This window comes from Nuphar pumila, chromosome 2, assembly GCF_984573655.1.
Source record: "Nuphar pumila chromosome 2, dmNupPumi1.hap1.1, whole genome shotgun sequence".
Classification (NCBI taxonomy): Eukaryota; Viridiplantae; Streptophyta; class Magnoliopsida; order Nymphaeales; family Nymphaeaceae; genus Nuphar; species Nuphar pumila.
This window is the reverse complement of record NC_143250.1, coordinates 11,404,587-11,471,607: the sequence shown is the minus strand read 5'-3', so window position 1 is coordinate 11,471,607 and position 67,021 is coordinate 11,404,587. Positions and strand designations below refer to the sequence as shown.

The 67,021-nt window shown below is 36.8% G+C and overlaps 2 protein-coding genes across 3 annotated transcripts; one reads left to right on the top strand and one right to left on the bottom strand.

Moving 5' to 3' along the window:
- Positions 1–12,463: 12,463 nt before the first annotated feature.
- LOC149844758 (myb family transcription factor IPN2-like) lies at positions 12,464–14,443 on the bottom strand. 2 transcript variants are annotated; one of them, XM_089997330.1, is made up of 7 exons: positions 14,183–14,443; positions 13,982–14,058; positions 13,770–13,836; positions 13,617–13,677; positions 13,415–13,484; positions 13,019–13,319; positions 12,464–12,921 (listed from the first exon to the last, which is right to left on the bottom strand). In XM_089997330.1, the coding sequence occupies exons 1-7, from the start codon at positions 14,346–14,348 to the stop codon at positions 12,653–12,655; spliced, it is 1,011 nt and encodes a 336-aa protein (XP_089853456.1). In that variant the 5' UTR covers positions 14,349–14,443; the 3' UTR covers positions 12,464–12,652. The 2 variants fall into 2 exon arrangements, with proteins under 2 accessions (XP_089853456.1, XP_089853455.1); XM_089997329.1 differs by having other exon boundaries at positions 12,464–12,924; positions 14,183–14,442.
- A 15,029-nt stretch (positions 14,444–29,472) lies between these two features.
- LOC149844757 (RCC1 domain-containing protein RUG3, mitochondrial-like) lies at positions 29,473–55,415 on the top strand. Its single transcript, XM_089997328.1, has 6 exons — positions 29,473–30,002; positions 31,345–31,484; positions 35,446–35,637; positions 36,448–36,576; positions 40,328–40,483; positions 54,536–55,415. The coding sequence occupies exons 1-6, from the start codon at positions 29,473–29,475 to the stop codon at positions 54,718–54,720; spliced, it is 1,332 nt and encodes a 443-aa protein (XP_089853454.1). The 3' UTR covers positions 54,721–55,415.
- Positions 55,416–67,021: the final 11,606 nt, after the last annotated feature.

Genomic DNA, 67,021 nt, shown 5'->3' with positions numbered 1-67,021 from the left:
TCTGCCTGGACCTCCATGTTGACGAACTGCTTCTCGAACTGGTCCATAGTCTCTGACATCTTCTAGAGATTGCCCGTCGCAAGGGAGGACTCGAGCGCCTTGACGATCTACCCCATCGACTTGTTGATGGTCATCATCTTTGCCTGTGAGTCGAGGCAGGCGACGACGACATCGAGGCGAGGCAGGAAAGCTTCAGCTTTCGATGAAGGAAAGTTGGGGTTTCAGGAAGAGGAGAGAGGAATTCTAGGGTTTTGCCTCCGTAAAGAATTTGTCCTTCACGAATCGTTCGATAGAAAAAGGCACAGGTTTCTTCACAAAGAGAGAGAGGGAGAATTTTGTGCCCTAGTTGGCGCTAATTAGCGACGAAAAAATTCCATCGCTCATCCGCTGTGAAGTTGCGACGGCGTTTGAGATGGAATGTTTTCGTCGCTAATTAGCGGCAAAAATTTGTGATAAAATTTATCCGTCGCTAATTGTGCAACTAATTCTAATTTTAGGGACGACTAGTTTTCTCTAGCTAATCCATCACAAATTTGCGACAGAATATTTCTGTCATAAATTTCTGTCGCTAATTAACGCTTTTCTTGTAGTGCATGTCCTCTTTGAACTTTTTATTTTCTTCTATATCTCACTTCAGTTGTTGTTTGAGTCTCCACTGGTTCATCCTTTGTTCTTCTCTCTCGTTCCAGTTGTTGTTTCAGTCATTCGAGCTTCGACTGCGTCGCCTCCAACTGAGAAGATAACTCTGTAACTTGGGTTTTGCCTTTGGATGGAATGACAAATGCACACATCCCTCTCACATGTCCAGACCACTCTCCAAGTACCTTCGCAAAGACTTCCCATTGCAATATCGATGTGCCTCCTTGTGAAGAACATGTTTCATTATCTTCAATCTTCACATATAGCAGTTTGTTCTGCACATTGATGATATATAATTGGTTATCAATAACTAATGATAATGTATAAAGTAAAATGAATGAATATGACACAACAAAAGTGTGAGTTACTTACGTAGTTCTCTTATGCTTCGTTGCACATGAATGTCTTACGATATGAATGGGCGTGCGTTTCTAAGTAGAACTCACTCGCTATCGGTTCTTTTCCTTCTATTTCAAGAACCTGCAAATAACAAATTTTGAATCTATTACATCAAACATATTTAACACTATACTACTATATGAAAAAATAAACTTAGAGAATAAGAAACTTACCTTCGTATGAAACTTCTGGAGGTACAAAAATGATCCAGTGAAATGTTGGATTGTCTATAGAGCTTTGTTCGTCAAATTTTTCTTGGTTGTCTCCTATTAACTAAATAAAGATAAATTAGTAGACAAAAATTTTAAAATTTGAACATTTATTTACTTGTAAATATATATCTAATATTTATTGTTCAATAGCTTTCGATGAAAAAATTGCAAAGATCTTTTTGTGCTTCATAGTTGATTTTCTCGAGAGTAATGCATGTAGGACGTTTATCTTACCCTTTTGTATGATACCTGAAGTTACTTATCCACGACAGCACGATGATCAACTATATTTTAATCTAAAATAAACTTTGCCTGCACCAAATTATCAAAAAATAGTTGGTAACACTTTTTTTATGAATAAATTTGTTTATTAAAATATAATTAAAATATACATATATAAAAATTATCTTACATAGCAACGTCTTCTCATCCTTTGTTACCATTATCAATAACTGGTGAATGAGTCTAGCATTTTAGGTGTTGAAAATGCTCAGTTTACATGGTAGTGACTATATATATATATATATTCATTTGAATGATGGAAGCATCATATTTGAACTCGCCCGCATTTTTCTAGCTGTCAGGTTCAACCTGGATCCTTCTACTCTTACAAAACCTATATATGTATCTCAAATTTCCAGCCATAGATCCCTGCTCTAAACGTATGAAGGCAAGGCATTGGGGGTATACATATATTTGAAAGGCCCCAAGTGATAATATTTGGACCACATTGAAGTTGGTGGCTTAGATGAATGTGTGGAAATACAATAAAAGATAAGATTCGAAACGAGGAGATGCGTAAGAAGGTAGGCGTTGCATCCATTGAAAATAAGATGAGAGAGAATCATTTACGGTGGTTTGGACATATTCGGCGAAGGCCTAATGATGCTCCAGTTAGAAGGATGGAGAAATGAAAAAATATATTAGTTAAAAGAGGTTGGGGTAGGCTTAAGAAGACTTAGATGGAGAGGATACAAAGGATATGAATGCTTTGAACCTCACCGAGGACATGGCATTGGATAGAAATGATTGGAGGAGAAGGATTCATGTGGAAGACCCAGAATAATTTTCTTTTTTGGTTCATATCGCCGACCCCAATTGTTTTGGGATGAAGTTGTAGTTGTAGTTGTAGTTGTAGTTGTAGTTGTTGTTGTTGTTGTTATTGAAGTAGGTGAATTATTGACTAAAAATTGACAGCCTACGCTACAGGCTCTCTTTTCTCAACAGCCTCAAGGGGTAGCCACAATTTACTTCTAGTGCATAAACCAAGCCAAGTTCTTGCCTAGAATCACCAACGTGTCTATAATTAATGTCTTGATCTGATTTAAGGGCCCACCAACTGAAAGAATAAATCAACCTAGTAATACTCCCTTCCAAGTATTCTTGATTTAGCATTCTTATGAGACGCAGTCAACTTTCTTGGCACATTCGCAATTTTTTAGAAGAAAGAGAGTATGATATAAGCTCAAACTGCTTAATGACCAATTGACCATGAAAAAACATGCCACAGTTCAGAGTTGTTTTCGCTGCTTTCTTGAAAATCAAGAATGAATATGAAGGTCCAGACAAAGAGAAAATGACAAATTTTCTTTTTCTCTTTAGAGGCAATTGGTATATACCTTTTGTTAGAAATTTGTCATCTTGATTGTGAAATATGATGCATTATGAAAAAAGGAAACCATTCTACAGATCAAGTTCTTCCATCTTCGAACACAAATTCTTTTTCACTTTAGAGGCAATTGGTATACCTTTTATTAGAAATTTGCCATGCTTGATTGTGAAATATAAATGCATTATGAAAAAGGAAACCCTTCTAGAGATCAAGTCCTTGAAGATTTTCATCTTCAGGTCAATCTTTCCTTTTTCTTTTTCTAATCTCCCTTAGACCAAAGCCCTTCCCTCTGCCTTTTCCCACCTCTTTGCTTCATGAATACCATCATTGTGCACAGTTTGATATTACACAAACCTCTTCATGCAAATAAAGCAGATGTATGAAAGCATTTTTTATTCAGCGACGCTGCATCACACGCTGCATGATGCAGCGCCGCTGCTGCCACTGACAGCCACCCATCTCAACATTTCTGGAGATGGAGAAAAAGCCCATCACTAGAAATACCAAGATGGGTGGCTGTATGGACGATGCATGATGCACAGTCACTGCATATTATGTGAACACAAAAGGAAAGGTGGCCGCATCACCAATAATTCGAGGTATACTACGTAGGAAAAATAACAATACATTATACTTTTTAAATAAAGCGCATTCCTACGTGGTATACCTCGAAGTATCGGTGATGTGGCCACTTTTCCTTTTGTGTTCACATAATATGCAGTGACGGTACATCATGCATCGCCCATACAGCCACCCATCTTGGCATTTCTAGAGATGGGCGTTTTCTCCATCTCGAGAAATGTTGAGATGGGTGGCTGTCAGTGGCAGCAGCGTGTGATGCAGCGTCGCTGCATAAAAATGCTTTCATACATCTGCTTTATTCGCATGAAGAGGGTTGTGTAATATCAAATTGTGCACAATGATGGTATTCATGAAGCAAAGAGGTGGGAAGAGGCAGAGGGAAGGGCTTTGGTCTAAGGGAGATTAGAAAAAGAAAAAGTAAAGATTGACCTGAAGATGAAAATCTTCAAGGACTTTATCTCTAAAAGGGTTTCCTTTTTCATAATGCATTATATTTCACAATCAAGCATGGAAAATTTCTAACAAAAGGTATACCAATTGCCTCTAAAGTGAAAAAGAATTTGTGTTTGAAGATGGAAGAACTTGATCTGTAGAATGGTTTCCTTTTTCATAATGCATCATATTTCACAATCAAGATGGCAAATTTCTTTCAAAAGGTATATACCAATTGCCTCTAAAGCGAAAAAGAAATTTTGTCATTTTCTCTTTGGCAGGACCATATTCATTCTTGATTTTCAAGAAAGCAGCGAAAACAACTCTGAACTGTGGCATGTTTTTTCATGGTCAATTGGTCATTAAGCAGTTTGAGCTTACATCACACTCTCTTTCTTCTACTAAATTGTGAATGTGCCAGAAAGTTGACTGCATCTCATAAGAATGCTAAATCAAGAATACTTGGAAGGGAGTATTACTAGCTTGAATTATTCTTTCAGTTGGTGGACCCTTAAATCACATCAAGACATTAATTATAGCCACATATGGTGATTCTAGGCAAGAACTTGGCTTGGTTTATGCACTAGAAGTAAATTGTGGCTACCCCTTGAGGCTGTTGAGAAAAGAGAGCCTGTAGCGTAGGCTGTCAATTTTTAGTCAATAAATTACCTACTTCAATGTGGTCCAAATATTATCCTACAAACTTGTTGATGAAGGACTTGGGGCCAATGGGTTGCCTTCATATTGTAAGAGCAGGGATCCATGGCTGGAAATATTTGACACATATATAGGTTTTTTAAGAGCAGGAGGAAGGATCCAGGTTCAATCTGACAGCTAGAAGAACGCGGTGAGTTCAAATATGATGCTTCCATTATTCAAATGAATATATATATAGTCACTAGAATATGAGCACTACCGTGTAAACTGAGCATTTTCAACACCTTTTTTGCAAATCCAACTATGTAGATGTGTTTGGCATGGTGAATTTGCTAGGAATCAACTGTTGGATCATGAATTTTCGATAAAAAGAGATAACTTTTTGTTACTTGAATATTTATGAAGATTATGAGCTGTTTATTTTGAAGCCTTAAAAAATCTTGTTTATGCATCATAATCAGATGATCCAAGAGTTGGACATTAAAAAACCAAGTATGTAAATCAGATTTGTGTGGTTAGATTTAAGAGAAAAGAACAAAAAAATCATAAAAATTGCAGTTCAAATGGTAGTTCTCATATTTTCAGTTCTCATATTCTAGTGATCCTTTATTATATATATATATATATATATATGTGTGTGTGTGTGTGTGTGTGTGTGTGTGTGTGTGTGTGTGTGTGTGTGTGTGTGTGTGTGTGTGTTGCCAAGACACAGCATCCTTTGGGCATGGTTACATTGTGTGTCTTCGGATTCAAGGAATTCAGTGGAGCTCAAATCCGGTTCTGTTTAACTTCTTTGTATCTCCAAAATGACTAAATGTATTTAGCTAAATTTGGATTCCAATTTGATAGAATTCCATGAACCCAAAGACAACTGGAAAGACATGAACTTATCATCATCATTGTCGTCAGCAAGCAATGTGTACCAACAAACAGGGTATCTATTTACAACTCAGTTCTACTCATCCCCTATGTCATCCTCACCGTTATACCCCATCTGAAATCTCATCGATGCAAGTTGCTTTTATCAAATCTGACCTATAGATGGATTGGACGTAGTCAATTTGATTGGAATCAACCCTTGAATTGTGTTTTTTAATAAAAAAAATTATAATTTTTAAAATCAGTAAATTTTGGCATGTTTATAGCGGTTGATTTTTTAATTACAGAAAATCCCAAACACAGGTTAGATTTTGGTGATTCAGATGCTGATATTCACTAAAAAGACCATGTAGATCACATCTATGAGATTAGATTTGATCAAAACAACATGTATCAATAATGAAATCCCAAGATGGGATATGAAGATAGGAATGACATAGGGGATGAGTGAAACTGAATTGATCTATTTATCTCTTCTCAAAAAAAGAACTGATCTATTTATCCTTTGGCATGAGCTATGTCAGATATTGGCTATTTGGCATTAAATTGTAAGCCCGTTATTCAGTAAGCTTTACACGTACGCTACTGCATCTATTGCTGCTATTGCATCTTACCTGGATCAGAAATCCTACATCCGGTTAGTCAAGACATGATCACAGAGATTAAATTGGAATATATATGAGAATTGGCCAAACTTGTAGTGAGCTATTCCTAGTCCCATAGTCTCTCTCTCTCTCTCTCTCTCTCTCTCTCTCTCTCTCTCTCTCTCTCTCTCTTCTCTCTCTCTCTCTCTCCAATGTCATCATGTTCGGCTTAAAGAAATGTTGCCTGAACCTCGTGAGTTATCTAGCTCACCAAGATCAAATACACTAACATGGTAAGGACCAAGTCCAAGGTCAAGTTTTATATAAACTACCTTGGAGGCATTCATCTTCAAGCATGGATTGTTGGCATCAAGGTGTATTGTGTGATCCAAGGCACCCTGCCTGCATCCAAACTAGGTCAAGTCTAGGATCTTATCCTATCCTCTGACATATGATGTCAAAGGATCGATCTACATTGGGTAGCTAGGATTAGTCTACATCCAGATGAGAATGTAGACTGATCTTAGCTAGCTGTTGGTTGGATGGTTAAGATTGAGTGCAGGATGGATCCTATCATATGTCAGATGATGGGATATGTTCTCAACATATACAAGGCTTGGATGGGCTCCACCCTTTCTTTTTCTAATATCGTGTTTGGATGGACACTGACAGCTGAGAACAGCCGTTTTTTCACACGCTCATAGACATCAGTCAATGGTGTCCAAGGCGCAGGGACATACCTAATCTGATCCTCTGTCTCACACATCTATTGAACTCTATGATTAATAGAGCTGGTAAACGAGCCGAACAAACCGAATACAGATAGTTCAGGCGCAGCTTGTTTAGCAGTAGACCTAGCTTGGACTCGGGCCTCGGTCTAAGTGAGCCGAGCCAAAGCCATATAGACTAACCACTTGTCCAAAAGCACTTTTTAACAAACATCCATTATTCATACTCGGCTCGTTTATACGAGCCTAGACCAGTCGAACTGAGATGAACACCCATTATTCATACTCGGCTGGTTTACAAACATCCATTATTCATACTCGGCTTGTTTATACAAGCCTAGACCAGTCGAACTGAGACGAACACCCATTATTCATACTCGGCTGGTTTACATTATAGTTCATAGTTCTTCTTGTTGAGCTCATTTGACAAACATGAACGATCCCAAGGCTAGCCGTCATTTCCTAGCCCTATCTATGAACCTGTCAATTAGAGGTGGGCAGGCACAACCTAGATTTCTTTTTAATGAAAAATGACGATACTGTCTTTATAAAATGGTGCATTTTTTAAAATGCCTCATAATTTGTCGAAATCCTTTTTATGTCCAAAATTCTGATTCTTGAAATTTTTAAAAAAAATTTACCCTTTGCGAACCTCTTGACGAATATGGTTAAAATCACCAAGGAGATTTACAATATATTTGTGCGGACCTCCCAATGTTCACACAAATATGTTGCAAACCTCTTGACATTCACATGAATATGTTGCGAACCTCCGAATATAATTAAAATCGATGAGGAGATTAACAATATATTTGTGTGAACGTCATAAGATTTGTAATATATTTGTGTGAACATCAGAAGATCCTCACAAATATGTTGCAAATATCTTCAATTTTAATCATATTCAGAGGTTCACAACATATTCGTGTGAATGTTAGGAGGTTAGCGCGCGCGCACACACACACACACACACACACACACACATATATATATATAAAAGAATGGTAATATGTTCCGCCCATCCCTGCCCGACACCATACAATATACTTTTTTTTCAAAAATCCAACCATATGGATGTATTCTCCGTGCTTGTTTTCATAGGAATCAACTCTTGGATCATGCATTTTGGATGGAAAAATGGTTTTTGGAACATCAAAAGTCTTAAAAAATTGTAGATCATTAATTCTGGAACCTTATAAAAATCTATTCATGCATCGGAATCAAATGATCCAACACCCAATTCCTATGAAAACAAGCATGTAGAACACATCTGTAAGGTTAGAATTTCGAAAACACATAAATTTAAAAAAAAAACATCTGGTACAGGTCGGGCATGGATGGGGTTGAGTATCTTCCTATTTTCATTATATATATATATATATATATATATATATATATATATATATATATATATGTGTGTGTGTGTGTGTGTGTGTGTGTATGCGCGCGCATGCAGGAATGAGGCACCTCTGAAGAGGTTTGAAGGGTAAAAATGTTCTAAAAAAATTGGGAATCAGAATTTTGGATATGAAGAGGATTTCGGCAAATTGTGAGACATCTATGAAAATGCACCATTTTACAAGGATAGAACAGTTATTTTCTACTTTTTTTTTAAATTAGGCCAGCAAAAACTCCCAGCCCGAAGATGACTTGGCCCATTTAGGAGTCAGGATTTGACCCCGGTCTTAAGGACACCCATGACCTTGCCCATTGGCTCATTCAAGTGTTCAACAAATGGGTCATGCAAACCAAACTATAGGTTAATATTCTTTGATAAAGTGAAAGTAAAACCAGGTGGTTTGCTTTAGACCACCTTTTCTCCAACATGTGCTACTTAGGATGGATTGTTCGAGTGGAAGGGTAGTGAAACCCTTCAAACTGAAACGGTATGAAAAAAAAAGAAAAAAATAACCATTACTGCCAATTATTATTTAAAAAAGACCAGTTGATTTATGCTCGATAGATTATTAATGGACCAAGTTTCAACCAGGATACCAGACTCGAATCTGAGTCCATTAAGCGGGTTTGATAGCAAACCCATTAATAATTCGATCAGGGTTTGGAATTAAGTTTTGCATTCAAGCCCAAATTCAAAACCAACTAAAAACCCGTTTCTATTAAGTGTAAATACCAGGTTTTAAGTTAATCTGATCCAGGTTTGGTTTTATTTTTTCCATCTGAATCTGACTCCAAACCCATTAGGGGAAACCCAATTAAGTCGGACTTGGTAATGCCTAGGTCCGACCTGAATCCGAACCTACCCGGATCTAATGATAGTTTAGTCAAAGGCTTATATGTTATTTAGCACATGAACCTTTAACTTCTCTCTCTCTCTCATGTAATACAATCGACGGATTGGTAATACACATGACCTGATCTACTCTCTATAGTGACAAAAGTTAAAAACGGCAAAATCTTGGGAGTAAAAAACTCGGGAGATTTTGAAATTTTTCATAAATGTTGCATTTTTTTTGGCAAAATCTTGGCAATAAAATATAAATTAAAAATAAAAAAATAATAATTTTTATAAGAAAATATAAATAAAACACATTTAAAAATGAAAATCGCTCGATAAATATCTGCTAAAACCGTAAATATCGCAATATTTGTCACGGTTTGAAAATCTCGCAACTTTTTAAACTTTCAGGCAATTTCTCGCGATATTATCGCGAGATTTTTATAAATCCCACGATATTTGTTACAGAGTTGATCTCTCAAGCAATTGTAGGGGCGCATAGTTTCATGTGCATTGCCCCACAACGGCAGATCAGGTGCAATCACATTGCGCTGCATTTGACAGCCTCCATCTGCTGTTGAGCCCCGCAACTGACAGACTATCAGCCAAAGATGGAGGGCGACCATGTTCAGCGGCACACTCAAAGTGTTGCAATATATGTGCACAATGTGCTTGTGTGTATGCTAAGACCCCGAAACAGTCACTCCACTCTTAAAACCGTCTTGTGGTCCACCCATCTGGTGAACAAAATGTGGGTCCGTCCCAAAATCTGAACAGTCAGTCAGATATGGGCTTATCCTAGAAAGCTGTATGATCACCATGCTGTCCCAAAACCAGGTGATCTCTCTCCTCTCTGCAAAACACCAGGCTGAGGTTGGTGGGGCAGATCACTGCTGCCAATGAAGCTTCCCCTCGAGTTTTTCGATGCATAAATCCCACCTGCATCTTTACCTTTTTTTTTTTTAATTACTCTCTATGTCTATATATATGAGTGACCTACACAACTTTTAGGTGGTGCACTGCCATGGAGCTACTGCTACTGCTACTACTAATATTGCTTTTATGAAGAACATGATTGTGGAAGAGTGTCACACACGCACATACAACTTCTTTTTGTCTAATCTCATAAAATGCAGAAAAGAGATTAACCGTTCAAAGACGAAGAAGCTTCCTCGATCACGGTAAGTGTGGGGGTGTGCGCGGTGCTTTTGCTTTTCCTTCTTTTTCTTTCTTTACCCGATACCACCACCACCACCATCTCTCAATCCTTTGTTGGGAGCTTTCTTGGCAACCGGCCACCCACGTTTAGGCCTACCAATAAAGCTATCAACCTTGCATATCATTCCCAAGATCACAAGGAACAAAAAAGTGAAAAGAAAACCCTTTCGTGCACACGCGCACACACATACACAAGGGCTCAGCTGATGGGGCGACTTATGGAGGTGACAAAGTTGACAAGATGTCACAAGTTCGAAACCCATGGCTGGCGTTCTTTGCCACAAAATGGAAACTGGGTGTACTTAGGGGTGGCAATCGTGTCGGGTTGGCGGGTCGACCCGACGGGTTGGCGGGTCAGCATACCTCAACCCGAACCCGACCCGTTTATTAAACGGGTCGGTTGTGGCAAACACGAACCCGGCCCGTTTAATAAGCGGGTAACCCGACACGACCCGCCAACCCATTTAATAAATGGGTTGGGTCGGGTAAACGGGTTCTCAGGTTCGCGGGTCAGGTTGGCGGGTCGGGTTGACGGGTTGGCGGGTCGGTTGACAGGTTGACGGGTCGGGTTGGTGGGTTGGCAGACGGGTTGGCGGGTTGGCATACCCCCAACCCGAACCCGACCCGTTTAATAAACGGGTTAGGCGGGTCGACACGTTTATTAAACGGGTTGGCTTAAGCCCAACCCGAACCCGCCTAAGAGGCGGGTTGGCGGGTCGTGTCAGGTTTTGCCACCCCTAGGTGTACTTCCCCGTGGGTAAGGGGGACCTCATAGATTTTACCGGCTGGAGGCCAGCCAATGAGAAGTAAGTGATGGCGGTTTTTCCATTGAACTATATCCAAAGAAAATACGCACACATACATATAGGTCATGGCAACTTGACCGTTCACTCTAGATGAAAAACATGGGTGCAAGGCAATATCGACTCAATCTAACTTCATGGCTGCACTTGGCATGGTCTGTTTGCTAAGGAATGCACTTGTGTATTGTATCTTTTATGTGAAAAATGACTTTCGAGCTGGAAAATTTATAAATATTTTGGGCTATTGATTTTTTAGTTTGTCAAAAAATCGTAACTGTATGATTAAAAACCTTTTCCTACTGAACAAACATGCAAAATCACATGTGCAAGGTTTCATCTGTCAAAAAACCGAAGGGATTGTAAAAAAAATAGCATTTTCGATTCATTATAACGTAATGGAACCTGACCTAATGACCTTATAGAGAGAGAGAGTAGGCACGTTTTCAAATACGTTTTTTATCTTTTTCATGAGAGAGAAACGACGTAAAAACACATGTTGGTTCTTTTACTCGCGTGTACACACACTCTAGGTGAAAATTTCCGCGGGGTTAAGCTTGGCTATCCAAAGTAAAGAGGGACCATCTCTCTCTCTCTCTCTCTCTCTCTCTCTCTCTCTCTCTCTCTCTCTCTCTCTCGTGTAAATTCAGATGTTTTCTTCTCTCATCAGATGAATTAACGTTACCCATCGTGTATTTTTTTGACAGACAAAGCTGGGATTAGGCAGACCCCTACCAGTTATACAACCATATACCATTGGGATTCGAACTTACAACGTCCCAACACAAGGTGACGTGCACTAACTGCGGCTGCCAAACAAGCGGAGTCCCCGTTGGTAACGTTACCCATCGTGTATCATGCACTTAATTCCTATCTAAATAAATATGATTTGTTTTCCTTGAAAAAAAAAAGTAAATTCAGATGTTTTCAGAAACTCAAGACCGAAATTCCTATAATATACTAGTTTGCTTAAGCAGATGGAGACTTGGGATGAAGAATATGGACGGTGTAACGAGAATGAAAATGAAAAAAGATGAGATACTGTTTGTCGGCTGAGAAAAAAAAAGGAAGAATTCCTCTGCAATTTACCAAAAACCTTTTTGGGTTCATGATATCGGTTGTCTTAATAGCCGTGATGATCTGCACCCTTTTTTCTCTTTTTGAGTGGAAGGATTCAGACACAGCCTTGATTAAATTGAGCCATGGAGCCAAACAGGAACCTGTCAGCAGTTAGTTTGATCATTACTCACTCATCTAAATGGAGAGAATCACACTCCATTTACCTGATAAAACGATTTTTTCATGATGTTCCCCTCGTGTTCGGCCTACAGTGAACCCCTCAAATCAAAATCTGCTTCGGGTTCAAACCCGATTCCAACAAGCACAATTTTGCAATGAAATATCTCACTTGTTTCACAAGTCGAGACACAAACCCATACTACAAATTCATAACATTTTGCTATTGTTAGTATTGAATAATTCACATACCAATGATCAAAGTTGGATTGGAGATCTAGAATTTGATATTACATTCAAGTTCACAAGAAATAAGCATTTCGGTTTCATTGTCACTTAGCTTCCTACACCATGCAGTCATTTAGTTGCCACATTGCTAAGCCAAGTAGGAAACAAGGATACGGAAAGAGATAAGCAAAAGATGAGGATATTACGCTTCTAACCATATGATAAGTTCCTTGCTGCAGGAGGTAAAGGAGCAGCTCCTCCTCCCTTGAGCATCATTGGTAGAATTCTATCGGCAGGAAGTGGTACCCTCTGCGGCGACAGGCGTTCGAATTTCTTTTCACCACCGATTCCTTCAGCTAGTGGGATCATCTTGGTTTCATACACATCTGCAATTGATCCCATTTCATTGCTGTGATCAGCTGGTTCAGCTTGTAGGCTTCCATCTTCCTCTTGAGATTGAGTCGGTGTCAAGCATGAGGCTGCTGTGCTCAAAATCTTGCAGTCTAAATTCATCTGCCCATACTAATGGATCCTTGATATTACCAAAAGTACAAGAGCTAGCAATTCTTTTCTTACCTATACAAACATTGTCATTGGTTGTAAAGAATCCATCCAGTGACCTATCAATCTGATGTTGCTGCATGTCATCTCCACAGATAAATTGGAGGTCTTGTAGGGAAGGCAAATTCATGTGAGAGTTTAACTCTTTCATTATGCCCATATCTATCATGCCTTGATTACCAACAACACCATTTGCAGTGCCCTTCAAGCTCCCACATGCCATAGGGTCACCTGCCAATGTCTGGCATGCCTTTTCAAGTATGGTTTGCATGTACTTCCCTTGGGCTTCTATTCTCAATTGGAGATGCCTTTGCACCTGCACACCATAACCATATGATCAAAATCATCACTTTTTTCTACTCTAGAACTAATTCTAAAATCAGAGAAGAATCAAGTGATCATTTGCAGTACCTCTATCTGCTCATGAAGTCTCCTTTGTACCTCCATTTGCATTCTAAGAGCTTCTGTCATGTTTCCACTCCTAATAAAGTGTTTCCAGCATAAACAAACAAATTAAAATCATAATTGCTATTTGTAAAACGATAACCAAACTTGAAAGTTGGTCCCTTTTCTCTTTCTATCATGAAAATAAACACATCACGAAAATTCTTACTCATTAACATTCCGACCAATCATTCCTGATGAACCTGCGTTTCTTTGGAGCTCTAAAGCTGCTGCTGTCATGAAACACCTTTCCTTCTATTAATGGAACATAATCACGCAAACGGAAAAGAAGAGAGAGAGAGAGAGAGCTGCTTTTACGCACCTCTCTCGCTGTCCTTAGCCGAGTGATCATTGAATTCCTTGTGGGGTTGCTTTCCAAGCCTGAATTTCTAGATGGCACACATACCCATAAATCAAAGGACAGCAAATAAGGATGAAGAAAAGCAAAACCATGATGAGAAAATCAAGAAAATAAGGTAGGAAGTGATCTAATAGTTCTTCCTTTTTTTTTTTTTCCTTTCTTTCAAAACATACCTGCAGATGGCTCTTGAGATGGTAAAGAGTGAGACCCTTGACACCCATCACCCTCATGATCGTCTTTGGAGTTGCCTCTGCACAAAACAAACCAATACTAAACACGCCATATTGCACCAAACACTAAACTCAAATCAAGCAGAAAAGAAGACAAGATATAAAATAGAGCTAAGAAATTGTTGAACAAGAAGAAGAGAGTACTGTCAGGGCCTCCCAACTGAGTCACTGCATCAACAAAGCGGTCATGCAATTCCACAGTCCACCTCAGTCTGGGCTTTGGATCAGTTGTCAGGACCAGCCCAGAATCTCCTTGAACACACATCTGCCTGTCTTGGGAAGAAATGCTTGGCTTCTTTGGATGGAACATTCTCACACCTGCACTAGAGAGAGAGAAAGAGAGATTCAAGCTCCTCCAAAAGCAGAGAATATGGTAGCTATTCTTGAGGTGAAGAAGAAACGAATATGGTAGCTATTCTTGAAGAGAGAAGATGTATATATTGCTTCTTTTTTTATGAGTTTGGACTCTTGGTTGAGTTCAATAAGTGTGTACGGTAAGGGTGTGGACTCAAGTGAGTTATCTATCAAATCTAGGGCTGACGATAGGAGTTTCAAAGATTGAGAAGGTTGGCTTTGGAAGGATTGGGTGGTCATGGTCGACTATGGAAAAAGCAGCCGACCCCCCCAACATGTAACAAACAGACCGCATAAAATATTGAACATGCCAACCAAAGAAGCCCATCTTGGAAGAAACTAGAAGGGGAGCTAAAATATTGGATATTTCAGCTTTGCCACTGTTGGAGAAGAAACATGCTATGGTGCACAATCTTATCCATGATACCTTTTGAAATTTAAAAAATTTTATTATGACCATAAAAAAAAGAAAAAATTACTGCTGGAAATGGAGAATCAATACTTTGGTTGATTGTTTGTATTATAGGAATAAAGCATCTTTGTCTGGGAGATAAACTACATGTATTTATAGGCCATGTTCTAGATTAAAATTGAAGTGTAATTATGACAAACGGGGCTCCGCTTGTCTGGTAGTAGCAGCTAGTGCACGTCACCTTGTGTTGGGACGTTGCAGGTTCAAAACCCAATGGTATAGTTGTATGACTGGTAGGGGTCTGCCTAATCCCAGCTTGCCTCTAAAAAAAAATGAAGTGTAGTCTTGACAGATGAGTAATTTTAGCCAACGTTACAAATTTCATTATTGAGAAATCTCGCCATATTTGAAATTTTGATTTTTCTTGAGAAAATATTGGTATATAAAAATTATAAATGATACATAAGAATGTGGAGGAAAATGCAGATAGTGCAAAAGTACCATAAAGCTATTTCTATTGTGTCATGATTGTAATATAAATATGATATTTTCAGAGTAAGTGATATTTTTCTTATAATATTTTTAAAGTGTCACATTTTCGGTATTCTGTTGGTTTTTTGAAAATATCATGATAAATTTGTGATATCTTCAAATTACCGGTGATATTTGTGACAGCTTTTATCTCAATTAATCTCAGCATCTTAAAAATTTTTGGAGTCATTTCGTCACTCTCTCTAAGGAAAAATAATAAGTTAATAATTAATTAGTATGTGCAATTAATTACTCATTTAAATCTTAAAATTTCCTAAATCACATATGCCTTGCATTTAATCCCAAAGCTAACACACAAGCGCTCCACACACTTGGCTAGGCACATCAGCTTAAGGCATTCAAGTTGAAGGATGCGAAGAGCTCGATTGCTAGGGTGTGCATCCCTTGCCGCAAGGCCGAAGCCAACAAAAAGCTATCTCTAGTGGGCACAGGGGGAGTACTGATCAAGGTTGCCAGACTAGGAAGCAGAAGCGGGAAACGATACGAGAAGCGGAAGTGAGAAGCGATGCATTTTAAAATATATAGGAAGCAGGAAGCGAGGAATAAAAAAAAAGAAATATAAGAAATGAATGAGAATCAAAATAAAACACATAAAAAATAAAATAAAAGTGACTAATATTAAATTTCATGATTTTTTAGTGTAAGAATTAAATTTTTAACAAAATCTAAAAATGATAACTACCAATTTAGTGAAAGCACATGGAAGTGAGTGAGAAGAGTTAGAGAAAACACATAAAAAACATGAAAAGTTGAGTAAGAGAACATATAATAAGAAGAAATGAAGCGTGTGGAAAGCATAGGAGAAGCGGGGAATCGAGGTTCTCATCAAGTTTCGAAAGCGAAGAGTATTGCGCTTCCGAAGCGAGCTTCCCACTTGTCTAAGAAGCTTCTGGTAACTCTGGTACTGATAGAGTTTTACACTACAGGCATTGAAACAAGGCCATGGTTAACGTGACACCTCTCGGCCCGTAAGGGGGCGTTTGATTGCACAAACAGTCTGCTGGTTGCTGCTGTCCATACTCCACACGCCTCACTCAAATGTCAGACACGCGGAACTCCTGGAACATGGCATCCTTCATGTCCAATGGGACACCTTTTTGGTGTCCTGTGGTGTTTCACACCTCGCCCTAGAGCAGTGTTGATCACAACACTTGGGACAAAAAAAAAGAAATAAAACACCTGAAACAAAAACTCAACTTATCCAGGACACCTTTGTGCCAGACCAGGCGTGTCCAAACAGGATTGTTCTATACAGTCTTGTCCAAGCAATCAAATGCCCCCTCTAATGAAACGTCCTAACCAAGATGGTGGCTTCTCCTTCTTGTCAAGAAAACAAAACCCCAAGGTTGTGCTGTCCGTGTGCTTTAAGACACGAGAGCCTTTATACGCTTATATGCCTTTTCCATCAAAAAGGTTGCCAAGGATGATTATGACAATGATTATGATGTGTTTAGGCATTGTTTTGTGTTTTATGCCTTCTAGAAATTGTTTGTAGCACAATACTTTGGCTTTTATGGAACTGCAAAGGTCATCAATACGGGGAAGCATATGATGCGCTTGAGTATATCATCCTTATGGTACAATACACTCTATATATAGTGTTATCCAATGCCTCCAAGTCCTGATTTATCAAGGAAAAAAAAGAGTGCTTGAAAGTATGTGCCAATGCAAATTGTGACAAAAGAGGATAGTAGTCAAAAGCCAATTTTGCCTGTAAGACTGTGACCATAGTGAAATCTATGTTTTCTAAAACATAGTTGAAAAGGGTAACATTTTGGTAAAAGGTGAAAACCCAATGGTACGCTTGCATAACTGGTGGGGGTCTGCCTAACCTCAGCTTTCCTATCCAAAAATAAATAAATAAATGTCATTAGAAACAGCACCCGGCACGAAGACCTGGTCGCGCTGGCTCAGCCTGCCATACAAAGGCGTAGCTAGGGGGGGGATAGCCCAGTCCTGCCTCCCGAAACAGTTAAAAAAAAAAAATTTAAAAGCCCAGTCCTAGCCCAGCCCTGATTCCATATGAAATAGATTTTTATCCATTTTTGTAGCCCAGCCCAGTCCTAGCCTAGCCCTGACTGCAGCAAATAGTTTGATTCGTCCATATGAAATAGATTTTTATTAATAATTATAGCCATTTTTTATTTTATCTCAAAAAAAAAATTTGGGGGGCGCTGCCTAACCTCAGCTTTCCTATCCAAAAATAAATAAATAAATGTCATTAGAAACAGCACCCGGCACGAAGACCTGGTCGCGCTGGCTCAGCCTGCCATACAAAGGCGTAGCTAGGGGGGGGATAGCCCAGTCCTGCCTCCCGAAACAGTTAAAAAAAAAAAATTTAAAAGCCCAGTCCTAGCCCAGCCCTGATTCCATATGAAATAGATTTTTATCCATTTTTGTAGCCCAGCCCAGTCCTAGCCTAGCCCTGACTGCAGCAAATAGTTTGATTCGTCCATATGAAATAGATTTTTATTAATAATTATAGCCATTTTTTATTTTATCTCAAAAAAAAAATTTGGGGGGCGCTGCCCCCGAGCCCCCCCCCCCCCCCCCCCCTCACATGAATCCTAGCTACGCCACTGCTGCCATACCTATGGCGACAGCAGCGTAAAACTCCGAGGCTATCATTTTCAATATAATTTCTAATTTGTATTTCTTCTATAAATAGCTATCTACTGAGAAAATTGAAACTTTTGATAATATCCCGAGAAATTTCCTTTTCTTCAAAAACAAAATACCGAGAATTTTATAGCCAGTAAATTGCCATTTAAAACTTAGCAACTCTACTAGTTTGGTGCCTTGTTGTGACCTGATACTGCTAGAATGTTGGCAACATATCAAAGAGAATGGCATAGCCACTCATTAGGTCAAACCGATCAGGTTTAGTTGGGCCTCCCATCGGAATCCGTGTACCCATTCAGATTATATTTAGAGATTCTGATAGGATCGGGGACAATGTTTTAGGCCAGATCTGAGTTTGGGTTCGTATTTGATCTGATCCGTTTGCCCATTTTGCATGTAGAAACCTTGATTTCAGTCTTCTTTTACTCGATCCAGTGTTGTCATATACATTTCAGATCCAGTGTTTTCATATACTTGGACCTGGCTCAGATTTGAATCTACCATACCAAATAAATACAAATCCAGATTTGGTCAGTCTGGATCTGATCCATATCCAACCCAGTTCCAGTCCTGCTATACTCATTGGCTGAACCAAAATAAACGAGGCATCTAATTTATATGCGCTTGTCAAATCACTAGCATACCAAAATAGAGATAGAAAGAGGCAAAAAAGTTGAGTTAAAAGAGCCCACCAATAGCCATAAGCTTCCTAGCTTGTCCATGGCATGTACACAAAGTTATATTGGAATGACTCCCTTGGACTGTCACAACATCTCCACCATCCATCCTATCATCCAACCGTGGAAATGGAGGGGCTAGTCATGGTGGGGTCCCACTCAACAATCACATGGTTAAGGTGGGATCCATGAGGTAGAACCTGAGTCCACTCTACCCCAATCCTACACTTGAACAAAAAAGTATGCATTCTGGTTGAACCAATCTGCTGAAGGAATTGATGCTTTCTTCTTTCCTAGTCTCATGAAAGATTCCCCCTTGTTGGCCACCTTAAAATTTAACCTCTCATATTGCTACTACTGGCAATTTCACCATTTATCCAACTAATCAAAGTCTTATGACTCTTCTTATTATACGAACAAACCCATATATATTATTTTATGCATGCAGATTCCTCATCAAAATCTTCATGTTACTTTTTCCACCAATTTATTAACATTTTCACAAAGTTGGCTTCAGCTATTCAGCTTTCTACCTCATCATCATCTTTTGAATCACAATTTCATGTATAGTCAACATTTGTTTCCATTAGTGATAGTGGTCGTGATAAACAAGTTAGCTTGAAATCCAAGCATCTGCTTCTCTAGCAGAAGATTCTTTAACCAAATTATCTCTCTCATCAAGTTACTTTAAGTGAGACCTACCACGTTCGGATGTTGAACAGTACTCTTTGTTAAATTTTAACAAATTAACATAATTTTTTTATCATTAAACTTATTTGGACTAGAATATCCATTGGAAATTGACTAGATCAACCAGTCTAGGTCTTAGTTATCCCCATTCTACATTGTAATTAATGAATGCAGGTGCTAATCAACCAGTCTAGGTCGGCCGTTTGTTTATCAACAAATCTATGTTAGCAAGATGGCCTCAAGTCAGATTTTGACTCTTACACTAATGTGTTCAATCTAAGCACAGTTTCTTCTTTTGTTTTGTTTTTTTCTTATTTTTTTATCGATTTAGTGTTTTGTTGGCAGTAGCAAAACAATGGTTGTTCACTAAAAAACCAACTTTTTTTTTTCATTTTCTTTGTTAGGCCACACCCTCCTTGAGCTTAGGTTCCGACCCCAAATCCTTGGGTGGAAGAACCCTGGAGTGCAATGAGGTCATGGAAATTGCTTCCAATTTTTAAAAATGTTGGGATGGAAAACCCCATAAATGAATGTTATATGATTTCAAATGAATATCGTGAATCTTGTCTCATTTTTTATTGGGTAACATGTAAGTATGCTTAACGTTGTACCCCAAAATCACTGACCACACATATTGGTTGTAAAACCCTTGAGGTCCCCCTACCCTCCGGGAGGGTTTGGAACCTGTGATGTCTCATCAACTTGTTGACATTCACAAGTCACCCCTACCAGATGAGCGGAGCGCCAAAAATGTTGTTGGTCTGAACTATGAAGGTTAATTGTTTCTTCTTTACCATTTATGTCTTGTTATTAGTCTCTGTTACCTTCACCAATTTATTTAGCCCAATTAGGAAACTTTGGTTTTTTTCTCAGTCTTTCTCATTTTCTTCCCAATTTTCTTTGTTATTTTGAAGTATTTTTTTAGAAATATCGAATAGGGATCACTTGCTAATTCATTTGAATTAGGGGTGTCAATGGGTCGGGTTTGGTTCGGATCCAGGTGGAACCAGACTTGGACCAGATTTTCGGGTATGATATAGGGTTCAGATGTAAAAGAAACCATACCCAGACCCAATAAGAACTACATGAACCAGGACCATACCCGGTAAAATAATATCTTTTATCATTTTTACATTGAAAATTTGTGGGTCTTAATCAGAACTCGGGTCGGGCCTGTGTCTGGTATAAAATTTCACAAACTATACTTAGCTAGGACCATGTATTAATCGGACCTTTGGGTCTGGACCCGGGTCTTAATCAGGTCTTCTTATTTGTCACCATACCCGGACATATAGGGTTTGGTCTGGGTCGGGTCCGGGTGAACCCAACCCGCTGACACCTCTAATTTGAATGGTACAAGGAAACCGATTCCCAAGTATGTGACCAATCCGTCTGATTTTGTTTTATTTTACATGGGTGCCATGAACATTTCTCACATGTTGATTTATATATCTCAAGTATTTACAAGTTGCTTCATTTTGTCATTTAATTTGTCTGGTAGTCTCTAACCCACTTATTAAGGCAACTTAAAATAATAATAAAATGTTTTTTTCTATTTGTAGACATTTTTATGGCTAAACTACGATCTTTGAAGAAAACCTTGCAAAGGAAAAAAGAATCAAAACGGAATATGTTTAGCAACACAACTAAGCACTCAAAATTAGTCCAAACGGCCTAGATAAAATGAACCCTCTAGAGCAATGTTGTCAGTATCGGTATTGGCCCTGTATTGTTTGGCCAATGATTCAGGTGAATCCGGGACCGGATACCGATACTCAAGTGAATCGTTCTGAATCAACCAAAAAATAACTAAAAAATATTTACGTGTCAATCAGAACGTGACACATGTTAAAGCCATTAAAATAATTTTAAGTATTTTTTATATTTATTAAAAAATAGGCCATTCAGGGCTGAAACGTATCGATTTTCTGCTGGTACGAATAGATATCAGCCGATACGCACCAATACTGACAACATTGCTCAATAGGAAATATACAATGGTTAAAGTCGCATCAGAAACTAAACTAAAGATTGGGAAATGAAGGGTTGGAAAGTTGAAGCATCAATTTTCCTTAAGCAACAGCCAACTTTATTCTGATGCTCTAGATCATGGCATTCCTCCTGGTTTTAAGTAGTGGTTTCTTCACCAATCTCTTTGCCCGTTATTATTCAAATATATTAGACCTAGTCCCAGCTAATAGCTTTTGCAAGGGAATATTAACACTTGGATTTCTACTTCTCATCGTATCTTTGAGCGTTGGAATGGATCATGGACTTTATGCCATAAGACCAAGAGAGGGCTGATATTGCAAACACGCTAAAAGTAGGGGTGGCAAAATCTGACACGACCCGCCAACCCGCTTCTTAGCCGGGCTCGGGTTTGGCTTAAACGGGTTTGTGTTGTAAACGGGTCGACCCGCCTAACCCGTTTATTAAACGGGTCGAGTTCGTGTTACGGGTATGCCAACCCGCCAACCCAGCTGGCCCGTTTAATAAACGGGTTAGGTGGGCGGGTCAACACGTTTGCCTGATCCTGACCCGCCAACCCGTTTACCCGACCCCGACCCACCCACCAACCCGTTTACCCGAACCCGACCCGCCAACTCGCCCGCTAACCCACCAACCCATTTACCCGACCCGTTTATTAAACAGGTTAACCGTATCATGTCGAGTTACCCGTTTAATAAATGGGTCGGGTTCGTGTTTGCCACAGCTGACCCGTTTAATAAATGGGTCGGGTTCGTGTTTGACACAGCCGACCCGTTTAATAAACGGGTCGGGTTCGTGTTGAGGTATGCTGACCCGCCAACCTATCTACACGACCCGCCAACCCACCCGATTGCCACCCCTAGCTAAAAGCAACCCCAAGTTGGAAAAGTATGTTGGACCATTACACTTTTAGTTATTTGTAAAAAGATATGGACATGCTCATGTGGGTCTCTCTCTCTCTCTCTCTCTCTCTCTCTCTTATACCCGATAGTCAAGATTTTCGCTCTACAAAAAACTCAAGACAAATTTTTTATTGAAATTTCCGTTTAGAGACCTATATACAGCTTGAAATTCCAAAAAGAGACCCATGTTTTCCTCACTCAAACTGTCAAATATACACACCTGAAGTTAATTTCATGGTTAAAATCCATATAAAATATAATTTTTAACCTTTGGTTTGAAAATGTGTGTTGCCTACTTTATTATGCAGTAGAGGCAGTGTAGTAATTTTACTGTCCTAACTCACGGTTAATCTAAGTTACTACAACCGAGGTCACTACTTGAGAAGTTCAGTAAAAAAGTTACGTCGTGATATGTTTTTGTGTTATTCTAAAAAACTTGGGACTCCTTTTGGAATATCAAACAAGATCTAAATAAAAGTTTCCCCTTTTTAAAATCATATTGACAGTTCTCTTAGTCCATAGAAAAAAAAAAGTCGATGTTGAAGTGAAGACAAGGATAGTCATGAGATATGTAGGGGAATGCCCTCTCCTTGGATGTTTTAGATTTTGAATGTTCCAATAAGTTCAATAAAAATCTAAGGCTTTCATATTATATATAGATGAAGGCTCTTTGAAAAGAGTTTAAGGGTTTTCAGTTCAGTCTCATCATCATTCAGAAAAGTATGACACCTTCTCCTGTGGATGTGAGCCCACATCATGAGGGCTCAAACATGGTGGATTCTATTTTCTATTTCATTTTTATAGTCTGGTGGATTCTATCTGAACTTAGTACAATCGTAGAATGTAGCAAGTTCCACGAATCACCTTAGATCTCACGTCATCTAGATGGTTTTTCTACTATAATTAGAAAACGTGGTAGTCATGTTATCAGAGTATCTACCATAGCATAAATCCTATTCTTTGTCATCTAAAGCTAAAGTGACTCAAAGCTGGGGTTAGGCAGACCCCTATCAGTTATACAACCATACCATTTGGGGTTCGAACTTGCAACGTCCCAACACAAGGTGACATGCAGTGGTGCACTAACTGCTCCTGCAAGACAAGCGGCGGCTCCCCCGTTGGTGAAAGTAACTGAAGCAGTGGCGGAGCCACATTGAGGTACCCACCCTGACCCAAAAATCCCATCAAAGAGGTGGGGTTCAGGTTGGGGTGGATAGTGCCCTCCTTGACCCAATGAAAGTTGGATGGCATGGTAGTGCCCACCTTGATTTTTTAGGTGCACCCCCTCCCCACTCACCCCAACTCTCTCTCTCTCTCTCTCTCTCTCTCTCTCTCTCTCTCTCTCTCTCTCTCTCTCTCTCTCTCTCTCTCTCCATGCAGTGGCTGCAGCCCGTCTGCTGTTCGGCGGCACCAGGCCTCCGTCGGTCTCTTTGGTGGTGCACACGTGGCGCCCCTTGAGTCTCTCAAAACCTAAAAATCTTCCAAATAAAAGAGTTTTGTGCCCACACTAGTTTAGATTACTGGCTCCACCATAGGACTGAAGAACCTTAGAAAGGAATGTAAAAATAGGATTCATAAAGCTGAGGTACATCTTGTTTAAGGCATTTAATCCTCATACTCACTTGTCTAGAATAAACAAGTTTACTTTGGGCACTTTTGGAAGCAAGAAAAACTTTCATAGGAAAAGAAAAACATTTATGAGAAGTTTTGATATGATAATTTTTTTAAAATGAAAAAATTTCACTTGTTTGAGTAGCACGAGGAAAATAAAATGAAAAATCTTAAAAAATGAGAGATCGGAGGAGGGGGTAGTGGTGAAGCTTCTTCGATGCAGTTTTCAAAGAGGTGGGGGATGGTGGTGGTGGTGGTGAGATGGATGGTAGTGGTGGAAAATCATCCGAAGGTAGTGGTGGAGCTTCTCCAACGCCATTTTTCGGGATGTGGATGATGAATGGTGGTGATTGATGGTTGGGAAGGTGGGTAATGCTGGTTGTGAGATGTGAAATGGGTGGTGGGGAGTGGATCTCACCATTTTTTTCTTGGTAAGAAACATTCCTTCACCTCTCCTTATGGAAGAATGTTTCCTATAAAAAGTATACTTTTTACAAAAACTCTCATAGAAAGAAATTTTTTCTCGTTTAGAAGGGTCGAAAAAAACGTATGGATATATTAGTGTTATGTATGCTTGTGTCACGTAAATAGATAAAACTAAGAAAGAGAAATAGGGATACTAATACCGTGTATGTTTGGATATTGACATGCAAAACATGAATGACAAAAGAAAACACTTCACATTCTTTTGAAAGAGATTCTTTTAGCTATTGGATGGCATGGATGTAACGACCCCAACTCATACCCATGAAAAAGTGGTAAAAAAAAATTTTAAACAAGTGCGAAAACATTCTCAATAACTCGAAGCCTTTACAATTAAACACAACCACCACCACAAGGGATCTTATATTTATCTTTTTAACCATACTAAACCCAAATTTTATTTATTAAAATACAGAGTCTGAGACAAACAAATAAAATATAAATAAAGCAAAAAGAAGAGTCATGTTATCTGAAGGTATCTGCCAAACAATCATGTGGTTTCTTCGTAGCTCCTCACAAAAGCAAATCGCTTCACTAGGCCTCTAAGGCTGCGAAAAATACAAAAGTAGGGGTTTCATAATCTAAAGAATTTTGTGTACGAATCCTTCTAATGAAACGAATAAAAAAAATATAAATAAGATTCATGCAATATTTTAGAGAAATGCAATTATAACAAATTCATAACTCAATTAACTATTTATGCAATAAGGAATAATTGCAAAGCAAGAGAGAACAATTACTGTCAATAGGGACCACAACTTAAGCATTAAAGATATTTTACATGCATTAGAAAACAAATATCATACATTCACCAATATATCAAAAATTAAATAAATAAGTAAATATGCATGATCTAATATATAGCAGAAATATGCATGATTTAAGTACAATACATGAATAAATTATTATTTTTTATTAAAATTTTCTTTTCATATGCATGCCCTTATTAAATGCACATAATTTAAGTTCTTCTTTTTAATTACCGTTGCCCGCGAATACTCCAAATGGATAAAATTCATGAGGTCAAGTTAGGTTCTTAGGGTAGCTTGACACACAATTTGTATTTTATTACTGGGTTTCAAACTTAACCCTCGCTCAAAACAACCTTCACAACATTAGACATTCAAATCTAATGTTGGGGACACTAAGGACATCCAAATTCACAAGTGTCACTTTCTTGGTATACCAAAACAACAGTTGTATCTACACACCACCCTAGGCAAAGTGGCGGATACTCCCTAAAACTGTGGTTAGAAGAAGAACCTCAATATCGGGTTCAGGGGCAACAACAACACACACAGAGTTTTAGTATCCTCACGGTTCTCCAAAACCACAATATCCAAAATTCTCATATTATAGAAGAGACATCAAGGAAACGTAGATTACAATGTTCTTTAATTTCTTTTATCTTATTATTAATTTATTTCTTTTAATTTGCAATTCAACATGCAGAATTAATAATATAAGCTCACAAATCAACATATACGAAGCTCTTCACGGGACTACAGCCCGTGGCAACATAAAATAGTGCAATAAGAACAATAATATCACCTTTGATTTTTGCAATGCATAACAACATCTTAATCAAAGAGCAATACATGCTCAAGGCTTGTACAACCGACGATGATCCATTTTGATCATCAATGCATTCTTATGCAAAAATCATGAATCACTTGTCATTATGTATTCATTCCGCATGCCTTTCCATACACAATCACATATATGTCAATTTAGAGATGTGCATGAAACAATAATATTCATATTCATGTGCATGAGTTCACACATTCATGTTCAATGCATGCTTTCATTTAATTTACATATTCATATCAAATGTATGCTTTCATTCATGAATCATGTTAATCCAACATGTGAACACTCATGCAATTATGTACATGCAAATGAAAATCAACTATGCATTAATATTATGAACATGCATACCATAACAAGTCTATTTTCATGAGCAAGAATCTGAAAATATTCATGCCAAATTACATATACTTTTTTTTTCAGGTTCACATAGGCATATTACATGAGCACAAGCAAGAGATTTGCATATATCCATCCGAATCTCACCAATGCATAGCCGACCATACAAAACACATAGAAAGTCTAAAAAATTTTCTAGACAAAGCAGAGTATGCATAAAATCCTTTCCTTTAAAAATTTTCTTTTATTTTTAAAACAAATCTTTTTTTTATAAATACCTGCCCAACTGAGCCCACTCTGTTGGGCCCCTGCAGCTCGGCAGGCCTGTCAACCGTGGCAAACACTGCAAAGTGTCTTTGTTTACCTATTGAAATAGTTTCATAGCACCAAGTGATTATATCCATTGGAAAAAAGGGTAATGGATATCACAATTATAAATATTGGATGTGTATTGGGTAAAATTGTGAACTTGAATAATGTTGATGTGTGTATTGATGCCATGCATAAGTTGTGGTGTGATCTTGAGATCATTGCTAAGCAAGTATATCTTTACATGTTTTCAATGGCAAACATAGTGGATATCCCCAATAAGATTCCCAACAGGGACCCTATCATTTAGGATTAACTATATTCGTCCAACTATCACATCCTACCCAAATTCTTGTTTGCATTTATTGATAATAAAATTGAAAACCATATACTACCTGTTCATAAACAAAGAGTCTAAACCCCATAATTCTTTATCAGTGAGACTATTTCTATATTTTGTTTAACGGTCAATGTAAGAAGGTGATTATTGATTACACCAACTACCTGCTAGTTTATTATAGAATTTCCAAGAATCATGGATAAGACTGCAAGAAAATGAAACATTATCTTTGATAAATGGATGATGCTATGCACAGTAGGTACAACATCTACTTCAAATGCATCATTTTTTTTGGAACTAGCCAATAGTCCAATCGACAATCGGTCGACTGGGACCCCAAAAAAATTCTGTTAATTTTTTTTTTTGAAAAAAGACAACAAAATATGTATATATAATTTTTTTAAAGGACACACCTGCCCAGCCAATCGGCTGGGCCTGGTAAAGTCTGTCAGCACTTGGCAAGTGCTGTCAGAACCGCAAAGACTGGGTATTGCCAAGCCGAGCCCAACTCGGATGGGCTGCCAATCGGTCCAGCACAGGCGCGCACACACACACACACACACACACACACACACACACACACACACACACACACACACACACACACACATATATATATATATATATATCATCTATCAAACATGTATGCATATGCACGTTTCCATTCAGTTTAGCATGCAAGCACTGGTTCATAATCTCAATATGCATATTCAAAATTCATTGGGCATGCATATGCAAATTAAAAATTTAGGTACTCACATGTATGTACCTACAGACTCAACAGTACATGCATTACCAGTTCCTCCCTCAAGAAACATACATATGTCAATATTTTTTTCTTTGAAATCAAGATTTCTTATGGATCTAAAAGATTAAACTGAACATGAAATCTTAACACGCGATTTCTACACGATTTCTGTTTTAATAGACTTGCACATAAATTATTTTCAAACACTAACACCCTAAATCAGTTGCTCATCCAATACACACACACACACACACACACACACACACATATATATATATATACGTATCTTTAAAATAAATTTCGAAAAAAAGAAAAATACATAAATCTTAGCCATGGATCTTAGAGTAAATATTTAAGTTTACCCTTTCTCATGGATTTCTATTAAAACATCGTATGAAAATTGAATCCATGCTCTTTTTCTTATTCAGAACAAAAGAGAAACTCGTACCTTGACCGTAAATAAAAAAAGAAACAAGAACGCAATGATGAGAATGATAGATGATCGAAGAAGGAGCCTCATTCTTCTTCCTCTTCGTCTCTTTTCTCTCATTTTCTTTCTTCTTTTTTCTTTCTCTTTCTTATTTTTTTCTTTTTTTTTTCTATTTATAGAGCTCTAGATGGGTTGGAGAAGAGAGTGCAGCCCCAGCTGGAACTCTCCTCTCTTAGAGTTCCAAAAATTTTGAAACTCTATAAGTTGACTTTTTCAAAGTTTTATTTCATTTGAAACTCCATGTTTCTTAAACTTTCTTAGATGCTTATAGGTATGTTTAAGGGATCTACTAAGAGTCCTAAACACTCTAAAAATAAAAAAATTATGCATCAAAAGGATTTTGATGTTGAGAGTTAGACTGTTTGGACCCTATGCAAGGGATTATATTGTTTTTTATTTCTACCAACTACAGGATGCTCATTGAATCATACAAAACTAATCTTAGCTTACACGAATCCATATCCACTCAAGTATGGCTGCAAACGGTTCAGTTTCATGTCGGATATGACAATTACCAGATCCGACTAAACGGGCGTTGCCTAAATGGATTCAAATTTGGATTCAGACTCAGATGATAAAAAGCTAATCCCAAGTTGAATTTTGTTGACAAGTTTTAAATAAATTTTGTAGTTTCCATACTAAGTTTTAGGAAAATAAGACAACCTGACCCAAGATCCAAACAGGTTGGCTCCACCGGAACCAAACTTGAGTGCCAACCCAGCAAGCCCAAACACACATGGGTCAGGCATGGGCTCAAGTTTATAAAACCAAATAATAACCCGTCTAGGACGGTGCCTTTTGGTTCATGTCATTGCTGGGTTAACCCGAACCGAACATGAACCAAGACGAGACCGGATCCAAACACTTTGCAACCACCAATTGTCTAAGGCGTCTTTGGATTCGTAGAGTTGGGTGGAATTCAAATCCAATTTTGTCAAAATTCTCTTATCCGCTGTTTGTGATGAAAAAATCAGTGTTATCAAAATCAAATTGAAATCGGCCTTTTTTCTATTCAACGCCGGGCCCGATTCAGCTATATCGGGCTTGATTCAGCCTGTTTATATATGTAATTATTTTTCTTTTTGATTTTTATTATTAAAAAAATCATTTGTTTAAATAAACCGATTCGTTCGAACCGGACTGATTCAAGTTTTTTTTTTTGGAAAATTAATTCCATTCAGAAACCAATTCTCACAACATTGGAAAAAAAATTCTGATGGAAATGGATTCCGAACCCAACTAATCCTACGGTTTCTACCAACCCAAACATACCCTTAAAAAGAAAACATCAAAGGGGGCCCTTTTGATTCTGAAGGGGTTGGCGGGATGATGGGCAGAGGGAAGCACCTGATCAGCGGCCTGAGAGCCTCCCTCTCGCCGCTGGTGCAGTCCTATTCCGCCCTCCCGGCGCCACGCATCTCCTTCAGAAGCGACGGAAACAACGATGATGGCGGCGGATGCTCGGTGGTGGTGGAGCTCCTCTCTTGGGGGAGAGGAAGCTCCGGCCAACTGGGCGGTGGCGTGGAGGAGACCAGGTTCTATCCGACCACCGTCGCATCCTTCCGTCTCCCTCCCGATTTCTGCCTCTCTCCCGTTCCCGGCCGTCTTCCTGCGGCGGCGCCGTCGTCGTCTCCGCCGTCCGTCGAAGTGGGTACCTCGTGTGGGTTGTTCCACTCCGCCCTTCTGATCAACGGTAAGATTTGGTTCTGGGGAAAGGGTGATGGTGGTAGGCTCGGTCTCGGCAATGAAGATTCTGCATTTACCCCTGTTCTCAATCCGAAATTGGAATCGGTTCGGAGCATTGCTCTCGGCGGGCTTCATTCTTGCGCTCTCACTTCCGATGGGGATGTCTTCACATGGTTAGTTATTTTCGTGCTTTTGATGTTTCATTGAGAAAATTCAGCTTCCGTTTCTTTGAAATCTCACTAAAATGCAATTAAATTTGTTGGGTATCTCTGCAATTAATTGATCGAGTCTTATCTTCTGATGACATTAAGGTAAGGTAGTTGGAGATCCCGACAATCATTCGTAAATTCGCATTCTTAGTTATATGAATGAGATGTTGAGGCGGTTGATTGTAACTGATAAAGGGTATTAATTTTAAATGCATAAATTGTTGTTTCACTCAAATGTTCTTTCAGTGGCAGTTTTTGTTTAGCAATGCTGATAAAAGAGAGAAACGATTTTGTCAGCTAAATAAGGTTATGGGAGACAAGAGAGTTAAATCTGTAAACAAGTTACTAAGAAAATGGAAGGGAGTTGTTATCAAGATTTCTTCAAGTCATCTGAACATGCATCAAGTCTTTATGATTAACTAAGAACTGGTGTCATTTGAAAATAGTACCTTATTTCTCCAATAAGTACCAGAAGAAGGCCTTACCCCCTTGGAGCAAGTCAATATCTGTCACAATCTATCAGTAGATCTGAGTTGCATTGTCATCCTATTCATATGAATATGCGCTCATCCCTTGTGTGAATTTCACAACCATGATATCCTGCTGCCATTTCTATGCATAGTTCTGGTTGCTATGTCCTGCAGTATCCAGAAATTGCTTATGCTTGAGAACTCATTTTATAGGAAGACTATTGTTTGAAATTCTAATGAATTACTCTACAAGTGTTTCCACTATTAACCTTTGTAATCCACTCACAACCATATTGGCCTTGATCTTGATGTATATAAGCCACCTTCTTTTGGAACATATACCATACAACAACTTTGAACATCTTTGGGATCGAGTTCTAATTCAATTCCTAAAGAAAACATAACAAATCTTACCAAGAAGCTACATAGCCTGGGGCATTCTTCAAAGCCATACCATATCCAGCACCTTTTCACCTCTTGTCATGACCAACATCTGCTCCGTTGATCTTCAAAACTGTTGCAAAGTCTATTTCACTGTCTCACCAGTGGCTGACATGAATTTCTAAGGAGCTTCTAGGACCTTCTTGAGAGAATGATAATCTAGTCGTTGTGGTATACCATGAATGGAGGTCATGTTCATAACAATGGTACTGATCTCGCAACCCGCATGAAGTAATCAAGAGAACCTCATTGATATGTTTAAATATTTCATTTTTAACAGATTCATAACTCTTTTAAACTATCCATAGTTAGACTTTTGTTATGAAGCTTCCATTTCGAATTTTGTCATTCCATCTAATATACAAGAGTGAGCACCACCTGTTTCAAGAATGCAGGGGTTATGGTGGATTTGGGGCACTTGGGCACTCTGTCTATCATAGAGAACTGCTTCCTAGGCTGCTGCAATATGATTGGGGTGGAAGGATCAGTCATCTTGCAACTAGTGGAACTCATACTGCAGCTGTTTCCGAGTCTGGTACTACTTTTGATCAATTGACAACCTATTAGAGAATTGCCTTGTGGCTGCAGAGTACTTTATATTGTCTGAAAGTTTTCAGCAAGTGCCAGTTTTGTGTTGAAAGATATCTCGTGCACTTTCAAACAGTCTGCTCTTTTATGGATATATTTTGTAAGCATGATGCTACTAGTGTTGCTATAGATAAATGTCTCCTTAGCTGGTAGTGTACATTTTTATGAAGAAAACTTTACTGGTTAAATCAAGGAGGGATTCTACAGAGCTTCTGAAATGAATATGATTGCACTCTTGCATAAGTTCCTTTATATTTAAACATCTGTGCTTTTCTTGTTTATTTTGTGTTCTCAGTTACATAATTGTGAGGTTATATTGACAATGGTGTCAGATTGAGTAAAAGCAACTTGCAGCTATGATTTCTCAATTAGATTGTACCTCAGTCGTTTGTAGCAAATGTTAAAATATATTGGTATGTATATATATGTATACTTATATACATACATATATTTGCCAATATATGTATATATAGTATATATATTTAACTGTTTTCTATTGTATATGTTTTTCCTTTGTATGAGCATTTTAGTCTTTTTACATGTATGTAATAAGTACTACCCATTAGGGGCAGACTTATCTTTTTGTTCTTTATTTTATTTTTTGTATTGAACAAGGGCAATATGGGCTCTATCTATATAGTCATTGGGACCTCCCCGACGGCTATATTTATAGCCATTGGGAGCATCCCAACAGCTATATGGAACCCCATATTGCCTATATAAAGGGGTTGGAACCCCTTCTTGTTTGAATGCTTGTTCTCAAGCATTCGTTATTAATAAAAATCCATATTTTTGCATAATCACCCGTCAGGGAAGCTGATTGGGAAAGGCCATAGGAGGAGAGATCTCTACTACATGGATTTCCTTCATGTTCTCAAAGAAGCTTTTGTAATTTTGTTAAGGAAAAATATATTAATCTATGGCATAAAAGATTAGGCCATCCAAAGATATCTAAATTATCTTTTTTTTCATTTTTGAAAAACTTGTCTTGAAAAAGAATTCATATGTAATTGTATTCTTGGAAAAATGAAATTTATTCCATTTGGCCCTAAAACTTTTGTCTCTCAAAAACCCTTTGAACTTGTGCATTCAGATTTATGTGGACCGGATCCAGTCATATCGAAAGGACTTTCTTACTACGATGATTACACGGGATATACTTGGATTTATTTCCTTAGTAAAAAATATGAAGTTTTTTCATGTTTTAAATAATTTCACAAACTTGTGCAAAATCAATTTCAAACCAATATTTTTACTTTTCGATCTGACTCAAAGGGAATATTTATCAAATGACTTCAAAAATTATTTTAAAGAAAATGGTATTTCACATAAAAGATTTTGTCTAAATACTCCTCAATAAAATGGTTTGGTCGAAGGAAAACATTGTCATATCATTGAAACAACACAAATCTTATTTCTAACAATTTTGCGGGTATGAATGAAGATTTTCATAGTTTTTTTTGCAAATCTAACCCAGCAGATGCATTTGGCGTGGTCCATTTGCTAGAAATCAATTGTTGGATCATCGTAATCGGATCAAGAAATGTGATTTTTTATGTTTGAATATTTATGAAAATTCTAAGTCATCAATTTTCAACCCTTAAAAGATCCTTCTTATACATCGTAATTGGATGATCCAAGAGTCTGTTTCTATAAAACCAAGCTTCTAGATCACATCCGTATGATGAAATTTTCGAAAAAAAGTAAAAAACGTATGAAAAACTTGGTTTAGACATATTTGGTTGGTAACCCTATGTATGTATACTTATATACATACGTATATTTGCCTATATATATGAGTGTATATATGTATATATTAGTATATATATTTAATCGTTTTCTATTGTAATAGGATTTTCCCTTGTAGTGGCATTTTAGTCTTTTTACATGTATGTAATAAGTACTGCCCATTAGGGGCAGACTTGTCTTTTTGTTCTTTATTTTATTTTTGTTCTTTTTTGTATTGAACAAGGGCAATATGGGTTGAAATCCCTTGTTTGAATGCTTGTTCTTAAGCATTTGTTATTAATAAAAGTCCATATTTTTTATACTCTTGTGATTGCCCTTAGTGGCTATTGTATGCACTTTGTGTGCTTTTGTATTTACCATTGATTGGCTTTTTGTATTGTCCATTTGTGGACAAGTTGTATTCTTTGTTTCTTGTTCTTGTAAGCCCTTAGGGGCTTTATTATTGTTTATGCTCATTTCATTACATTAAATACACACACATACCAATGGGGGCTCAGCTTGTCTGGTAGGAGCAGCTAGTGCACGGCACCTTGTGTTGGGGTGTTGCAGGTTCAAAACCCAATGGTATAGTTGTATAATTGGTAGGGGTCTGCCTAACCCCAGCTTGCCTTTCAAAAAAAAAAAAATACAGACACATGTGCTTGTCTATAATTATATACATTCAGAATTCTTAATGCAATAAAACATGAATATCATCTGAAGTACAAACACTTGGACAAAAATTCTAAATCATTATGATTAAAAACATCAAATAACAAAACTAAGTTGAGAATTTTTGCATAATGTAAATGGTGACAAATTTTAAAATAAAAAGAACACAAGTGAATAACAAATAACACTGAAGATCATAAAAGTATATGGATAAAGTTAGACGCAGTGTTGCTTATGTCTTATTCTTGTTTGACTGTGTCCATGAAGTGTCATGGTGTGTCCAATTATCTTATCATGTCAACACAGGATACACATGCTAAGTGAAGTGTCCATGTGACATAGTTTCTAGAAGAGGCTATGCACAATCTTTAGTAGTAACAGGTTCTCAAATGTTGAAAATTGACCAGGGAGAATGATGAGTAAGTTTATGGGGAAAGATCCATGGACAGATCATGCTTCTGAAAGAATGAAATGTTCATCAAACAAGCATTCAAATTTGGTGCAGTACAAAATTAACTTAGTTGATCCAAAAAAGCTGTTACCATGTAAAATTTTATAACTCCTTCAAATGAAGCTGAATATTCTCATTAGCAGGGAAAAACATCTTGTATAATAACCCTTTGACAGCATGCATGCATACATGCACATCTGCTCGCATGCATGTCTACGTGTGTGAGATAAATAGGAGACAAAATGTGCCCTCAACTTGTATGCTTATGATACAAGAGGCATGACTTCTATAAGAGTACGATAAATATTTTTGTTATCATAGTGCATTAGTATCTCTAGGTAAATTTCTTTTGTAAATATCGTAACTATTCTTAAACCAATTTAATTCCTCATGTGAACTATAAAATTCCCCAAAGTTTCCATGTGATAGGGCTGCACAATGAGCCGAGCTAACTCGGGCTCGGCTTGTTTAAGCCTGGCTCGGACTTGTCCGAGAAATTAAACAAGCCGAGCTTGAATAAAAGCTTAGGCTCGTTAAAAATAAATGAGCCAAGCTTGATCAAACACTAAAACTCGATTAAGCTCGGCTAATGCTGTTATGTAATGATTAGGATTAGAATATGTAGAATTTTTGTTGCCAAAGTGCCACAAAAGGTACTTTCAGCCAGGTGGGTAGTTCATTTGACGTTCTTGTGTGAGGCGCGGGGATTGAATCCCATTGTCTACACACTCTCTTCAACGATTTTTTTTAAAGAAAACAACTCGAGCCGAGCCGAGTTTGTAACTTTGTAGACAAGTGTTTAAGCTTGGCTCGAGTTCATGTCGAGATTGAACATGGGGTTTTTTGAATGAGATGAGCTTTTTTAGCCTAAGCTCGGCTCGAGCCCGGCTTGTGTGCACCCCTACATGTGACTCTTGAATGCTATGTAGGTATAGGGTTTTCTTTTTCTTTTTTTTTTTGGGTCCTTCCCTAGATATCCAGGAGCTTTCTATTCTTGTTTGTTTTTACCTTATTTTTTATTATTATTTTTATTGTGATTGATGGTGATTGGTTGTAGGTGAACTTTTCACCTGGGGTCGAGATGAAGGTGAAGGTAGATTAGGCCTTGGAAGTGGTGGAGCCCCAGATGAGGGTGCTCTTGGGACCCCTACTAAGGTAGAAGCTTTGCCGGTGCCTGTTGCTGCTGTTGCGTGTGGTGGATTTTTCACAATGGCATTAACAGCAGATGGACAATTATGGAGTTGGGGGGGTGAGACTACAAAATTCTTCTAAATGTCCTTTTACAATTGTAAACAAACTACATTAATCTCTTTTGATTTTGTTATTAATTGTTGTTTGTATGTTAAAGTTCCTTACTCGTAGATTTTTGGATTTTCTATGTAAAATGGGTATTTCTATTTCATGATACCCAGCAAACCCGTGTCGTAATTATGGCTGTTGCCGCATATAGGCTTGCTTTTGTCCTAATAATTTATAACTTCTACTTATTGCAATGTGTGTGTCCTACCAAATACCAGCACCGGTATCCACAGGACAATGAGTTTTGCACTTCACCATCACAAATCAATTAAGAATCAACAAAGTGTATTCTTTGCAGGGTTTGCTTGTAAAATTACTATTGCAGTTCATAATGTTATAAGGGGGTTTTGTGTTCATGGTAATTTAATCTGGGTCAATTAGCTCAGATGAGATGAAATGGTCTCTAGGTCTTTCACATAATTATTGATAGGAATATTCTTGTAACATGCTAAACCAGAAACTGTTTGTCATATTTATCTCAATGGGATAGACGAATAGGGAGTCATGCCTATCACTATCAGGCATAGTGCAAAGTACTGAAAGCAGGACCATCAGCATATAAGAAATTCTATGCTAAGTATGATCCTTATGTGGATGAAAGAGCAAGGTTTAATGGAATAAAAGACTTTTTTGGCTCCTAATGCTTTGGTTTCTTCTTTTCATGTTGTAAAGATTGGCCTTGTAGATTGTGTATATTGGAATATTTTCGTATCTCTTGACCGAATCTTTCACAAGATTTTCTGTCTTTTACTTTTGGCAGGCAACTCCAACTTTGAGCTTGGGAGGGGCAATAAAGTCAGTGACTGGAGACCCCAGCCTGCTCCTAGCCTTGAAGGCGTTCACATTATTCAGATAGCATGTGGTGGATATCATTCTGTAGCATTAACTAGTATGTCAAATTTTTATTGAACAGAAATCTTTTGTTATGGTTGTAAACTGATGCACATCTAGTTTCCATCAGCCTTCATTGTTTTGTTCTATAACTTATAGTTATCTTGATTTTTTTTTTCAAGAAGAAAAGCGAAAAACTTTGTTATGAAAACAGGGTTGCAAGAGAATGGACAGCTTGGTAACAAGATGTCAAATAAGCTATTGTCTTTGAAGGCTGTAATATTAATATTTCCATCTTTTCTTCTATACCATACATCCTTCATCCAAGATGGACCATTTAATTTCTATTATGTCAAATTACAATCTAATCTAATTAAGAATCTGCTTCTCTGTGCACGGGATGATGGTATTTGACTATTTTTGGAATAGGTTGGCTGCTATGGGAGAAGCAACTGTTCCTTTATTTAGGTAGCATCCGGCATATATGTACGATATATTTATCTGCTTAGTTTTGTAAAACTGGTTTGTGGTCGTGCAACTGAAGAGAAATATACTTTTGAGGAAACTTGTATTCTCCACAAAGGGGCAACTAATATCTTTTAGCTTTAGAGGTTGCTAAATTTTGATGCCCCTTTGTTAGTAGAACCAGCCAAACAATATGCTCATTTATTAGCAAGGGGGTTCTAAATGTCTAGGCGATGAGACTGCTTTTCTGCATTAGTGATGATAAATGCTATTGGCAATGTATTAGCAGGTTGATGCAATCCAATTGTTTGGTGTAGATTCTGCTGGGAGATCGTCCTTAGTCAGTGATGAGGAAAGAAAGGTAGCTTACATAATTCAATTTGGTGTGGGCTGTCATGACAAGAGTTGGTTGCTGTGCATCATACTCTTCATAAAACCAAGTATGATATACTAGCCATTTTGAGGGTACAATTTGTCTGACAACTGTGACCCTTCCCAGATTCCATGTTCTTGTTGCCAATAAAAATACAGGGAAGATTTAGGGATTGTTCTTTAATGGGACATAGCTACCGTCAAAATAGGGGACTGTTTGTAACTTTGTACTCAATAACTCTAGCAAAAATCTGTTTACTCAATGTTGTGAAAAGCATTGAGGCATAGCGAGGCGCTCCACCAAAAACTGAGGCGAGGCATAAGCCTCGAGGCGTAAAGTGTAAGCCTCAATTTTTTTTTTGAAAACTTAAAAAAACTATAAAAAAATATCTAAAAATACAAATAAATAAAAAAATGCTTTATTGATGAAGCAACAACCAATAAGAAATAGAAAATCTCAAATAAATACTAAAAATTATGATATTAACATGTAAAAGTAACTGAGAAACTGATTATATAACTGAGAAACTGATTATATAATTGAGAAACCAATTATATAACTTAGAAAAAAATTATACAGTTATGAAAAAAACAACACAGCATAACAGGATTAAAAAAACTATAAATAAATATCTAAAAATACAAATAAATAAATAAAGTGCTTTATTGATGAAGCAAGAACCAATAAGAAATAGAAAATCTCAAATAAATACTAAAAAATATGAGATTAACATGTAAAAGTAACTAAGAAACTGATTATATAACTAAGAAACTGATTATATAATTGAGAAACTAATTATATAACTTAGAAACAAAGTATATAACTTTGAAAAAAACTACATAGCATAACAGGTTTAACACCAAAATATAATGTTCTAACATGTATGTATATATGTTTTTCACACAAATACACACAAATTTATATAATTAATTAAATATATAACATATATAATTGAGAAACTGATTATATAACTGAGAAACTGATTATATAATTAAGAAACTAATTATATAACTTAAAAACAGATTATATAGCTGTGAAAAAAACTACACAACATAACAAGATCGACAGCAAAATATACAACATAACAGGAAAAACAAGATTATGTACAAGATTGGCAGGATTAACTACACAGCATAACAAGATTAACAGGATTGAAAAAAACTACACACCATAATGGGATTGGCAGCATATTTGAAAATGGAAAAAAGAAAAAAGGAAGGAAAAAAAGAAGAAAAACAAAGAGAGTGGCGAGCGAGAGCTCAAAGGAGGAGAAAACATAAAAGAAAAAAAAAAGAAAAGGGAAAGGGAAAGAAAAAGGGGAAAAAGAGAAGAATAAGAAAAGGAAGAGGAAGAGATAAAAAGAGGAAAAAAGGAAAAAAATTGCGTACCTCTCTTCTTTTTCTTCTTCTTCTCGAGAGAGAGAGAGAGAGAGAGAGAGAGAGAGGCCCCGACCCTATTTGCCCCCAAAAATTGGTCAAATGGGGGCGGGCTTTGACCCCCATTTGACCATTTAAAAAAAATGAGTGTGCGTCGCCTTGAGGCGTACGCCTCAAGGGCTTTGCGCTTTTTACATGCGCCTCAAGGCACAAGGGGCCTCGCCTTGAGGCAAGGCGTGCTTTTTGCGCCTTGAGGCGTGTTTTTAACAACATTGGTTTTACTCAATCTATTGATTTACTAGCTAATGACAGAGCAAAGTATAAATGGTTACTCATGGGATGAGAATTATGATAAGTGGCACAAGTATTTGGGTCCTGAGGATGATAAATTGATCCTTATCATCTAGTGATTCTTATCCATGTAGGGCGCATTGATTTAGTGATGCAAAACATGATTACCATTTTTACCCGGAACTTTTGTTGATTCAACTTGGTAATTAGTCTTTTTTTTTATTAAGCTGTTCTGTATCTTCTGTTGCTTCCTTGGCTGCACATACTAACCATTTTTTTCATTATAAAGTCCGTGGCATGTTCTTACATTGGAGACAGAAGTTCGAGAAAGAATAAAATACCATTTTCATTCATTATATATAAAAGGGTGCATTCAAATACACATATATAAGCAATTGTTTGCTGAACTAGTATACCAAACCAGTTGTCCCAAATGCTAATCATCATCAGAGTAAAAGATAAGTGAATCTATGTCTGTTTTATCCTACGGGGCCTGACTTGCATGATGTTGGCATGCAGGTCTTAAAGAGTAGTTTGCAGACATAGTTTCAAACTTTAACTGAAACCCATGGATGCTTGCAAATAGAGAATCTGAACTTTCAAGAGAAGTGAATAAAAGGCTGGTGGAGGTAGCTGAAACATGTTCAAAAACATTTTACATAGCAGAGATTCTCCTCCCATAGCAAGTGCCTCAGCCAGACCAACAACAGTTGATCTCTAATTTTGTTGACATGGGTATATTGGCAGTTGTTACCTAAGAGATTGAGTTTCCTGGACAAGTTGGTATTTCTTGTCCCAACCTGATGATCAATTTTGCTAGTTGCAACTTTGAAATTAAATCATGCACTACATGAAAATTACCAAGATTTGCACTGGTTTTCTTTCATGAATACCTAGTCAACACTACATAATAAGCTCTTTTTTTAACACTCCAGTTGACACATTTTATTTTAACTAGTTCAGTTTCCATGACAATCCTATGTGCATGCACATTTTTCATGGATTAAGTTCTGGACGATATCCGGCAGCACTGGGCAGTAGGCATTTAATTCACTGAAGTAGCTGCATTTTTACTATATATCATAGCAGCTAGAGTAAGCAGTACTAGACGGGAAGGTGTCTATGACAATTGACAACTAGCAAACAAAGGATCAAACTGACTCCATGGTCAAAGCAAAACTTTGTTAAATGCTAATAAAAGATCAAGAAGCAAGTGACTCTTTATTTTCATGATTTTCAGAAATTTTAAATAATGAATGGCTACAAAGTTGATTTAATGATCTTGTGCATATTGTGTATTTCAGATGAAGGAAAAGTACTGACATGGGGCCATGGAGGACAAGGGCAGTTGGGTCATGGCACAAAACAAAATGGTGAAATTCCAAGTGAGGTTGAGGGTCTTGGTGGGGAGCGTGTTGTTTATATTGCATGTGGTAGTTCATCATCTGCTGCAATCACTGGTATGATTTATCCTCTTCATTTCAGAATATTCACATCATGTGCCTTTAGTGGACCATCACCAATGTGTATATAGTTTCTAGATGAGCACCTTTAGAGGAGGAAGTGCCAACTTATAGGATTTAAAAGCTGTATATGCATCCTATCTGCAGATACATTCATGAGACATTCATGAGAGAACCATCTGCGATGTGAAATGCACCACAGCATGACTTGCAATTTGTTAAAATAGACTCATTATTTGTCATGTGACATGATGCTCCTGAATCTATTAACCAACCTGAACTGATACTGGGAATACTTACAAGAGCGCAACCGGAGGTATTCGTGGGAGAAGCAACAACTGTGGAACTGGACAAAGAAAGATGTTGGTAGATCTGCTATTGTAGCTGGTCTAACCTGGAGTGAAAAGAGGATTGTACATCTGAAGTAGAAGACACAACTGTAGATATATTTTCTTCTTCCTTCCTTCCTTGGATTCTTCTCACTGCTCACTGCATTGAATACAACCGTCCCATTCTCACATTCTTCTTTCTTAATTTTTGAATAAGCCACGTTTCATGTGGCCCAACTCCTTGCAGTAATGGCACCTAACTCCACTCATATCAAACTTAGGTGCTCCACTCTTGTCCCTACCATCTTGTTTGGTAGCCACCATAACAATATCTCGAGCTGGGTAAGATTGAAAAGACCTCATTTTGGTGCTCAGAGAGAGTCCGGAGGCATGTCTTGTGAATAATGACATTCACATTATCATATTCGGGGCAAAGTTGTTAAATTGTAATTCATAACATTGTATTCTCTCTATATATATTTTATATATATAAAGGAAGATACATATATATATATATATATATATATATATATATATATATATATATATATATATATATATATATATATATATAATATTTCTGTCTTGTTCTAGCCATAGGGGTATTTTAGTCATTTCTCCATTTTGTGCATATTCATATTATTGAATATGATTGTAATTCTTTTGTTTTTATTTTTTTATTTTTTTATTTTTTATTTTTAAATTGAATGTCGTGTACCTTGGGGGGGCCACCTTCTAGTCGTTGGGCCCCTCCAAGGCCAATTCTTTTCTATATAAAGGGGCTTCCCCCTTGTATTTGTTTAAGGCTTTGAGACAAAGCCATTCACTTCAGATGCTGCTGCTCTGATACCATGAAAAAACTGCCTTTGGGCTGGCGTATTTTGTGAAGAAATCGATAAAGGAATGAGGAGAGAGAAAAAACTCTTCTTGGGGAATCGGCAGCCACTCTCTTTTCTTAATGACTGCACTAATACATCATTAAGCTTAATAGGGTTACAATATTTTACATGGACGAAACTGCCATGTATTAGTAATACATATTACATTAAAATATAAAACATGCATGTGCTGTATCGGATATGGATCCTCTACTGGATCCATATCCGTTCCATATTCTAATACAAGGTACCCTCCCAAACCCTTTCCATCAATAACTGCTATCATAAAATCAGACTAAAATTCAAAGTTGGTCCGATCTAACTTCACCAGAGTAAGTTGAATTGGGTCTCCCTTCTCCATACTACCACAACTCCCAAACTACAGATTCACGACACTGCACGCACACTCAGTACAACTTAATATGATTCAACTCAAACTGAATAAATCTCACTACAGCACTTGCAAATCATGACAATATTGCAATAACAATTACTTCACCAAAATACTCACAAGAGCAGCCTATTGACGCCCATAGTGAATAAATACCAACCACACCCACAAACAACACAAAATAGGTGTCTAAAATCACACACTACAATATCGTGCCCAAATATGGTTGTTACAACAGTTGATAAGAAACAAATATCCCAAAACTACTTTATTGCCAGCAATAGAGTGCCCAAGAATGTTAAGATATATCTCCTTGTATATACATATATTATATATATTTATTCATTGTAATATTTTTATTTTTTATTTTTTATTATTTTTGGTCAATAAGGTTGACCTTGACTAGCCGTTAGACTAGGTCTAATGACTAGTGAGTTCTCTTCTCACTCCATGTTACTCTCTCCTCTCCCTCTCTCATTTGTATGTAAATAGGGTTTTCCTGCCATTGAAAGTATGTTTCTTGCATACTTGGTTCATCAATAAAATATTAATTATATATATTGTGTGCCTTCTTTTGGTGTGTGCCTTTAGTGGCATATGTGAGCATGCCCATAGTGGCCCTTTGTGCTTGTCCACTTTGGATTCTTTGGCAGACTTTCATTCGTGTTTGAAGGCCCTCTATTCTTTACATGATATAAGAGCCATACTATTGTCTTTTGGAGATAGGCAATCACATGTTCGTGAGTTCTTGAAAAGCTCTCCAAAGTGTTCGTGTGATCGTGGTATGGTGTTCATGGTGACTCAAGTGGGCATGTTTCTCTACATCAACCTATTTTGCTCTTGTTCTCTCTCTCTCTCTCTCTCTCTCTCTCTCTCTCTCTCTCTCTCTCTTGTAAACATGAAAGACAAGGCGAGTATTACCGTTCTCTCCATTAAGTTAAATGATCCTAATTATGTAATGTGGTCTTCAATCATGAAGCACCATATTTGGGGCAAGGGTTTGTGGGAACTAATTGTTGGGTCTGATCCAGAACCTAAGCTACTTCTCACAAAAGGAATGGGAAGGACATTGCATTACAAGATGATGAGATGATCAAAGCCATAACCGACTATGAGAAAAAATGAGAGTGGAGAATGAGACATACAAAGATCATGTCATAGCTCATTACCAGCGTAGACATTATGAAGTGTTCTAGTCTTGCTAAATTTGAGTGTTCCAATGATGCATAGGAATACCTCAAAAATATGTATTCTTTCAAAGATATTATACATGTGTGCAATCTTTAAGATAAAATTAGAACCATGACACAAGGGGATATATGCATGAGAGAATACTACAATGCTCTATCTGAACTTTGGGAGAAGTTGGCTATTCTTAAACCCAAGTGGCATTATCTCTTGGACATCGAATTTCGTAAAAAAAAAAACAAGTTGATGTGGAGCGTTTGTATCAATTCATAAATAGGTTGCGACCTGAATTTGAAACAACTCTTATTCATAGAGAAAAATTTTCCTCTATCGTTCATATTATTGAAGAGCTAAGCATGGAGGAGAATAGGTTGAAGAGACATACTTTTGAGAATGTTGATGAATTCGTTCTAGCGGTAACTCGCACATACAAGCTACCTCACTTTGGGAGATAAGGAAATCAATATGACAACAAAAGAGAAATCGGGGCACATTAAACCATTATATCTCAAGTTGAGAAGAAGGGAGGAGAAAAAAGGTGACTTCGGTTGGTACACCTCAAGAGACTAAAGACATGAGCAACTCTCAAGAAGACACATCCGTTAGAAGTATGTATTTATCTTAATTGGTGGAGGCTCTTTAGCCTCTTCTTATAGGGTCATCTTCTTCAACTGGAGCCGCGATCTCATCTTACTCTGATCTCGGTACGCCTTCTTGGCTTCTTGATTTCTGTGCATCTAAAGCCCTTTATGGATTGAAGCAAGCACCAAAAGCCTTAGTTGTCATAGGCGCTAGGCAGAGCCTAGGCGAAGGCCTAGGCAGACTAGGCGGTATGCCAAATAAAAAAATAAAAAAACATACAAAATATGTAAACAAACTACTAAAATTAATAAAAAACATGTATATAACATAAAATCAATCAACAATAAGCAATAGATAAATAATAACATGTCATCGAACACTGTAAAGCAATTATATTATATAACCTGCTCAAATAAATTAAAAAGCCAGTTCCATTGTTTTAAAAAATAATAAGAATCTAAAAAAAAGAAACATGTAAATTCGCTAAATTAAAAGGAGTAAGCAACAAATAACATAAGTTCATATATTAATATATATCATATATGTGAAAAACAAATACATAAACTGTACAATATATACATACATAAATACATACACTTATAATATGTTAATATATTAGCTATACATAAATCATAAAGAGTTACACTAAACAGTCAACAAAAAATATAACTCAAAAAAATAATCAAATAGAGCACACACTAAACAATAAACACTAAAAAGTAAACAGTAAATGTAAATAATATCATTTTTTATAAACAGTAAACAGTAAATGGTAAATTTATAAGCAACATTAAAATCAAAATAAGACAACAGTAAATTCATAAGCATCATCAGAATCAAAATAAGACAACAAAAATTTAATAGTTATCATATATGTGAAAAACAAATACATAAACTATACAATATATACATATACATAAATACATACACTTATAATATGTTAATATATACAAAATTAACATCATTTTTATAAACAGTAAAATAGAGCACACACTAAACAGTAAACACTAATAATATCATTTTTTATAAACAGTAAACAGTAAATGCAAATAAGAGGCACTTTCTAAGCAATACATCATTATGATGATGCTAAAAATGCAAAAGTTCACACAGAATTATGATGATGCTAAATATAAATAGTAAATATTAAAACACAGAAGAAACCCTGTAACGACCCCCACTCATACCCAAGAAAAAATGACATTTTTTTTTAAACAAGTGCAGAAATATTCCCAGAGACTCAGGGCCTTTACAGTTAAAACACAGCCACCACCACAAAGGATTTTACACCCATCATTTAAGCCAAAACACTAACTTTATTTATTAAAGTGCATAGAGTCTGATGTAATGAGATATGCGGAAATACAAAGAGTGTTATAAGCACTTACAATGTCCACCAATGAACACACAAAAGAGATAATACCCAAGTCCACAAGGGACAACACAACACAAAATATAAATGCCTCTTTATTGAAAGAGAGGGAGCTCTCAAGAATAGAAATATACAAAGGGGTTCACCCCTATTTATACAAATAACATGAGAGAAGGGGGAGGCCAAATGGTTTCAAAAGAAGAGCCACAAAGGGGGCTCCCATGGAGTCGTTGGGAGCCCCCAATGACTCAATGGTGGGACCCCCTTAAGTGGGTAAAAAAGAGGAAAATAAAAAAATAAATATAAACAATAAAAAGAGGAGAAAAACAAGTACCTCTAATGGGTACATGTGAAATGACTAAAATACCCCTATCGGGTATTGAATATATATATATATATATATATATTTATATATATATATTGATTACATGTATTTTAACATCTGAGACATAAGCAAATGAAATATAAGTAAAGCAAAAAGAAGAGTCACGTTGTCCAAAGGAATCTGTCAAGCAGTCATATAGTCCCCTCGTAGCTCCTCTTAAAAGCAAGTCACCTCACTGACCCCTGAGGCTACGAAAAACACAAAAGTAGGGGTGTTAGAATTCAAAGAATTCTGTGTACGAATCTCTCTAATGAAACAAATAAGTAAAAAAAGCATAAATAAGATTCATACAACATTTTAGAGGGATGCAGTTATGACAACTTCATAATTCAAATAATCATTTAAGCAGTAGTGATCAATTGCTAAATAAGAGGAAACAATTATTATTAATAGGGAACATCAATTATGAAATAAAGACATGTATCATGCAATATGGAGCAATACCATGCAATCACCAATACATCACAAAGGAATAAGTAAATACGCATGATCTATTGCATAGCAGGAATATGCATGATTTCAATGCACATGCACGAATAAATTATTATCTTTATCAAATTCTCTTTTATATGCATGCCCCTATTAAATGTATATAATCTTAGTTCATCTTTTTATTACCGTTGCCTGCGGGTACTTCAAAACGGGTAAAATTTTCTTAGGTCAAGTTAGGTTCTTAGGATAACTTAGCACACAAGTTGTATTTTATTACTGGGTTCCAAACTTAGCCCTCGATCGAAACAACCTTCAGAACATTAGACATTCAAATCTAATGTTGGGACACCAGGGACATCCAAATCCACAAGTGTTACTTTATTGGTATACAAAAACAACAGTTGTGTCTATACACCACCCTTAGGTAAAGTGGTGGACTCTCCTTAAAACCGTGGCTAGGAGAAAAACCTCAATATCGGGTTCAGGGGTAACAACCACGCATACGGAGTTTTAGTATCGTCACGGTTTTCCAAAACCGCAAAGTCTAAGAGTCTCATTTTAAAGAAATGATATCTCAGAACGTATATTACACTGTTCTCTTTATTTATCTTGTTAATAATACTCATTCATCAATTTGCAATTCAACATGCAAAATTAGTAACACAAGTTCGCATGTCTAAATGCGAGACTTATCACGGGATCACAGCCCGTGGAAAACATAGAACAATGCAATATAGAGAAACAATATCAAATGTGACTTTTGTGATGCATTAAAACAAGTAAAGAAGGAGCAACACATGCTCAAAGCTCGCGTAGCCCACAATGATCCATTATTTGATCATTGATGTATCATATGCAAAAATCATAACACGCCATATATGCAACGATGTCACATGCTTTTCAATGCACATTCATATATGCCAATTTAACATTGTGCATGAACTATATGCATGTGTTTATGTAATCATGCCATATATACTTTCATTCATGAATCACCTAAATTAAAACATGTGAACATTCATGCATTTACGTACATGCAAAGCACACATGAATTTCATGTATGCACATGCACTTGAAATAGCTTTGAAATAACATATTGTTTAAGCATGTCACATCAAGTCAAAGCATGTGAAAACTATCATTTTTTTTCATGCATAAAGCTAAGTCTTGCAAATAGCAAATTTGGAAATTTATCTACCAACTGAGTTCTATTCAAGCTGTACATGCATGAAACAAAAGATTTGATTTTTTTATAGGCATATTTTAGTCAATAATCTGGACAATTAATGACAAGGAGAATGGCATGTATTATTGCCTTCTTTTAACAAAAATTTTGTGGGCACAAGACTCAGCCGACCCAGTCGGCTGGGTCTGGTACACTTTCAAACCCATGAGTCGGCTGGGTCAAGCCCTCTGCCCAACTGACCCATTCGGTTGGGGCTGACCTGGCCAAAGTAGCCCAGCCGACAGTGGGTCGGCTGGGGCCTCAAATGCTTAACACAAAGAAACAGAAAAAGAAATTTTTGTTAAAAAAAATGTTTTCCTGTTTTCTTAAAAAGTTTGCAGGTGCATGGCCCAGCCGACTGGGTGCTGACTTAGCAAAACAACCCAGCCGATAGTGGGTCGGCTGGGCCCCCAAGTGCATATCATAATAACACAGAAAAATAAATTTTCTTTCAAAATATCTATTATATATATATTGGTAAAGACCATCATCTGGGCCTGACAAGGTCTGCCAGGCCTGCACCAGCCCAGTCATTGGCTGGACCTGGCAGGGACGAGGCCTGCCCAGCTGACAGCTGGGACTACTGGGCCTGGCAGTGTGCTGGGCCTGCCCGTAAGCCCAACAAAACAGTCATAAAATAATATATATATATATATATATATGCTTTCTAGTGTGCATGTGTGTGCAAATTTATCACACAGGTATGCATGCATGTGCATATTAAAAGAGTCCACGTCCAAGACTGCATGCATGTCAAACATTTAAATTTCACATAGCCATATGTATCTAAATTCACATCCAAGAATATGCAGCCCCTTTTTCACATAAGTATGCATGATTATAAGCTATGTCACACGGACTCGGCTAAGGAGGCGCCGCACCCGAGTCGACACGCCCCGACACGGGTGCGGCTTCGGACTCGGCCTGGACTCGGTCAACGCCGAGTCGGACTCAGTCAACGAGTCGAGGCCGAGTCCGTCCACTTTTTGGACTCGGTCAACTTTGACCGAGTCCAAAATTGTCCATTTTTATGGCAAAAAACAAAAAAAAATGATCTTTTTGTATTTTTTTTTAAAATATATATATATATAGCATGAAAAAAGCTAATTATCATTTAATTCTCTCTCTCATAAGCCCCATAAAAAAATTATTCTTAAATATTATCATTTAATTCTCTCTCTCAATCTTAAAAGCTAATAAATTCTCATCCACGAGTACCAACACTTCTCATCCACCGAGTTCTCTCTCTTATAAAGGCTAATAAATTCTCATCCACGAGTACCAACATTTTTCATCCACCGAGATCATTTAATTCTCTCTCTTTTTTAAATCTAGCTTTGAAAAATTAAAAGCTTTTAATGCTTTTAATTAATGTTATAATTTTAGCAAAAGATGTTTAATGTATTTACCAGAACATGCTTTTAGTTAATGCTTTTAATTAATACCTTGATGATGTTTTATTCCCATGGTAGCTAAGACTCAGCCGAGTCAATGATAAACTCAGCCAAGTTTGGTTCTAACCCAGTTATACTACTATTTTAACTCGGTTAATTCAGGATCTGAGACAACTCTGAAGAGTCACGAGCCGAGTGTCCAAAATTTATATAGATATATGCACACACAGGATATATTATTATATATATATATTTTTTAAAAAAAAAATATTTATATATAGCCGAGTCCCCGTGTCCAAAATTTTTAAAATTGTGCCGCACCCGCACCCGCACCCATGTGACATAGATTATAAGACTCTTAGATTAGAAATACAAGAATTTATGAATTCATGTTTTAAAAGTGCATGGATAGGTAAACATACATTCACGTATGCACAGATTTATGGCCAAGTAAACATGCTTATGCATATATGAACAGATTTTCTCTCAAACCTACATGCATATGCCGATTTTTGCATTAAGTATCCAAGATTTCTTAATTACAACACTATTATACAAACTTTTAATGAAAAATATGTGCATACAATATTGTTTCATCACATATTTACATGCTTCTAATAGTCCATAACATGGATCATCCATGGAAATCGATAATGTCATAATGCAAACACATAACAAGCTATTTTTTTATCATGAAATAAATTTTGTTTTAGCATAAAACTAAGCATGTACAAAATTTTATTTTTGAAAGGATGAAAGGAATAAAAAACACATCTATGGAAGAGGATTCATGAATCCTTAATATTGCATGAAAATCCTATTTATATTAAATTTCTCACTTGATTCAAGAGAGGAAACCCGTACCATGAATGTAGATCGAAGAAAAACAAGGTTGAATGGTGAAAAACGTGGATGGTTTGGAGAAATCGATCTCATCCTCTTCTTCCTCTCTTTTCCTCTCCTTCTCTCTCCTCCTTTTTCCCTTTTTTTTTTTGATGTTTAAATAGACAAAGAGGGGGTGACGCCCCCGGCCCCCTTCTCCAGCCCCTTCTAGATGGGCTGGAGATAGAGGGTTTTCCCTTTTGGGACTCTCACACCCACTTTCCTAATATTTTGAAATTCTTTTATTTTGTTGATTTTTCAAAGTTTCCATTTTAACATACTTTTTAAAACCTTCTTTAGCCTACTTAGGCATGTATAAGGTCTCTATTAAGAAGTCCTAAACAACCATACAATTAAAATTCGGAATTAAATAAAATTAATTAATTAATTAAATATTAAATAATAAATATCCAGAAGCTTCCAAAAGTTGCCCTATTAACTTGGGAGACTTCTTAACATTAATTAACTTCAATTTAAAGGTATTTGATGAATTTAAAGTTGGAAATTCGTTGGGCATGAATTTGGATTTGGATCCGGATCCGGATCCAAGATCCAAATTCATCTCCAAAAATCCAAATGAGTTTTGGGCTGGACCAAATCCAGATTAATATGGGTCTTGGATAGAGTCTAGATCCATATTAATTTAGATAAAATCCATCGGATCCAGTCCGATCCAAATCCGGATCCGAACCGACAAACTACTCATTTTTCAAAAAATGTGATTTTCGGGCTAACCGAAACTTGAATTCAGAAATGGAAAATATCGTTGCGCTCGGCATTCCGAGGCATATCCAATGATATATAGCATGAATATAAATTTTTGAATTTTGCCAAAAAATAACCCGAATTTTGCTTGAATTTAAAAGTCAAAATTAAAAAAAATTCTCACGTTCTAAGTGGCTCGTTTTGGCCTTGCCTGAGACCTGGGTCAAGCCCAGACTCAAAAGCATCAGCCCAAAATCGAGAATCTACCAATTTTTCTTCTATACTTAGCCAAATTTTTGAAAGATCTCAAAATGACTAAGTGTGAAAATACGCAATATTATAAACCCAATCTGAATCAGCCTCAAAACCTAACAATTTCACAACTATGACAAGTACTCACATGGCATTCAGATAGCATGAATTAGAAGCCAAAATAATTCAGCATCAACAAATCAGCCAAATCACCCAATAAATCAACTAAAATAATTCACCATGACGAGAGACAGAGAGACAGATTTTTGAAAGCCAACGAAAGAGAGAGAGAGAGAGGTACATGTACTGTAGAGGAGAGAAACGAATGATTGCTGCTCCACCTTCTTCTTCGTCTTTTTCTTCTTCTGCCCTAGCAAGAGAGAGGAGACACGAGAGAGGGGTGAAAAAGGAGAAAATGGACCTTTTCCCCCTTTTATATGTTGATTTAAGTCAACTACAAAAAAAAGGTGGACTGACCTAGGCTTAAGCCTAGGCGGTCCCAGCCTAGGCGGTAATATAGGGCCCCACTGCTCAAACCTGGTCGCCCAGGCAGTGAGGTTGTGCCTAGGCGCTGCCTTTGACAACTAAGCCAAAAGTATGCTATGATAAATTTAGTAAGGTTATGCTTGATATTGGTTTTAGATCTTGCTTGACTGATACAACTTTGTTTGTTAAAGAATCCAATACAAGTACTGTCATTCTATTTTTGTATGTGAACGACATGATCATCATAGGGGGAAACAAACAAGAAGTTGAAAATATTAAAAAACTTCTTAAAAATAATTTTGAAATGACTAATTTAGGTTTTTAAGATATTTTTTAGGAATTGAAGTTGTCTATTCACCTAGAGGGTATTTGTTATCTCAATCTAAATTTGCTTCTAATATGTGTGACATTACTGATGATAAGAGAGTTGACACTCTCAATGTTACAAATGTTAAAATGAGGATTGATGATGGAGAAACTTTTGATGATCTCACACCTTATCGATAGTTGATTTGGGCACTCTCCTACCTATCGATCACTAAACCGGACATAACTCATGTTGTCTACAAAACTAGCTAATTTCAACATGCTCCTACATCCATTCACATGGGAGCTATTTTACGAATCATTAGATATATTTAGAATTCTATTTCTAGCGGGTTTTTTTTTGTCATCTTCATCTACTTTGTATTTAATTGCTTATACTAATGTTGATTGGGGAGATGATCCTAATAATAGGTACTCAACCATGGGTTTTTTTGTTTTTATAGGTGAATCTCTTATCTCGTGGAGGTGCAAGAAGCAGGAGAATGTCTCCTTTTTGTCGATAGATGCCAAGTATCGATTCATGGCCACCATTACGATGGAGGTGGTCTGGTTAAGAAGATTGCTGACAGATATGAGAATTCAAATAACATGAGCTTTGAAGATGTGTTGTGATAACAAGAGTGCAACTCAACCATACGTTCCACGAAAGAACACAACATATTGTTATGGATTGTTACTATCTATGTATGAGAGGAGTATCTTCAAGGAAACGTTGATATGCCTATTTTACATCCGACTACCAATTGCCAGACTTTTTCACCAAGCCTCTCTTTGCTCCTAAATTTCACTTCCTTCTTAGCAAACTTTCGGTTATTATACCGTAAGTTTGAGGGGGAGTGTTAAAATATGTATTTCATTGTGTGTGTGTGTATATATATATATATATATATATATATATATATATGTGTGTGTGTGTGTGCGCGCGCGCGCGCTTATGTATACATACATATGTATACATATACATATATCTACAATATATATTTTATTCATTGTAGTATTTTTTTATTTTTTATTATTTTTGGTCAACAAGGTTGACCTTGACTAGCCGTTAGAGCTGGTCTAACTCTCTAACGGCTAGTGAGGTCTCTTCTCACTCCATGTTCCTCTCCTCTCCCTCTCATTTGTATATAAATAGCAGTTTTCTCCCCATTGAAAGTATGCTTCTTGCATACTTGGTTCATCAATAAAATATTAATTTTATATAGTATGCCTTCTTTTGGTGTGTGCCCTTAGTGGCATTTTGTGAGTGTGCCCTTTGTGCTTGTCCACTTTGGATTCTTTGATGGACTTTTGTTCGTGCTTGAAGGCCCTCCATTTTTTACAAAGAACACCTTAAAACTCAGCTAGATTTGATTTTTAGGGCTCAAAGCCTCGACCAAATGAAAGCCAACAAAAAAGCAACTAGAAACCATCTCATATGCAAGCCTAAAAACTGTCGACAAATTCACACCAAACAGAATCAGCAAATCTGGACCAAACTTGAAACCAAAATCGGAAAATATTAAAAAATCATAGAAAATCCAATATTGCTCCGATCACTGCAAGTTCATACTTCTAAAATCAATAGCTATCAAATCCCCATAACAAACAGGTCAAACTCAGAGCATCACCTGGCCATGTTGACATCAGCACCTCAAGATTTGTGCCTAATTCAGGTGGGACGAGAATCACAGCACTGCTGCCTTATGGATGCTCCCACAGTGTCCTCTCTAGTTCCATTATGGCTCTGATACCATACTGCGTAATGGAAACCCAAACATTAGATAAGAAGAACACTCAAAATTGTTAGGGATTCGTTAGCTTCAAAAGAATGTGAATATACAACATATAGGGGTTTGACCCCCTTTGTTATACAAGAGGGCAAAAATAGTTGACTAAAGCCTCTAATGATATGTTACAAAAATGCCCCTCACTAATGAACATATGTATACAGTTAGGAGGGTAACACAGATTCATGTAATATGACATTCCTTAACACCTTCCACTACTTTAGCACATGTACCCATTAAAATCTTATAATGGGTTTGGGTTGTGGATTTAGTTAAAAGTGACTCATTATTTGACCTGATATTTAGTTTAATGGGCCCCATAAGAGCTCGACTCGGGCCTGGACCCAAACCCAATTCTGACCTGATAAGATATCAGGTTGGGCTCGTCCCGACAACTTTCGAGCGGGTTCCTGAAAAGGGGTTCTGAGCTCAACCCGAGCCGGGCTGGTTACCCGAAAGCCCGTGGGCTACCCGACCCGGTGTCCAGCCCTAAGTGACAAGAAACAGGCTTTTCTAGCCCTTCTCGTCAATAGAAGGGTTTTTTGGTGGCCCCAAGTTAACTTGGTAGGCTTTGCCAAATGGCTTCATCTTTAGAAGTGTAGAACTTCGCAGTAGAGATGTCCCCTTGCTCTTTGACATGCTATATTTCTGCTCTTCATTCCCAAGTAAGGATGAGTCACGTGTTGTTTTGAGATTGTGATCTCATGCTTAGTAATCCCCTGAGATCAGATAGAAGGGATTACGTAGTGTGACCTCTGGGATGTGATGAGCACTGAGCCTGAGTGAAGGCCCTGAGACAACTAAGCCGACCAATGTTTAGGAGCACAATAATTGGGCTCTCAAAATATTTCTTGGCCTTGATCTGTTTCATTTTCTCATTCAAGCCGTGGGCCGACTTAGCCTTGCCAATGCAACAGAGAACTTATGACCACACAGATGGAGAGGGATTTGTGGTTTGATCAATAGTATTAAATTAGACTCTATAAACATGATATGAACATCACTAAGAGAATGTTTTATGTATGAATCAGAGTCCACATTTTTTACAATGAAAATTTTGGTTATCTTGGGCACTCTGGTAAAGTGTAGTGCCGGACACGTCTAATAATACTGTTAAAGTTGGAAGTGAGTCATTACCTGCATAATATATGACATCATTAGTTTATTTTGCATACTTTGGCATTATTGCTTATAAGGTGCTCTAACATACAAATTGTCTTTATCCATTTTTCTCCATTTTATTTGCAATATCTTTTGGAACTTCAAAATTTTGTTTTTGCTAGTGATTCATCTATCATGGGGTCTCTCGTACCTGTGGTAGTTTCCTATATCAGTCTAACAGTTGCAAACATACTTGGACATTATTAGCACAAACTTTTTCAAAAGCTTAATTCTAGTTTATTACATCATGGGTGATTGGAATACTAATCGTTGACATTTTTTGAGTTACAGATAAAGGGAAATTATACATGTGGGGAAATGCAAAAGACTGTCAGCTTGGTGTTCCAGGGCTGCCAGAGATTCAATCATTCCCGTTGGAGGTCAAATTTTTAATGGATGAAGAATTGAGCCCTCATCATGTTCTTTCAGTTGCCATTGGTGCAACTCATGCAATGTGCTTAGTCAAAAGGACTTGATTGCTGGCTTAAACATTTTGTTTTATCCTCACCATCAATCAAGACTGCCATTGCGTTGCAGTTGAAACATTTTTTTGCGCTTCCATTTGTAACGGTGAGGAAAAGCTTCATGCTTGAGATGAAATTTAAAAATATCAGGATGCATGTTTAGTTCAGGACAGAAGAAAGAAGGATGCACAGAAAGCAACCAGCATTCTGTAACAACGTAGCACCTGTTTCATTTACTGTACGCATGCAGTCTCTAAACTGTTGGTGTATGATGGTTGCTGAAATTGTTTAGGCTACTGGAATTAGCATTACTTCTTCCCTCTCCCCCTTAGAGGTCACAAAATCAAGGCTTGCAGTTAAAATGAAGTAGAACAGGTGCATTTGTAGTTTGAGCAATTATTTTTTTTAGTGTCTAGTTAATCTGTAACAATAACTTTAGAGAAAGCGCAGTTTGAGGAGGTTAATTACTAATGCAGTCGCTATGGTCAGTTCTCTGCACATGCCCCATATTGGAAAGTGAAAATGGGGCATCTTTACCTTTCATTATTGTGACAAGCCGGTGGGATGGTTCTCAAAGAATTGGAGAATTAACTGTATTATTCCTTGTTCTTTTGTATCCCTTATCTTCTACCTTTACATTTATTGAAGATCTGTAGTTCAGCAAAAGAAATTTTGATAGTTGTATAAAGTATTGACACTTTGAAGCGCATGCCTCGTCAGGATTCTTGTGCTATGATATTTTTTACGAGAGCAGATCAGGTGAGGATGCCAAATTCCACAAATTGCATAAAGACTGTGGGGTCCTTGTGAGATGAAGCAAGGACGGTGAAGATGTCAAATCACCTAAAGTGATTTGACGAATCACCTGATCTGCTTTTACATGAAGAATATTGCTCTAAAGCAGATCAAGGTTTATTGGTCTCTCTCTGACGGTAGCCACTTGCAAATTTCCGATTACATCCACTGCTGTCTCCCCCCCCCCCCCCCCCCCCCCCACACACACACACACACACACACACTATCCCAGACTCTCTCTCTCTCTCTCCAACAATCATTTTTTTTGACAGAGAAAGCTGGGTTAGGCAGACCCCTACCAGTTATACAACCATATACCATTGGGATTCGAACTTGCAACGTCCCAACCACAGTGTGACGTGCACTAACTGCTCATACCAGGCAAGTGAAGCCCCCGTTGGTCTCTCTACAATCATGGCTATACGTTGACCCGGCTCAATCCACAAATTGGGTGTACCCTTAGATCACCTGAAAATGATGAGTGAGAGAGTGAAGCTAACCCAGATATGTCCTACATATAGCATAGAACTTTCAGTGATTCAGATTTGGACCCTTAGTTCACCATGGAATGAGTTGATGACTTAGAATACAATATATTTAGGCTTTTAAATTGAACCTGATTAAACTTAGAATAAGGTTGTCATCGCGCTACAACCCAACTGGCTTAAGTGGATGAACTGAGATAACTGTATAAAATGCTCGACTCTCACATTCTTGGTTTAATAATTTCAATATGAAGTTATCGCGTTGTTTAACGTTAAAAGTGCGCCTGCCCGAAAACTAAAAGATACCCAAGCATTCCTGTGGCAATATATCATGCACCTTCCTTGCTGGGAATTCTCTGTCACATGGACATTGACACGAACAAGAGTGCTGGACAAACAGAAGTGATTTCTATGTCACATGGCCATAGATACGGACAATAGTTGGATGCAAGACAAGCTCATTTTTTTTAAAGATATGAGCGTGCTTGCGGTCACACACACAGTCGCTCATTCTCGTGAAATACATGCATGCAAACAAAAAATCAGACCCAAGGGTGTGCAAAAGATTCTTTTTTGCCTTATTTTCCGACTGCTGCTAAAGGTCCACAATGGACTGCAAGAGTTTTGCAACAAACCCATGGTTGCTTAAGCTTCTTGAATTGTTAAACTTGAGCTTCTTCATGGGTTTGTTGCAAGAGTTATATTAGCCAAGGGAATTTCTTTAGACAGAGTTCAACTAAAATGATCAGACTGTATGACAAAAGTGATGTGTTTCTGGAAAAACTCTAAAAATTTTCGAAAACCTGCCCAATGTCCAAAACTACAAATGATTGTCATTAAAAGAACCATTTTAACCTTCGCACAACGAATCTCCTTAAGTTTGCGTGATATATCAGTATGCTCCCAAGGTATCACACCCTCTCACTTAAAGGTATATTCTAACAATTTTTTTGTGAACCTCACGAAGTTTGCATGACCAAATTTGTGAACCTTTTGTTATTCAAACCTATCGAAGTTCGCAAATATTTCACTAAATCCGCATATATTGTATGAAGTTTGCATGATGAAACATGCAATAACTAAAACCTTAGAAACACCGCAAATATTCTACTAAATTTGCATATATAGTATGAAGTTCACATAAGGTTGTGTGGATCTTATTTAAATAACTGATAAGATTCACAAATAAGTAGCAATCTATGCATATATTACGTTGTAAAGCTTCATGAAATTTGCATGCTCATTCGATCATGTATAAAGCTTTTTTCATTTTATTTATTTTTCTTGCTTGTTTTTGAAAAGAACCTTAATCCTTTTTCCTCTAAAACCCTCAACATTTTCTCTCTTCCCTTGCGGCAATTTCTGTAAAAAAAATTATTACATTCTGATGAGGTTGCAGTATCCTTCGCATCGAGTTTCCAAATTAGGTCGAAAGGTGAGTTTCATAGCCCTTTGCATATTTGTTTTATTTCATTCTGAACTTTTTATTTTTTTTGTAGATATGAACATTTAACAGCTCTATGTGCATATGTGTTTGGTTGTTATTGTGAATATTTTTTGTATATTTCTCTATCTTTTTTAAGTATAGTGTTTACTATGTTTAGGATTTTTTTACAGTGTTTTAAGTAGTTGACGATGAATACTTATGAACATAAAGGAAAAAGTGGCAATAGAAAGGGGTTCCTAACCCCCAAGCAAGGACCTAGTTGTGGTGTATGAAGCATAATAAATGTCCTGAGTCATGTGTGTACAATTTTATGTATGTATTTATATTCATTTTTCAATTGGTAATGAGAACATGTTATTGACACAGTCTGCAAAGGACCACCAAAACTGAAAGATCATTAATTTTATGAAGAAACATTGTTGGTAAGTGACGTAAGTGTTAGGTTTGCATGTTAATTTGTTTTTTCCTTTATTATGTTTATATGTATACTCATTTGAGTCTAACAAGAATGTATCACATATTGCTCGTATGTCGCATCTAGCAAGATTCATAGAAATGCTTCAAGCGGCCTAGAAGAAGGATATGAAAAACGAAATGAAACTATTAAAGACCATTTACCTTACCACATATTTTTATGTTAGTCTCGAAAGTGAGGTTTTTGATGTTTTTATACAGACTAATAGAAACTACTTGGTAAACATTAATTCTTCACAACAAATGGTGAAAACTAAAGGGATGAAAGATGGGGCGCATCCATTCATAGAAAGGTTCATCCATGTTTTGATGAAGCTGACAAGGTATCTGCTCCACAACTTTGCATACTTACAAAACATAATTTTTTACATGCACAACGACTTTAAACTCAATTTATGTTGCAGGTCTTAATTCATGTTAATTAGGGCAAGCAACACTAGGTTCTTTGAAAAATATGTATGAATGTGAGGAAGTTCAGGTTATATAATTCGATTGTGTTCACAACTAATATAAGTAAGAACATCCAAAACATAGTACAATAGCATTACTTATTCAATAATATGTTTATTATTCTTATGTACTTGGTGAGTTTAATGTTGGCATTACAGGTTCATTTTTTTGCAGCATGGTTTGGCTACGACTGTTATATCGATTGGATGGCTTGTCCCATGGATGATATTTCTCAACAAGAAAAATGGGTAATTTGCATATTTTTGTTAACTTAATTTGTACATGTACATGTGCTTAACCCGAGTGTATATAATTGTTAGAGGTATGGTTATGGTATATTTGTCTTACTATACATACAATACTTGGGTATAAACAATGAATTGAACTTCATGTAGGTACATGTTTATATGTGTTATTTTGTTAAGTCTTACTATAGTTGTTTGTTAGTAACCTTTTTTTAGAATGATATAACAAAAACCAAGAAACTCATGATTCAATTCTATAAATTCATGAGAGAAAAGTAGGCATGACAAGCAAAGTTTGATTTAAGCCTGGGTTGTTTAAACTCGGCTCATTTCAAAATGCATGTGTTCAAGCTTGGCTCGAGCTTGAAGCCGAGATTGAACAACACAGTTCAAACTCGGCTCGGTTTCGAGCTCGAGCCGAGCTGAGCTTTACCTGAGTTTTAAAAAGATGTATATTTCACTTTTGAAGAGGTGGGATTTGAACCTCAACCTCTTAAAAATGTATACAAATGTCTTGCCATTAGACCAGGCTGGCCATTTTTTACTATTATGACGAATACTTAATACATATTCTAAAAACAGAGGCTAGGTTATTGCAAAACATGAAAAGTTATACTGGAAGCAAATTTGATACCATGAACTTTAGATGAAAAGTCCAAAGTCTATCCGTTAGATAAACACTAACTATTGTTTATACTTTCACAAATATATTTTATATATGCTAATTTTATGAGCTTAATTGAGTTTAGTGGCTTGATCAAGCTTGGCTTGCTTATGTAGATTGAGCCTGGACTTGTGTACAAGCTCGACTCATTTACTTTCATGGACAAGCATGAGCCAAGCCTAAACAAGTCAAGCTCGAGTTAACTCAGCTCGTTGTGCATCCCTAGGCAGAAAACGACTTCAAAGGATGCCAAAAAAAAGGTTGAGGATGAGGCAAAAAACCAAAAAAGACCGTAGCAGGACAAAAATGTCTAAAGGGCAAACAAAAAACAAGGGACAAAACATCACATAATCAGGGGATAGAGGACGAGACATCAAACAATAAGGTGCCAGAAGATGAGACATCGGAAGCTGAGTTGTGCACAATTTTGGAGATTATACATTGATTACTATTGTAAAACATTGGATGTAAATTTGTTAGATATTGAATGTAAATTTGTCAATTTTTTTTAATGAAACATCAGATAATCAAGTGCTGGAGGATGAGACATCCAACAATGAGGCGCCAGAAGATGAGACATCGGAAGCTGAGTTATGGACAATTTTGGAGACTATATATTGATTACTATTCTAAACCATTGAATGTAAATTTGTTAGATATTGAATGTAAATTTGATAGCTTTTTTATGTTTTTTAAATTATTGATGTTATTTTAATATTTGATGTTCTGTACATTATTAATTATAAGTTTTGGATGTTTTGTACATTATATTTTATAAGTTTTGGATGTTCTTTAAACAATTTTGTATGTTTAACTTCATTCCAGGTTTGTAACAAGGACATGCACAAAATGAATTGGTTATTGTAAATAATTAAGTCATTGAATTGTCTTTGAACAAATTATGCAAATATTGAAAATTTGAATTCATATTTATAAGTTCTGAATATAAATTTGAATATGAATTATGTCAATGTATTGGTCTTTGTCCTCTACTTGTAAATTTAAATTTATAAAAGTTTTGCATGTTATGATTCACGAGGATTAGGAAGTGCAAAAAAAAAGAATTATGAAAAATAAAAAAATATTTGCAATTATGAGAAAGTCCATAAAAATAATTTGTGAATAGTAGGGCCAATATTTGTGAGGATGAGGAAGTCTGCATAAAAGATTTACAAAAATGACCAATATTTGCAAGGATGAAGAAGTCCGCAAATCTTTTTGTAGACTACCCCATCCTCGCAAATATTGGTTATACTGTTTGCAAAAAAAAAATTTTGAGCTTTCTCATCCTTGCAAATATTTATTATTTTTTAAAAATATTTTTTAAGGGCTTCCTCATCCTAGCAAATATTGGTCATTTTTCATAAAAAAAATTGTGAACTTTTTCATCCTCACAAATTGATAATTTTACCTACTCAATTCAAATTTACAACATTTACGTAATTCACCTTTAACATTCAAATTTATAATATTTTACATAATTCACCTATTACATTTAAGTTCACCTGCTCAATTCAAATTTACAATATTTTATAACTTTTATTTGTCATACGTTTAACAATAATTTGATCTAATTATAAAGGAACTCATATATTTTCTACAATTATGAGATGCATCCTTTTGGATCACAACAGTATATAATTGTAATATCAAGCAACTATCTGTCAAAAGTAGCATCAAAACTCTGCAAAAGAAACAAAGTCAAAAATATATGAACAGATTCAACACCAAGAAATTGACACTCATCATTATGCTAAAACTTATTTATAGAACATCCAGAACTTATAAAACATAATGTACAAAACATTGAATATTAAAATAACATCAACTGTATAATGACTTTAAAAAAATTGTTAAATTTATATTCAATAATCTATTAAATTTGCATTCAAAGATTTACAATAGTAATCAAATTTACAATGAATCACTATTATATATATATATATATATATATATATATATATATATATATATATATAAAATTGAAGATGAAAGTCACTAATGTAGATGTGTCAGGCGTGCTTGTAGGTCCTTGATGACCTTATAATTGTTAGTGATAAGGTCAACTTAAGTTCGTATAATGGACTCATTTGCTTGAAGCAACTCCTTCAGCATGCGGTTTTCAGACAATGCAAGAGCCAACTAGTCATCCACTCTACTTCCAATCCTTACATATTTTTGACTCCTTGCCCTAAGTTCCTCCTCCTCAATGGCCTTCTTTGCGAAGGTACTACTTGCAAACTGGATGTTAGCAACAACTACATTCTCATCATCGCAAGCATGTACCATGGATGACAAGCTATTGTCATTGTTGCCTTCGCACAAGTCTTCAAGTTCGAAGAGGAAGATTGTGGGATAATCCTTCATTCGGTCCTTTATTGTCCACAAGACTGTTTTGTTAACTTCACAAAGGCAACTGGGTGGTTGCTAAACAAAACTAAACTGTTGGATCACTCGGCTAGCCATTTGGTGCACAACTTTATTCATGTTGTGTAACCAAATGCCCCTCCTCGTGATATCCTTAGCTTTCACAACCACATCTTCCTCCGCGTTTTTATAGGGGCATCACGTTACCTACATACCAAAGTTTCACTCATGGTTAGTCTTATTTCATATTATTTATAATTAACATAAGAAATTATTTAAAAATTACTTATGTGTCATGGTCAAACCATGCAATGATGCAGCGCAATGGTTCATTTTCACGGGAGGACCCAATGCTCTTTGATCATAACCATTTTTGTTAACTTCATATTGCAATATATAAAAATCTAGGAAGACGGTCATGTCTTAGGGGTCTTCCAATAGATATATGTTCTCATATATAAACCTGCAAAGATAAATATGAATTAATACATAATATAGTACTTCAACAATGTAAAATAACGTCTGAGTACAATAAAGAAATAAATACCTCAAACAAAACCAACATGCCAACCATCTTTCTTCATTTATCCAAGAAAGGAGTGGACACCTTAAAAAAACAAAAAAGTGTAGGGTGTCCTTGTCGAGGGTTGTTCACAGACAAGACAGAACATGGTGTCCTTGTCCTCCCCTATCCGCAAATCAAATGCCCCTTAATCCATGACATTATTACTGAAATAAAATGAATATTTAAAATAAAAATAGCATTCTCACATGCATACATGTGACATACATCAACAAAGGCATGAACATGCTTTTGTCAATTATTAGTATCAGTAATTCCTGACTTTAGGTAGTCAATAGGTTAGGTTAGATTTTCCCTTTTAAGTAGTTGCATATTGTGATTAGTCATCTTAGAAAGTGTCATTTGTATATAATCCTAATCAAATTTTATAAATATACTAAGAAATGCCACACACATCCTGAAAGATGCATTGGCGACCAAATCCTTCTCGGCATATACACAGGTAACCGTAAAAATAAAATAAATAAGGATCAAATGTAAGTGGATTGGCAATTAATAGGTGCAAAGATGGAACCACATTTATACCAATATTTGTCAAATCTAAAGCTTTCAATGTCTCACTCAATAAAAGTCCATTGGTCATATACTATAAGAATAAAATGCAACATAATCAGCAACTAGAATTAGAAAAAAACATAAAGATTAATGAGCCTTGTATCTAGCTTGCTTGGTTAATGGTTAGTCCTATTTTACGTATAGAGTCCCAACTATCAAACTACGTACTGCTGCAACCTTTATAACCTTTAGTCTACGAATGCTGAAAATAACATTCTTTTTTTTTTTTGAAAGGCAAGCTGGGGTTAAGCAGACCCCTACCAGTTATACAACTATACCATTGGGTATTGAACCTGCAACATCCAACACAAGGTGACATGCACTAGCTGCTCCTACCAGACAAGCTAAGCCCCCGTTGGTCTGAAATCTTGGACATGTTGAAGAAAACAAAAGAAAATGACATAATAAATATGAACATCACCAGAATTATAATATTTGGTGCAGACAATTCTTCAAATTGAACATCATAACTAACTTTATCCCCTAACTAAAACTTGTTTTACATGCCGTGGTTGAATGCAACCACCCATTCCGTTTACCATGTATCCACTTTTCATGAAGATATTGTCAACAGGAACTAGAGAAAGGAAAACAAAAGAAAAATAAGAATTCCATAGCCCAACCACCAACAAAAAGGGTTATACCCATGATATAGAAAGCCAAAAAACTGCACAAATAATATCTTGTCCTGAAAACTTTCATCAGCAACACCATTAAAAAAACACCAGCAAAACATGAACTAAAAAAACAAAATAAAAACCCTAGCAACAAAAAAAATGTGCATAGAATCCGAATGTGTATATGAATCATGAGAGAAACTCACTTTAATGGTAAGTTTAGTTCGATCACATGCGATTCACTTCCTCGTACACTTTAAAAAGTGAATCTCATTTGCTTTTTTGCAAAAACAACTGAACTTAAAAAGTAGGATCATGATAAAGCGAATTGTGTGAGAACTCGAATTTCTCGAGTTCTCATGAGATTTAGAAAGTGAATCTCATTTGCACAGTACCCCACAAGCAACCAAACGTACCCAAGTCCATCTATTTTTTGTGGTCCTTTTGTGCCTTGAAACTCTACTAGGGTAAACAAATGCAGCCTCTTTTTACTGTACTGTACCCATTGCTCTTGAGGTACATCTCGTTTGAAATCATTTTTTTATGGAGGTGATCCCTTCATTAAAAGTTGACTCAATCTTTGGATTGAGGTTGGGATCCTGTCCCTAGGCACCATATCCTGCCCTCTCTACTAAGAGTATGGCTTCCTGATGCATTGTTAACAAGCCATGAGGTTCTTCACCCAAATCCAGGTGTTCATTGTGTGGATTCAGGCTCAGGTTGTTGAGATCTTCTAGATCACCCATGCCTTATTTACTTAGGGTGGCTACCACAATGTCTCTCAAAATGACTTCTTAGAACAGGGTTTTCGAGCCTTCCATGCCTGGACTGTCTGAGGACTTGGATAGTTCTTGGGTGGCTTCAATGTTCTCTAACCCTCCACCTTCTTCTGGGATAGGATCTAGGACAACTTTAGGGTAGATGGTTTTACACAAAACAAATTTCGGGAGTGAGGCTAGAGTGCCTTTGGTTGTCACCTTCCCCTTGCCCTTTCTTTTATAGTCTAGACCTTCGCCTTTATTGGTCTTGAAGACTGGGATTAGGGTCTGCATACCTTGGTTGTCCTTTCTCAGGCCTTTAAAGGGTTTGAATCCCATTCTCAAGAGCATCGGTCATCCTTTAACAAACTTGGCAAAGTCAGGATACGTTTCATACCCTTTGAAGGCTGACTCACTGATTCTTTCAGTGAGCTTAAAGAATTTAGGCATCTTCAAACAGTCAACTGTGGCCTCTTTAGACGGATTTCTTGGTGCTAGCACTATAGCTGAAGATGAGGCCTTCTCTTTTTCCCAAATGGAGAGCATATGTTGTGCAACCCTAATAGTTGGATCATTTACGAATATGACAATGATTTGGTCCTCCACAGAATTTTAACACACTCATGGTAAGTAAATGGGATCACCTAAGTTGTGGATTCATGGCCAACCCAAGATCCAATTATAAGAGGTTGGGATATCGACCACATGAAACAAAATCTTGTGGGAAATTGGGCTAATTGTCAAATCAAAGATTATAATCCCCAAAGTCATTGTAACATTACCATTATACCCATTGATCTAGATTTGATGGTCTTTGAATTCAGACCTAGTGATGTCAAGCTTCTGAATGATTATATAAGTTCAAATATTTAGGCCCCTACCACCTTCACCAAATAGTTGAAAATTGAAAATCCTTTGATTTGAGATAGCAATGTTGCTAGACTATCTTGCTCTGCTTTAAGAGGAACTTTGACTTTATTTAGAATATTCTGTAGCACTTGAAAATGCTCGGGTGACACTCTGATTAGTTTCATGATAAAAATGAGAGTTGTGAGCTTAGACGATTACTCTTGATGTCATACTGCCCCTTCTTTTAAGGGATCTACCCTAGTGGGGGAGGCCAAGACTTTTGCTTTGAGTGCTAGCTGTGTACAGGATCCCATCTGATGGGGGAGGATAGGAACACCCTTCATAGGTGCTCAGATGAATAAAACCCTATCAGATCGTGTGATATGGTCGACCATCTAGTTGGGGCCCAATCCTAAAGAATGGTGATAGAGAGTAGTGCCTTTGACTTCTTTAAATGACTACTCCCTTGCTTAGATGATTTGAAAATCTCTCCTGTGGACTGGTCCTAGTACACACCGTTGACCTTTCGTTGGCTCGACTGCTCTTTTATTACCTTTTGGCCCCCTTTGATGGCAGATATGGTGGTCCATTTAGGGACAACCTGGAACTGGTTCTTGTCATCTTGGTTGATAGTGACTCGAGGACTCACCACTATGTTAAACTACTTCAGCTATACCACGTTGTCTACTTATTTGACTACATCTATGTTGTTTACTTAGTCATAATCAGGAAACGGATTGGTGTAGATATCCAAATTCTCGTTTTCAGCTGGCTTCCCTTTATCTCTAGTGAGTTTAAGCTCACCTTTATCTAGAAGATCTTGAATGATGTGTCAGAGGGCGATAAACTGCTTGGTGTCATGCCCCTTAGTCGTATGAAATTTATAGAACTTACTAGGGTCCTCTCCCTTAACTGAAGGAGGGTTGGGAACCTCTGGCAACTTGATCATTCTCTCTTGTCATAGTGATTCCATGACTTCTATTAAGGGTTGTAGACACGAGTAAACTTACAGTCTCATGTCTAGTTAGGGTTTCAATTGGAGCTAGAAAACCCTTGCTTATAACACCCTCAAAATTTCTATCTTATAAAGTTTCAAAAAAAAATTAAAACTTTTCTAAACCATATACTTTTTCCAGAGGCAAATTAAAATTTCAGCAGAAAGGTTGGTTTTAGAAGGCCTAATATTAGAAAATCTTGAGCAGTCACATACAAAGTATCTTGCTAAGATAATTGGGTCCCCAAATGAATTTGGATTTGGGTCCCAATCTCTATATATTCATGACAACATTCATTTAACCCATAAATATTTTTTAAAAAGTGATAAATTAAACCCATATTCAAAATATAACAACCAAGTCAACATCAAAATATGCCCAAAAAGTGAAATAACAAAAAAGTAAATCTTCAGACATTGTCGTGCCATCCCGCCATCGCCTGCTACAGCTAAACATCACTTGCATCCCATAAAATGGGGTCAGACTCATGAGAGTCATGAGTCTGGTAAGTATAACAACCACTATGTATAATTGCAGAAAATCAAGACATACCAGTTAGGTCAGCTCCAAAATATGCATTTTTTACCAAACACAAAACACTCCATAATATCAATTCAACTATTCAATTATCATTTCCAGATATGCCATCAAGTGTATATGCAATGCCACACAAATTGGTTCATAAGCAAAGCCATCCAATGTGAGTCATCAAGTATTGTCATCAACACAAACCATAGATTTATCATTGTTTCAAATGTTAGGACATGCTTTCATTTCAATTTACTGTGTTCTTTTTTCTCTCTAGAGGTCTTTGTTTCGATATTAGGCTACTTGTGGGTACACACAAGATAATCATAAAGGCAACTTAGGGGGGCAGACTATCAATCTTGTCCTAGGGGGTATGTCCATGTCTTCTGCAAAAGTTTATGATGTGTCATGTTTGTTGTTGTCAATGGTAGGGTTTCTCTCGGTCGTGAACCGCTCATAGTGGGTCCATTTTAGTAAGTCTCTTAGGTCATTAAAATACAG

Coding starts and splice junctions, on each gene's coding strand:
- LOC149844758 (XM_089997329.1), bottom strand. CDS start 14,348: ATGTTCCATCCAAAGAAGCCAAGCATTTCTTCCCAAGACAGGCAGATG. Junction 14,059..14,182: donor TCAGTTGGGAGGCCCTGACA/GTACTCTCTTCT, acceptor TGTTTTGTGCAG/AGGCAACTCCAAAGACGATC. Junction 13,837..13,981: donor ATCTCAAGAGCCATCTGCAG/GTATGTTTTGAA, acceptor TGTGCCATCTAG/AAATTCAGGCTTGGAAAGCA.
- LOC149844757 (XM_089997328.1), top strand. CDS start 29,473: ATGGGCAGAGGGAAGCACCTGATCAGCGGCCTGAGAGCCTCCCTCTCG. Junction 35,638..36,447: donor ACAATTATGGAGTTGGGGGG/GTGAGACTACAA, acceptor TACTTTTGGCAG/GCAACTCCAACTTTGAGCTT. Junction 36,577..40,327: donor TCATTCTGTAGCATTAACTA/GTATGTCAAATT, acceptor TGTGTATTTCAG/ATGAAGGAAAAGTACTGACA.